This window comes from Vicia villosa, linkage group LG3 (assembly GCF_029867415.1).
Source record: "Vicia villosa cultivar HV-30 ecotype Madison, WI linkage group LG3, Vvil1.0, whole genome shotgun sequence".
Classification (NCBI taxonomy): Eukaryota; Viridiplantae; Streptophyta; class Magnoliopsida; order Fabales; family Fabaceae; genus Vicia; species Vicia villosa.
Window position 1 is genome coordinate 192,386,825 of NC_081182.1, and position 72,089 is coordinate 192,458,913.

The following is a 72,089-nucleotide window of genomic DNA, read 5'->3' on the forward strand; positions in this document are numbered from 1 at the left end:
CTTAGCAAAACGATGACCCTCGAACAAAATCATCATAAAAGATCATAGTCCCACGATGTCCCTTAAGGTTGCTTTCGGTAAATGATCTCGTCCCTTGAAGAATGATGATAGTCCCGCTAAAATGCTAAGGTTCCTCTACTTGTTGCCTTCAACGACCATACGATGACCCTTCGATGTCCCGAACACGTCCAATATAACAAGGATTTCCTACTTCTATATAGTATGGATAATCCTGGGAATCGTAAAAAGCATAGAAAAAGACCAGTTAATTAGGGTAGTTCTCGTAACCTGCCTAGCTCAATAAAAAACATCTTTTCAAAAACTTTTCAAAGGCGAAGGCTACGCATTTACGCTAAAGTCCTTACGTCCCTCTTCAATTCAAAACAAACAAAACATGAGCTAAGCAAGTTAAGAGCCCGTAGATAACTACGGATGAAAAGGGTGCTTGCACCTTCCCTTTTCATAACTTACCCCCCGAGCCCGCTTTCTTTCAAAAGGGTCTTTTTCTGTACTTTTTGCCCTTCCTAACATTGGACAAAATAAAAGTCGGTGGCGACAAAACATGAGCTAAGCAAGTTAAGAGCCCGTAGATAACTACGGATGAAAAGGGTGCTTGCACCTTCCCTTTTCATAACTTACCCCCCGAGCCCGTTTTCTTTCAAAAAGGTCTTTTTCTGTACTTTTTACCTTTCCTAACATTGGACAAAATAAAAGTCGGTGGCGACTCATGCTCACCGCAACATTGTTTGCGAAATAAAAATAAAAGTCAGTTCACCGAGTTACAGAACTGGCGACTCTGCTGGGGAGTCTTTAAGAGGGGTATACCTTAGGGCTTAGTTCATTGTAAATGTTTTTAATTGTTTGTTTGTATGCTTTATTTTTAAGGGAAATGCTTGGGTTTGTTATTGTGTGAAAGATCCTACACCCGGATCTGAGTACCTTAGGTAAATGGCATGAGATCAAGGAGACTGCACAGCGTATACTGATGTGGTTGATCTGATGGCCATCGTTAGTGTGACACATTGGTTTGTCCTGGTGTTCCTTGGGATCCGACTCGAGGAAATGCTTGGCTACCGCGTGGTGTCATTAAGCACTAATTCGCCCCTAGAACCTTAGTTGAACTAAACTTTGGCCTTTTAGAAGGTAGCGAGATGGCTGGCTTTGGTTCCGACTGAAGTTGGTTGATACTCGAAGCTACACTCATATGGACTGGACTTTCGGGACCTTTTCGGTTGGTGATTCGATCGCCGAACTGAAATAAGCGCCTTCGAGAAAGGTCAATGATATGAGCTCCCTAGAACCCGATCTTTATTTAGGACAGGTTGAACCAACTAAACTTCAGGGGGAGGGTACTTACCTTTGAACTTCATGCAAGCCTTTAAACCTAAGGCTACTTGTGTGACTTGTTTGTATTCATTATCTAACCGTTGGTTTTCTTGCAAGGTTTGTTTATACCCTAATCGTTTGGTTTCCTTGCAGGATTTGTTCATACCCTAACAGGTTTTGTGTGTAGGACTTACTTGTCCATATTACCTTATGCTTTTACCTAACATGCTGACTAACCTTTTTCAAGGATCTTGGGGATTCATGGCGCATACTTTCCCGATACTATGGAAGGACTATCAAGAGCCTAAACTTCTGTCAAGGGGCAAGAGGATTTATTTTCCTCTAGCCAGATGCTCTCAAACTCAAAGTTATAGTTCCTATCAAGGGGCAAGAGGATTTATTTTCCTCTAGTCGGATGCTTTTCAAATTCGAAAGTACAATAAACTTCTGTCAAGGGGCAAGAGGATTTATTTTCCTCTAGCCAGATGCCTTCAAACTCAAGGGTACAGTTCCTATCAAGGGGCAAGAGGATTTTATTTTCCTTTAGCCATATGCCTTTAAACTCAAAAGTAACATACCCGAATCAGAGGCTATGACCCACTGGATATGGTGAGCCTGATTCTTAAAGAAGGACGTTCAGAGATGGAAGTCGTAGTTCTTCAACAAAGCTGCAACTACATTTCAATGTTGCAAATTGGGTTCCAAAAAGATCCTTGAAAACATTGCATATGCATTTGCATACATATCATTGCATAACAGGTTTCCAGACAACGAGCTTATCATTTTCTGCCTCAAATCCCTAAAGCTTGATACTTACAACTCCTTTGTGGCTTCGTCAGAATCTTCTTCTTAGAAGTAATCTGTAGTTCAGATACGAACACTTGGTTTGGTTTCCTCTCTGGGGCACTTGGTCAGTAGATCGATACTTGCCAACCAATCCGAGATAAGGTACAAGACTTGATTGATGCAAAGGCTATCATATTCACACTTGCAGGCCAAATTTGAAGTTCTCCTTCGACTCAATGGACCTTCTGAAGCAATAAGTCCATACGGAGAAAATCTCCTCAATGTTGGCAATTCGTAATTTCATGCATTTTCATGCGTAATCTTTCTTGTTCTTGTTCAATACTGTCTATATGCAATACTTGTTTATTTTTGAACTATAATAATGATGCATTGAATATGTTTGTCTTGAAAAAATCCATTCGCTCTCGCTCTAATATGTTTTTATTCGCTTGTGATACCAAAATCTCAGTGATAAAGCATGATGACTCTGAAGGGAGAATGACGAACCTATAATACCTATAATCTCAAATGGTATGCTTTCGAGTAAAACCCTGTTGATGATGTACAGGCATTGACTCAGATCCCTAAACACTGGAGATATAAGGAAGTTAGTCCCTTGTCAACCCCTTTGAGCCTTGAAGTAGGAGTTTATTTTTCTATACGAGAAAACCCTCGCATTTAACCCAGGGGCAGGGTAGTGCTCAGTTAACTTGATCGAGCATTCAACATTCATCAGGAGCACGCATCCAAGGATACAACAATGGCTATCTTTCAAAATATTGAGGAAAAGTCAATACCAGAATGGTCATCCCTCGTCAATCAAAAAATGAGGCAGTCACAATATTTCCAATCAATCGAAGACGTCTCAGGGTCACATGATTTGTGCAAAAAAAAAAGAGAGAAAAGAACGAAAAAAAAAAAAGAAAAGAAAAGAAAGTTTGCTGAGTCAACAACTCGAAACAAGTGACTTAGGCAAAAGTTAGGGCATCCCGCTGGACGTCAAACCCGGAATTCAAAAGAATTTGTCCAGGCAAAAGTTAGGGAAACAAAAAAGATCCTCAACAAAAGGGGCAAATTCGTGTGTCTATAAATTCAAGATCGTGTGATCAGACACCAATAATAAAAGGTAAGTGACTGCCATGTCCAAACACCTCATCAACTCCTCAATCGTACGTCTCAAGCTCCTCTTGAAGGATGAATGCTCGCGTCAAGTTAATTGCACTTAGGTTGGAGAACATCACGAAGGGGGTGGGCACCAATAAATTTTGAGCCTAAAAATCTTTTTTTTAAAAACCATGAACCTGGCCACGCTACAACCCTTAAAAGTCCTAATTGAAGCAGGGTTAATTCGAAAGCATACTGTAAACGAGAATACGGTAAACCGACTCCTGGGAGTTTTGCTAAAACATTTGAGTTGGTATCACACCATCTTTCACAAAAAATCGATGTTTTGACATCCTTTCAAAAAAAAAAAAAAAAACTTCAAGACAAACATGAACTTTGCATTAGAATTATGTTTCTCATAATAAACATTCTTTGCGTATGAACAAGCACTTGACACCAGGAAAGCTTCCATCATGAACTGCAGATGAAAATTTTAAGGGACAAGTTGTTTTCAGAACTCCGTTGAGTTCGAGCAAGAATATCTCAAATTCTGATCACCCTCAGGGGCACAAAAGCAGTTGGATACTCCATTGAGTAATAGTTCAGTCAATCTATGGCAATCAGGTCAAGATTCGAAGAATCTCTCAGAAGTATTGAACAATCAGGGGCATTCGCCCAAGCATAGTTGAAAATTACCTCCGACCCGGATTAATCGGGGGCATTGTTCCTAAACTCATGATACTGGGGCAAATTGCTTATAACAGCACAAATCTCAGGAAGCCCTCCCGACAGGCATGCTTTAGAAGTGCTTCGAAGAGTAGAAATATTTCCACGACTTACTGAGTTGGCTAAAACACCAATATGTACAAGGGGCATGACATGTTATTGTCCAATTCATCTGGGGCAGTCAAGTCGAGATTCAAATAATCTCTCAAAGGCGCTGAACAGTCTGGGATTTATTTTCCCCGCAAAACACTGATGCAATTTATTATCATCATTAACAACATTTGCATTCATACATCATACATCTCATGGCATATGCATAACAGACTCATTCATTTCAAAAAAAAAATACAATACATACATCATGACATTGCATAAAACTAACTTTGTCTTTCAGGTCTACCAACCAGTCAGGAAAGTATCATCAACAAATCAATCACTATCAAATGTACAGTCTGGAAGCTTGAACCCCAGATTCGTGAAAAAAGTCCACTCCGGAAGCTTGAACCCCGGATACTCGAAAAACCTCTACGCCAGAATTATTCCGGAAGCCTGAACCCCGGATATTCTGAAATCTACGACAGATATGTTTCGGAAGCCTGAACCCCGAATGATCTGAAATCTACGCCAGATATATTCCGGAAGCTTGAACCCCGGACCATCTGAATTCTACGCCAGAAATATTCCGGAAGCCTGAACCCCGGATATTCTGAAATCTACGACAGATATGTTTCGGAAGCCTGAACCCCGAATGATCTGAAATCCACGCCAGATACGTTCCGGAAGCTTGAACCCCGGACCATCTGATTTCTATGCCAGAAATATTCCGGAAGCCTGAACCCCGGATGTTCTGAAATCTACGGCAGATATGTTTCGGAAGCTTGAACCCCGAATGATCTGAATTCTACAACAGATATGTTCCGGAAGCTTGAACCCCGGATAATCTGAAATCTACGCCAGATACGTTCCGGAAGCTTGAACCCCGGACCATCTGATTTCTATGCCAGAAATATTCCGGAAGCCTGAACCCCGGATGTTCTGAAATCTACGGCAGATATGTTTCGGAAGCTTGAACCCCGAATGATCTGAATTCTACAACAGATATGTTCCGGAAGCTTGAACCCCGGATAATCTGAAATCTACGCCAGATATATTCCGGAAGCTTGAACCCCGGACCATCTGAATTCTACGCCAGAAATATTCCGGAAGCCTGAACCCCGGATATTCTGAAATCTACGACAGATATGTTTCGGAAGCCTGAACCCCGAATGATCTGAAATCCACGCCAGATACGTTCCGGAAGCTTGAACCCCGGACCATCTGATTTCTATGCCAGAAATATTCCGGAAGCCTGAACCCCGGATGTTCTGAAATCTACGGCAATATGTTTCGGAAGCTTGAACCCCGAATGATCTGAATTCTACAACAGATATGTTCCGGAAGCTTGAACCCCGGATAATCTGAAATCTACGCCAGATACGTTCCGGAAGCTTGAACCCCGGACCATCTGATTTCTATGCCAGAAATATTCCGGAAGCCTGAACCCCGGATGTTCTGAAATCTACGGCAGATATGTTTCGGAAGCTTGAACCCCGAATGATCTGAATTCTACGACAGATATGTTTCGGAAGCCTGAACCCCGAATGATCTGAAATCTATGCCAGATACGTTCCGGAAGCTTGAACCCCGGACCATCTGAATTCTACGCCAGAAATATTCCGGAAGCCTGAACCCCGGATATTCTGATATCTACGACAGAAATGTTTCGGAAGCTCGAACCCCGAACATCTATGAATCTGTATCTGAGATATACGTTTGGAAGCTTGAACCCCAAACATTCTGAAGATCTATCATATACACACCCTGGGAAGCATGACCCCCCCACTCAGCTGGATGGCATCTCTAAGCCCATCTCCGCTAAAAATCCCTACATCCGCAAGGGCAAATTTCTTGGTATTCTTGTGTTCAATCATCTTCCATCTTCAGATTCCGACTGGCATACAATCCACTCTACATCCTCAGATTTAAGAAGATTGAACAGGGGCAACTGTCATACCCCAAAATTTGCCCACACTTTTAAAAAATTCAAAATTATTTCAAAAATTGGATTTTTATAAAATATCGGGTTCATTTATATTTGACATTCTGAATTTTATAAATATTCGATTTAAAGTCTATTTTTAAAATATAATAGTTTACTCTTAAATTGTTATATTTTAATAAATAGCAAACTGTTGACCGATGCTTCATAAACTTTCAATTGGCTTTTTATTTTGAATAAATAATATAGCACAATTGGTAAGAAGTAAGGTCTGCAAGTATAGGGTCCCGGGTTCAAATCCCATGTTTGACATTTTTTTCCTTTATTTGTTACTAACTTTATTACTGTTTAAATTATTTTCAAAAAAATTTCACAAAATTGTATTTTTCTACTATTTTTAATTAATTTTCGTATTTATTTAATTAGATATTTTTAAAATATTATTTTTTTCACTTTTTCTATTTTATTCACAAAAATATAAAAAAAATCATAAAATATTTAAAAAATCCAAAAAAGAGAGTTTTTAAAGTCAAATTTGTTATTTTCAGCATATAATATTATATTATTAATTCTCAATCAATTTTAATCAAAGTTTTTATTATATTTGTTTTTTCCTTTTTTAATTTTAGGTCAAAATTGGTGCACTATAAAACTAACCCCAACCCTTATTCTCTATCCCGACTAACAATTCCACCAATTTTCTAACCCTATTCTAACCGGCATCACGTACAGTAAACAATCTTTTAACAAACCTTTCACACCACTACAAAACTCTAAACTCTGCTCAATTCTCCCCATTTTTTCTCTATTTTAATTTTAATTATTAAACCAATTTTTTTTTATTTTCAATTCATTTGTTGTTAAACTCTATGATGTCAAACTGACGTTTTTTTGGTTTATTATAGTATTTCTCAGTGTGATGATGATGTTCATAACATGCTTTATTTATTTCTAAATTCTCATTTTTTTTTTATCGTAGACTGTTGTTTGTCCTATTCACTAACAAAGCGTTTCAATCAAATTCAACATGAAGCTGTAAATTCATTTTTTTTTAACAATTAACCATATATATATTTTCAATCACAAATCCAGATCTGGGGAAACCATGATACTATATCTTGTTCTATTAAAATTACAATCTTTTGCAACATTTCAAATAGAAGCAAGATATAGCAGAGGACCGAATGACATAACATCAAGTTTCAGTCTTTTTCTTTGTTTTGCAGAGTAATAAAAAGGGAAAGATTCAAATTATTGTTGATTATGCAGTCTGTTGGTGTTTGCTTTTACTTTTGGTTTACAGGTTGATAAAGAAGAAGAATCTCTCCGGCGAAAACCGGTTCAGAACCACCCGATCCGACGCCGGCCACGCCTGAAGCAGAGCCACCGCGAGTAACACCGTCCGACAACCACAATCACACCGCGAAAGCCTCCGGACTGCCGCGAGATTCATTTAGCTACCGTCACCATTTCCGATCCGATAAGTGCTTTTTCCTCTATTTTGTGTTTATAATTTGTTATGTGTAAATTTGAAAAGGAATGGATCTCCTGGTTTTGTTAACAGAGAGGGGAAGAACATGATATTGTACCACCTCTCCTTGGTTTAAAAAAAAAAAGAAAATGATGAAAATATAAAAAATAATAATAAGAGGATTCAGTCCTCACGTCACTAGCCACCCATTTTTTTTAATTTTATTTTTAGTTTTAATTTAATAAGTTATATTTTAATTAAGTTAGCTTAGATTTTTTAATTTAAATTATAATTAAGAAATATACAAAGCTAAAGTAATGTTTTTTTAAAATATTTGATTTAGTCTTAGTTAGTTTTTAATATATTTAAATTTAAACAACAAATATAACACCAAAAATATTTCATTTTTCTTAGTTTAATTTCTCACCTTATTAAAAACCCAAAAAAAATGTTATTCCTTTATTTTCCTCTTTAGATGGTTAGTTTTATATTTTTATTTTGATAATTGTATTTAATATTTACAAGTAATTTTTGTCATTTTATTCACGCATCATTGTATATATTTGTACTAACGCTCTGTTGATTTTTTGCGAGGTATTGTTATCAAGACATTGGACATAGACACTTGCAATTTTATTTTTATTTCTATTTGGGTTTGTAATTATTTTTTATCCCCATTTTGAGATATGTACTCCCCTCCCCGAAGCCATGTAATAGCGTAGGAACTTTACCTTTTCGCACCATATAAACTGCTATATAATTGTTAGATGTATGGTTAATAGGATTGTATGGCAAGATAATAACTGGACATAGATAACTAACTCAAGATAAATATTTGAATTAACACACTTGCACTCACTCACCCCTAGGGTACGCTCCTCTTTGGTTGCCTTACGAATAATGGTCGTGTCCCTCGAATGTAGAGGTATCTTAGCAAAACGATGACCCTCGAACAAAATCATCATAAAAGATCATAGTCCCACGATGTCCCTTAAGGTTGCTTTCGGTAAATGATCTCGTCCCTTGAAGAATGATGATAGTCCCGCTAAAATGCTAAGGTTCCTCTACTTGTTGCCTTCAACGACCATACGATGACCCTTCGATGTCCCGAACACGTCCAATATAACAAGGATTTCCTACTTCTATATAGTATGGATAATCCTGGGAATCGTAAAAAGCATAGAAAAAGACCAGTTAATTAGGGTAGTTCTCGTAACCTGCCTAGCTCAATAAAAAACATCTTTTCAAAAACTTTTCAAAGGCGAAGGCTACGCATTTACGCTAAAGTCCTTACGTCCCTCTTCAATTCAAAACAAACAAAACATGAGCTAAGCAAGTTAAGAGCCCGTAGATAACTATGGATGAAAAGGGTGCTTGCACCTTCCCTTTTCATAACTTACCCCCCGAGCCCGTTTTCTTTCAAAAAGGTCTTTTTCTGTACTTTTTACCTTTCCTAACATTGGACAAAATAAAAGTCGGTGGCGACTCATGCTCACCGCAACATTGTTTGCGAAATAAAAATAAAAGTCAGTTCACCGAGTTACACTTGATAACCTTGATTACCTCTTTGTTGGTAACCTTGGTTATTGTTGTAAGGTTGTTGTTGTCTCCCACCATAACCTTGATTCGGATTTGCAACATAGTTCACCTCTTCACTCGGTGGAGGACAAAAACCAGTTTGATGGTCACCCCTACACAATTCACAACACATCACTTGTTGATTTTTAGGAGGGATTCCATGTATCTCTTTGAGTTGTTGAGGGAGTTTTGACATTTGTTGAGTGAGCAATTCTACTTGTTGAGTCAATAACTTGTTTTGAGCAAGTATTGCATCACTAGTATTCAATTCAAGAACTCCAGGTTTTCTTTGCGATGCACTACGATTGTGCTGCCCTTGATGATCATTTAAAGCCATCCTATCAATGATAGCAATTGCTTCAGTAGCTGTTTTTGACATCAATGAACCACCCGCGGTCGCATCTAACAGAGTTTTTGGTTGAGGTTGGAGTCCATTTCTAAAGATATGGATTTGAGACAATTCATCAAACCCATGCCCTTTGCATTTTCTAACCATAGACTTGAACCTCTCCCAAGCTTCATTGAGAGATTCACTCAAACCTTGGGAGAACACCGCAATAGAAGTTTTCGCTTCCATGAACCTATTGTGAGGAAAGAACCGATACAAGAACTTCTCTTCTAACTCGTTCCAATTTGTCATGACATTATTTGGTTGATCAAGATACCATTCCTTAGCTTTTCCTATTAAGGAATGAGGAAAGAGTCTCCTGAAAACCTGTTCTTCTTCGGCCTCCGGAGCACCAATTGTTCCGGCGATCTCATAGAACTTTGTTAGATGAGTAAAAGGATCCTCGTGATCTGCTCCTGTAAAAGGATTCTGATAAAGTAATTGAAGTAACCCCGTTTTTATCTCGGAGTTCCTTCCATTGGCATGATAACGAGCAAATTGAGCAGTAAGTCGAGGGCTATTAACACAAGGCCCTCGAGCTCGAACATTAGGATCCGCAGCCATTTCTTCGTCAACTAAGTTTTCAACCGGAGTTGAAGAAGAAGATGCTTCTTGTTGTTGTCTTCTCTCCCTAGCTAGTTGTCTCCTCCTACGAGTTTTGCTATTCTCTCTACGTGCAGTCCTCTCAATCTCAGGATCAAAAAGGAGTTGATCTGCAGGTATACGTCCTCGCATAAACTGTAATCTGAAAAACTAACCAAGCAAATTAACAAACACAAGGAAAATAAATTTAGAAACAAGATATTAATTATAAGACTCAATACAAAACAAACTATTGCAATGCTTGCAATATCTAAACAACAATCCCCGGCAACGGCGCCATTTTGTTGAAAGAGTATTGTGGTGTACTTTTCGTTTATATCGTATCCAAAGGGATTATTGCGATATCACCGCCGTTCTATAGCCTATTTTGTCTTGAGTTAATGTTACTTTAAGTTTGGGTTTGCAAAAGATCATTCAACACTTTTAGTAGCAAAGAGTAAATTAATGAAAGTTCTAAGTTAAATAAAATGTATCAAGATTCGATTTCATCGACCTAAATTTGTATGTCTCCTTATAAATATACGTATATGAACTAGGTAACGATCAATATAATTACGTATCGACGCCTATATCGTCCGTGTCCACAACGATATAGTTAGATTTACCGTATTGTTTAACCGACGATTTCTCCACCGTTTAAACAATACAAATAACGTTTTAAAACCGATACTAAGTAAACATCAAACGCTAAATCCATGTCTGCAACTTATAGTTTGATAAATGATAAAGTTAGGTCTAGATACAAACATTGATATCTCAAACATTTATACCATAGAAAAGCTTTAATAAACAAACTAAACCATCTATATTGATCATCACTTGTTCATACACAATATATTCACAAGAAATACATACAAAAGGCTAGGAAGATTACATCTTATCTTGACACAGAAGAGATTTAGCTATCCATGAGAAAGGCAGCTTGCTCAAGAAGGAAAGGATGAAGATCAACAAGCATCTACGGCGATTAATCGACGATCAAGGCTTCGAATCTCCAATTCTTCACTGGCTACAGTAGTTAGGGTTCAAGAGCTCTTAATATCTCAAGAAGAAGAGATCAAATATCACATTTACTCCTTATATAGTAAAACAGTTTTCTGTCCAGGGCGCGTCGCGCCCTCCAGCGCGCTTCGCGCCAATACACTTAAGAAATATAAACCGCCAATGCGCGCGACGCGCGCAACTCTCTGCTTTGAAGCTCCAAAATATCTTGCCCAGGGCGCGACACGCCCATATCTCCGCGCGACGCGCGCTAACCTCTGCCCAGCACTCTCCAATGAAGGCCAAAACAAGCTCCAAACTTCCCAAAAATGGCTAAAACCTACAAGATCACAACTAAAACACATATTATCATTAAAAGAAAGCTTAAAATTATAAACTATAAATAATTATCTAAAACTTCAGGGAATTGTACGAATATCCGATAAAAACGGTCGAAAGGTGCCATTAATTAAACTAAATATTAACACAATTTGGCACCTAACAGCTTTATAATCTTTCTTCTTCAATTCTTTGTGTGTATATTTTTGTTCATCAGTAGCATTTCTGCAAGTGGTGTTACTCCTTCCTTCATAAGACCCCAAAGATCTTGATAATAAAAAACAACCTTCGTGTGCTTATACCAATTCTCATAATTTCAACACTCCAGAATTGGGAGACTCACTAGAAAATTGCCATTCGGATGGTTTATTGGATGATTCATCGCACTATGCTTCCCAAGAATCACATAACCAGTGCTTTAGATACCATATGTTGGAATTGCACCAAACCTATGGAGAATTCCGAATTAATCTTTATGAACAAAAATCAATCATACCGATCAATTTCGCCTCTTGTTCTTCACTCTTCACATGAGTGAACTAATCAACATTGTTTGCAAGATGATTCTGCTACACAATCGATAATGAAAGAAGAGAAAAAAATGAACTGGAAAAGAGAGAAAATTAGGGTTTTAGAGAAAATAGGGGAAGAAGAGAATATCTGCAGAGTTTCTCTCTGCTCTCAAAAGTGAAACTTATCAGTTATCAATAATGCAACTGCATATTATTTACAACAATAGGGTAACTCCCTATTTATAGGTTGAGTTTTTTTGCTCCCTAAGCAAAACCCAAATAACCTGATTCTTCTAAAACATGCAAAATAAGCCCAAGGCAAAAAATTTGTCGAGACGAACTCCTTCAACATTTCGACAACACTAGGTGTTTCGAAATACCATGCTTGGACACCATTAATTACATTCTCAACATAAATTTCTTTATTGTTAATAAGTTAATTTTTGTAATAATTACAATAACAAAAGGAGCATAGCATGTACAAAAGGAAAGGAAAAGCACTTAACTGGGACAAAAGACCAAAAAAAATCAACCAACTAAATAAATACTCCATTGAAACTTGATGTAAAAAACTCCATTGCAAACCAATCGAAGTTAATTTTATTTGAATTAAATTAGACTTTGAAATTTAATTTAAATTTATATATTATAAATTTTGGATTAAATACGTTTAAAGTCCCTCTAAATTTAAGTATTTTTTACTTTTTATCATTTTAAATAATTTCGTTAAAGAATCATCCTCCTAATTTATGAGTTCTACACTTTTAATCCCTTATGCTAAAACCGTCGTCAAATCTATTGATAATTCAGCTGTTAAGTAGTAAACAGTCGTCGCTAATTTAGTCGTTAAGTTGTAGAACCGTCACTAAATTGCAGGAGAGATTAAAATGTTGTTAAATATTTTTACGAAGACTATTCTATAACGAAATCTTATTGAGATACGAAAAGTGAAAATATTTAATTTTAGAGATATTTTAAACATATCTAACCCTGAGTTTTTTAATTAGTAAAATTATTATAAAAGGTTAAAATGTAATATTATGAGACAAAAGCGATTTTCAATAAATTGAAATTTCTGATGAAAAAGAATCCAAGGGTGAACAAAAAATTAGAAAAATGATACCAAGTCTAAATAAGCTGAAAATTAAGGAAGAGAAATCAATTAAAACTAAATTTGGTTGTAGGTCCAAGTAAAAGTAGAAAATTCTTAGTTAAAGAAAGTAAAACATATATTTAAGAGGGGAGAAGAAGATATTACCTCTAAAATATGTGAGTAGACAAATTGAGGCTATAATCTTCCGTGTAACAACCCCGAAAGTAAATATAAAAATCGGAGTAAGATTTAGAAAATTAGAAACAATAAAAAATAAAAAATATACTACTAAAAGTTGATAATAAGTTCTCTCAATGAAAGAGAGAAATTGAAACAAAGAAACTTCGAAATAAGATCTCTTAATTAAGAAATTGAAACAGAAAATGGATGAGAGAAACAGAGAAGTGAATGTCTTTCCCACACACCACTACATGATATTTAATCTTAGAACAAACTGAAAAATGAACCTTCCAAGAAAGCTCAAAGAAATGTAATAGAAATCAAGATGCAAGTTGTATAATAAGTATTAGTTTTGCTTATAAAAAAAAAATGCAAGTTGTATTGGAGTATATAATTATTGAAGTTTGTTTTTTATCGACAACCAATTAATTGAATTGCTTGTGCCATAAAATATACTTCTAAGACTGGCTTACTTTTCTATAATTTCCTACCTTGTTCATTTTAATATTATTTTGTCAAACTAACTCTTAAAACCACCGTAACTCAGTTTGTGGCTGGGGAGGGAGGCAGAAGCAAAGCCAAACATTCACTGTGGTGGCGTGACTTGCGGAAGCTGAATGATGTTCTTTTTCTAGAAAATCATGTTTTTTCCAATTTGTTAAATTGGAGGTTGGGGAATGGAACAAGAATTCTGTTTTGGCATTCTAAATGGCTTGGAGCAGAGAAGCTGTGTGCTAGTTTTCCAGGATTATTTGAGGCGGCGTTGGTGAAGAATGTGACTGTTAGCATGTGTGGTGAATGGGACGCCATCGGTTGGAAGTGGTCGTTAGATCTCATTGCGGGGCAGATTAATACAGGGCTCTTGGCCGAAGCTGCTGAACTGGAAGAGGTACTGCGGGGATGTTCGCCGGTTGCTACGAATACAGATCGCGTGGTTTGGCCGTTTGATCCCGGTAATCAATTTTCGGTCAAATCATGTTATGCAAAACTGGAACAGGGGCGGGGTGGCTCTGCTATTTCTATGCAACTAAAAGAGGCTCTAGGTTTTAATTGGAAAACTAAAGTTCCACATAAAGTGCAAGTCTTAGGGTGGAAATTATTTCATGAGCGAATGCCGACACGGGATTTACTGCTAATGAGGGGTATTATTGTGGACTTGGCTAACTGCAGGTGTGCCTTTTGCAATGATGAAATTGAGTCATGCAATCATATTTTCATACATTGTGCATTTGCTAGAGCAGTATGGAAGGTCATTTTTTCCTGGCTAGACTTAAAGGTGAATGACATTGAGATTCAAGTAGGGGATGCGTGTTGTAGTTTCTTCATAAAATTCCATAATGTCCTGCTACGTAAGGCTACTCGTCACCGAGAAGGTATGATTTGGTTGACAGCGGTATGGTGCCTTTGGAATTCCCGTAACGGGATTATTTTCAAAAATGAAGTGGGAGATGTAGATGAGGTGGTTTTCAAAATCAAGATGTATTCTTGTGGTGGCTCCAAATAGATACCAATAGACTACATTGTAATTTCTATGAATGGTGTAAATATCCGTTGGATTTTTTGTAATATTGGCGGTATAGGCTGAGATGGTGAATCGGTGATTTTTGTACATCGGGTTAGAGTACCCATAATACTCTGAAATGAAATATATTCTATTGCTTATAAAAAAGAAAAAAAACCACAGTTTAAAAATACAAATTTTTAAAAGTGGTAGAACTATGTTGTAATATTTTATTTTTACGCTAGTTCTTTACAAAAATATATTTTAAAATAGTCTTTAAATTTCATTATATTTGTATGGGTATTTCTTTATCACACTTTCACCAACAACCAGCAAAACTGAAAGCATCTATTGATTAAAAATTCTATTAAATTTATAGCGGTGATAATTTTAATCCATTAACTCATTATCCATTTAATCTATCTAATAAAATAATAAGAAATATTTATATAATTTAAAATTCAAATAATTTAATTTTTTTAAACTATAATGTTCCTACAGAATAATATTGATAACCACCCCGTAACTGGTCGGGAGAGGTTGCAGAAAAATGATATGTTTCTCGTTTTAGCATTGATCATAGAGCAAATTCTCTCTTTTTAATTATAAATTTTTCATCTTTGGTAAGCATGAAAATTGGTCAAACACTTCTCCAAAATATATCTCTGGTGAATTCATATTACTTGATATAGCGGGCAATAACATTTCTTTATTGATAACCGAGGTAAATCCTAAAGAAAATAATTTAGGGGTGGCAAAATGGATGGATTGAATGGATATGGATTGGATTCTTAATGTATGGATCAAACCAATCCATTAATCCATTACAATGCATTAAACTCTCTAAATAAAAATCCAATCCAATCCATCCATTAAGGAATAAAATCCATCCAATCCATCCATTAACAAATTTCTAATGGATGGATATCCATCCATCCAAAAAATAATTAAAAATATTTAGTTTTTTAAAAAATTTCATAAAAATAATAATTTACGTATTTTAAAATAGTTTTTTCGTTTTTCTGAAAAATAATTGTTTTTTCGATCTTCTGAAAATTTTGAATTTTTCGTTATTTTGAAAAAAAACTCGATTTTTCGTTTTTCCGAAAAAAAACTCTGACTTTTTTCGTTTTTCCGGAAAAAAACTCGTTTTTTTCGTTTTTATAAAAAAACTCGATTTTTTCGTTTTTCTAAAAAAACTCATTTTTTCATTTTTATGAGGAAAAAAACTCGATTTTTTCATTTTCCCAAAAAAAACGAATTTTTTCGTTTTTCGGAAAAAACTCAAATTTTGTCGTTTTTTGAAAAAAACTCGACTTTTTTTGTTTTACGAAAAAAATATCAATTTTTTTCGTTTTCCGAAAAAAAACTTGATTTTTTCGTTTTCCCCAAAAAAACCCGACTTTATGGTTTTTTCGGAAAAACACGATTATTTTGTTTATCGGAAAAAACTCGATTTTTTTCGTTTTTCTAAAAAAACTCGATTTTTCGTTTTTCCGAAAAAACACGATTTTTTCGTCTTTCCGAGAAAACACAAATTTTCGTTTATTCGAAAAAACTTGATTTTTTTGTTTTCCCGAAAAAACTGGATTTTTTCGTTTTTCGTAAAAACACGATTTTTCGTTTTTTGGAAAAAACTCGATTTTTTAATTTTCTGAATAAACTCGATTTTTTGTATTTTCATATTTTATTATTTTTTAAAATAATAATTTAAACCATTTAAAATATAAAATAAAAATAATCCATTGGATTATCAAAATGTGTTGGATGGAATGGATCCATCCATGTATATAAATGGATGGATTTAATCCATCAATGTATATAAATGGATGGATTTAATCCATCCATTAACTTATTTTTTTATTTGGTGGATGGATTTTTTGGTGGATGGATTGGATGTATTTTAGTTTAATGGATCCAATTGTCATCCCTAGAAAATATACTGTTATCGTTCTCCTCGATAATTTACGAATATAGAGCCCTCCAAAATATTTAGGTAGCATCAAATTTTCTAATCAATCATATGAATTTTTCTGTTAACATCATCATCTCCCCCATATAAACCTCTATGGAGCTTCTGAATTCCCATCATACAACTCTTTGGAATGGGAGTTCTCATCATCCAATATACGGGAATCGCTTGAATCACCGATTTAGAGAGAGAACACGTTCACCAAAGCTTAAATTTTTAAGCATGACAAAAAGAAAAACAATGTGCAATTCATGTACACAATAAAGGGAAAACAGAATAGAAAATTATTTGGTTACCTTAAAAATAGTATGTACCAATTACTACTAGAATAAATCTCAATTAAAAGCATAGGAAGTTATTTTGTTTTGCTTACATACAGAATCATGGCATATCCATGAGAACATGTACTAAATTAGAGAATCAACATACACCAAAAAGAAATATTTATATAATTTAAAATTCAAATAATTTAATTTTTTTTTTTAACTATAATGTTCCTGCAGAATAATATTGATAACCACCCGATACTGGTCGGAAGAGGTTGCAGAAAAGAGATATGTTTCTCGTTTTAGCGTTGATCCTGAAGCAAATTCTCTCTTTTTTAGTTATAAATTTTTCATCTTTCGTAAGCATGAAATTGATCAAACACTTCTCCAAAATATATCTTTGGTGAATTCATATTACTTGGCAATATAGCGGGCAATAACATTTTTTTATAGATAACCGAGCTAAAGCCTAAAGAAAATATACTGGTATCATTCTCCTTGACGTGCTAACCAAGTTTCATCATACACACCATAAGTGGGGGCAATCCTCACCCTACAAGCCGGTTTTGTAGGGTTGAGTTAGGCCTAACCACACTTTTTTACATGGTATCAAGAGCCTCGTTTAAGATCCGGTGGGCCACCTTCTATGGTTTCCGCTATCGGGCCACCCACCATTTATTTCCACGCTCCAGTTGTCTAGTCCTGGGCGTGAGGGGGTGTGTTAAGAGTCCCACATCGGACAATATATGGCCTGAACATGTCCTTATAAGTGGGGGCAATTCTCACCCTACAAGCCAGTTTTGTAGAGTTGAGTTAGGCCCAACCACATTTCTTAACAGAGAGTCCTCCAAAATGTTTAGGTAGCATCAAATTTTCCAATCAATCATATAAATTTTTCTGTTAACGTTATCATCTCCCCCATATAAACCTCTATGGAGCTTCTGAATTCCCCCGATTTAGAGAGAGAAACACGTCCAGCAAAGCTTAAATTTGTAAGCGTGACAAAAAAGAAAACAATGTGCAATTCATGTACACAATAAAGGGAAAACAGAATAGAAAGTTATTTGGTTACGTTAAAAATAGTATGTACTAAGTACTTCTGAAATAAATCTCAATTAAAAGCATAGGAAGTTATTTTGTTTTGCTTACATACAGAATCATGGCATATCCATGAGAACATGTACTAAATTAGAGAATCAACATACACCAAAAAGTAGAAAACAAAAGCAAAAGTGGAAGAACTTTTATCACGATGAGATAATGATAAATGAAATATCAGGACTAGATTAGAATAAATCAGTTCCTTTTTGTTTGCACTAGCATATCAGATGTAGCACAATGTTGTTAAAGTTTAAACTTTCTTATGTCCTACTTTGTACATATAGCTCTAAATTCCTCAACAAAAAAAAAAAAAAACAGTTCCTTTGCAAGACATCCTCATTCACAAATACTATCTACTCATTGTGTCCCATTTTGAAAATCCATGAAATTTATTGTAAAGAATCTCAGCAATTTAAAACCATTTTATATAAATATATAGAACGATTCAAAATTGAAAATGAAAATTGCCATGAAATGGTTTTGAATAGCTTGAAGAAGTTGCTTGGTATGCAAAACTTATGTTTTTCAGGACGAAACTATTTCTGTATGAGGCTATGTCAATAGAGAAAGCTATTCAGAATGTTATAAAGCATGGACCACAAGGAGTTTGATTAAATCATGGTAGACAGACAATTTGTGATGATCATCAATTGCAAAATTAGAAAAATAATGTAAAGTAAGTCTCAATGTTTTGTAGACAGATGCAAGATAATACAAAATACATGCCTCTGACAGACACCTCATTTCTTATGAACCACAAAAGGAAATTGGACAAATAAGAAAGGGAAATACAAAGGCTTATTTTTTGAGAATAATTAATAGGAAATGGTCGCGGTCACGTAAAGGCTTTCATGATTTTGTGACACTGATTGCGGTCGTTGCGGGTGTGAATTAACTATAATTTATTCTTTAACATAAAAATAGTGAATAACGACATCGGTATCAGCAACTGCCAATATGGTTTTGTCACGGCCGTAAACCATGGAGCCTTATACACTATATTCCACTTGCAAAATCTCTAATAACTTGGAGGCTTATACACAATGTCATTGATACATGTGTTAATCTAAGTAATATAAGAGTGACCTTGGTTTCTAGCTTCTCTCTATAAAAAAAACCTCAATAGTAAGTTGACTTAAAAGAAACCGCAGATTTGTTAAGCATGATAATGAAGAAAACAATGTACATGATAAAGGACAAAAAGAATAGGACACTATTTGGTTTTCTTGTAAAATAGTCTGTCCTGAGTAATACTGAAAAATATAGCTCAATTAAAGCATAAGAAACTATTTTGCAGAATCATGGGATATCCATATCTACAACATATGCGAACCTATTTTGTTTTCCTTACATGCATATTCATGGCATTTCCATGATAATTACATGTACTAAATTAGAGAACCAATAATAATAAACAATTATAAAATAGATAAATCTTCATAGAGTTTTTAAAAAGACAACTAAATAAATCTTTTTAGACCTTGAGCTACCACATGTTGAGAACTTCTTTTTCAGCAAGAATGTTTCAATGTGTTCTTTTTCATCACTATTCAATTCGCAATTCTATTTGGTACGTGGTATGAATTCGGGTACGCTGTACGCAATTCTCAAAGAATTAGATATGTGGGAGGTATACATAGTCAGTACGCTATTTGGATTCGTGATTTTAAATATACTAATCGGAACGCTATAATTAAAGTAGTTTAACTATTTTGAGATGGAATGAGCAGTTGAATTTATACCATTTATTAGTCCCACATCAAAAACTTGTTAAAATAGAGTGAGAGATAACAGAACTGTCAAATATAATATATAGATAAACTTTCAGCCCCATATTGAATATTTTCTAAATATTAAGAGCCAACTTAGCTACCTTAAATCCAAATATATTAGTTTAAATATTTTTAACTTACAGCAGTGATATCTGGTTTGTTCCTTTAGATGAATATTCTAATGAACGGGTTCACAAAAGTACCGCAAACTGGTTCGTGCGTAACAATTCACGGTTCTCTAGGTGTCCCAGCGAATTATGTGACTATATAAGCATCACATTATTCTTATGCCTCATCCACTCCAACAACATATGGTAGCAACATTTTGGTTGATAGCCTCCAAAAATGACATAATTTAACTTTTAACAGAAAGTTACATATCAAATATGTTGAGTAAATACTGACTTGGAAAAAGGCTTTCTTTAAATTGTAACCTGGAGTATGTTGTAATGGTTTAAACTTGATAAACATTAAGTGTTCCTGTAAATATAAATAGGAATTTTCACTGTTTATGTCAATGCAAAACTGAAATTGGAGAATCTATAAGTTCAATTGTATGCAAAACTTGTCACGATTATCATATTTATTTGGCATATGACATGAATATAGCATAGCAAAATGAGAAAAATTATTCTAGCCAGAGTCCTATTTGAAGCTGTGTCAAATTTACCAAAATGCTATCTATGAAAATTCCTTTCAGCCTTTGGAATGGAAGTCTCCATATTTTTACAAAGGTCTTGTAACAACACTACCGATACTGTGTAAGAATTGTGTGGTAATGTGCGTAAAATGAGACCAAACGTAGAATCTATTTATAAGGCAATGTAATCAATACAATATCAATTCTATATGTAGTAGTAGCATAGTATCTTTTACATACTCCATAGCATAACCAAAAAACAGCCATTGTATCAGTACTCAGTTCACAAAAACTCAGAAAATACATTCGGCCCATGCCCGGCAGCAACTGCCAGAACAGATTGAAGTCGATCCCATAATATGCACTCCTACCAAACTTAAACACTGCCACTACATTGAAAAAAATTGTACATAGAATCCTAACCAAAATCTTAACACTCTACCCCCTTCTCGAGATAACCAAATTTCGGCGTGGTTAAACATTTCTACAAAGAAAGTACCCTTCACACTGGTCCTAGCATTGGAAATAAATGCAACAAGGATAAAAAGCCTTCCTTTACCTAAACAGTGTAACAAAAAAGTAAGCAGTTTGTAAATCAAATTACCCATAAAAGGAATAAGCAATTAGTTTTAAATTCCTCAGAAACATCATTTCTTTTATAAGACAACTTTGTTGAGAAATGCTTCTATATTTTTCAGGAAGAACCTATTTCAGGCTGTTATAAAGCATGAATAAGTCAGAATAACAGAATAAGAAAATCACTCTAGCCAGTCTTGTTGCTTTTCTCAAGTCTCAATGTTTGGAGACAGGCACAAGACACATTACAAAACAAAGGAAAGTGTACACTTAAGAAATGGAAATACAAAGTCTTATATTTTTTTAAGAATGATTACAGACTCTTCTTAACCACAAAAATAATAGAAAATACTTCAAATCCATAGTTTTGATGTTGATGGCAATGGAATGTCTCGGTCGGCAATATCTTTGAGGATCACGTCACTGTTAAACATGAAATAGAGTGTTATTATTGTGCCAAATAAAAAATTAAGAAAAAAATGAACACATTGATTGTACTTGCCTGTGACAAACATCTCATTTCTACCGCTCAATCTAATGCTGATGAATACCGTCAATCCGCACAGTAGGGATATGACTAATTGTATGCCAACGCTCTCCTCCCTCCTTTTTGTACTTCTCTGAAAGTAATGGACAGTTTTCAATGAACAAACAAGAAAGGGAGTTGGGTAGACCCTCCTCCGGCAAACTCTCAAGGCTAGGGCAGTTGCAAATCCATATATTACCAAGAGATTTGAGGTGGAGAAATCCCTTGTAGTTCAATATTCTTAGCTTTGAACATTTATCCAATTTAAGAAACTTTAGAGTTGGTGGCAGTAGATTCTGCTCGGGGAAGGACTCCACGTTTTCAAAATCATCACTAACAGTGAAAAAATATAGAGAATTGAGTTGGAATAAACCCCACTCCACTCTGGAAGCAATTAATTTTGGGCAATTGAATATATCAAGGGACCACAACTCGGAAGCCAAACCTCCAATAAGAAAAGACTCCAGCCTTGGACAATCCAGCAACTTTAGAGAACTTAGATGGGTGAACAAGTGTAGTGAAATAGGCAACGAGGGGGACTGCCATCCTCTTATTGAAAGTTGCCAAAGAGAATTATAACACAAATCTAACGAGGGACATTCTACCAAGTCTTTAAAATCCAACCACAACACTCCCAGAAAGGGATTGTTGATTAAATGATCCATGGAGAACTCAACATACTGATTTTCACTAAGGACAAACCTTTTCAAGCTTGATGACAACTCATTTATCATAATCCGCTCATATTTCCGTAGATCCAACACTATGATTTTATCATAATTGAGAATTGACACGTCCACCATTTTGCACCCACCTATAAACAATTTCTGTAATAAAGGAAGATGTTGAGGCAGTGATACCCTTTTCAATTTGGGACAATCATTTATAGAAATCTCTTTAAGCCGAGGAAACCCTTCAATACATACCCATTCCTCCCATTCAGACAAACAGTCAAATTCCAAAACTTCAAGGAACTTGAATGGAACATTTGTTGAGTTATTGCCAAAGATCTTTATTCCATTACAGTTCTTCAGTTTAAGAGATATTAAATTGGGTAAATCACACCCCCTTATCCAAGTTGGAAACATATTGCCATTGTAGTTCTTAATGGTGAGCCTCTTCAGATTGATATTTGGTTGAAGGGCATCCAAGACAGACACATTGCTTTCCACTATTGAACCATCAAATATCATATGTATTTTTTCTAAAAACTTCTTATCTTGCAAACGGCTCTTTACGGCATGTGTTGGATCAGTGACATTGTTCAATCCTGAAAGACTAATTTTTCCTTGAAGAAGATTGAGACTTTCTAACTCCTCAATATCAGACCCACTCGACTCTCCCACAACAAAATTAGTCAGCGTTTGTAGATGGTTAAGTTTCCTTATCTGCTTTGGCATCTTCTTTATTGCAGTTCCTTCCAGATTAAGATGGCGTAAACCGTCAAGTTTGTAAAAGTCTAAAGGCAATTCAGTCAAATTATCACAGTTTTTCAATTCCAGTCTCTCTAAGTTATAAAGCTTACAGATAGAGTCGGGTAACCTTTTAATATCTGTCCAAGTCAGGTCTAGATAGCGCAAAAGATTTAAATTGCCTATCTCATCTGCTAGTTCTAGCTCTCCGTATGGAGTTCCGTAATCACTAAATGATAACATCCGCAAATATTTTAATTTTGAAAACATATCACATTGCATATTGTTGCTTATCATGAAGCATTCGCCACCATACGTTGGTGATTCTACCAACAAGCTGTGTAATCCCTTAGCTCTATAAATGTGCTTTAATATCCCATCGCCGGCTTTCAAATCAAGAGAACACCAAATGTGGCGTGTCCTTTCAGATATATCTTGCCCCGTATCACCATTCACTTGTAAGCAAAATTCTCTAGACTCTGACTTTGCCAAGTCATTGACAAGATCATGCATGACAAAAAGTCCAGGTACATATAGTGATTCTTGGAAAAATGAAATTGACTCAAGATCATCAAATAACCCACTACCCAACTCTTCTTTACTTTTGTTACTTTTGTAGGAATTCAGCAAACCATTTGCCATCCACATTTTGATTAACTTATTCTTGTCAAACTCATAACCCTTGGGAAATATGGAACAATATGCAAAACAACGCTTCGAATTTGAAGGAAGATTATGGTAACTCAGTCTCAATACTGGATTTATGTTGCTGTCTCTCTCTGATAAACGCCACATATCAGTCTTCAATATTTTCTCCCATTCACTTTTAGAGAATTTTTTTCTCAAGAGGTTCCCCATTGTTTTAACAGCTAATGGCAACCCTCCACACTTGTCTACAATCATCTTTCCAATTGGTTCAAGATCTGGATAATCACTCGCGTTTCTGTCGTGAAAAGCATGTGTCACAAATAAACTCCAACAATCACTCTCCTCCAGTTGTTCTAATTCAACTAACTTTGCAGATTCCATGGCTGATGCATCATCCTTACTTCGTGTTGTCACGATCATCTTACTTCCAGGAGATCCTTTATTAAAGGGAATTAGTAACTGCTCCCAACTTTTCTCATTAGCTTTCCAAATATCATCTAGAACAAGCAAATATTTCTTTCCCATTACTTTCTGTTGCAATTGATGTTGGAGTATTTCCAAGCTTTCACTATCTGTTGGAGATTTAAATTGCTCGAGAATTTCTTTAGTGAGCCCAAAAATATCAAATGGATTTGAAATATAGATCCAAGCTTTAAGTTCAAAGTTGCTTTGCACCTTGTCGTCATTGTAGACGAGCCGAGCAAGGGTGGTCTTACCCATCCCACCAAGACCAACTATGCTGATTATTGGTGCATGGTTGCAACTACTACCATTGTCTAAAAGTAAGAAATCAATAATTTCCTCTTTATCATCATTCCTACCAAGTATTCTAGATTCATCCACCAAAGACGTCGTTGGCACTCTTTTTGAAGATTCTGGACCGACTTCAAGTCCATTACGAGCAGATGTTCCTTCTTTCAATCCCAACACATCATTTTGCTTTAAAAGATGTTCTAGCTTATCTAGCGAGTCTTTCATCCTAGATTCAAACTGATTAGTCAGAGATGAAAAGAAGTGTTTAACCTTGCTCTTTCGTTGTGCACTTGTAGCAATCTCATCCAACAGCTGTTCTACTTCACATACCTCATGTTTTATATCATCAAGCCAAATCCTGACATTTGGATTCTGGTACTGCTTTGTCTCTCCATCATCCAACACTTGATTGATAGAATTCAAAGTGATTTCGAGTTTATTCACCATTCGTTTCTTGAAGATGTCTTTGTAATCTCCTGAGGCAACCCTCTCAACAATAACTTGGATGACAGGTGTAAGAAATGCTCCTGCAACCATCAGCCCTGCCATGGCTACCTATAAGATGGTAATATGTTATCTTTTGTTAAGAATAATGGAACAAAAAATTATCTTATGTTAAACCATACATAGTGTAAAGTTCTAAACATATATTAAATATAATAGAGTGTTTGATTATGCTGTTATGCAAACAGTTATATATGGAGACCATCTTCATTGCAAACAACAAAATCATTTTTGACTTCTATATTTCTACACCACTATCCTATTTTTAGAAATCAATAATTTTATTATTCAAAATAAAATTAGTACAGAGACTATGAGTGATTTATCAGATTTCATAATCATGACAAGTTTTATTACATTTTCATTAATAATGTAATTTGTTTTAAAAAAACTAGTAAAAAGCTGAATAAAAAACTAGTCAAATATTTATTAAAAACTTAAAAAATGTAAGGAATTTGATAATTAATAAAGTAATTTGTTAAAAAAAACTAGTAAAATATCTTATTAAATAATAAAAAAATGTAAGGAATTTGAAATTGCATTTGAATATATAGTTGGGAGAAAGTTTGTAGTAAAAATATGCATAATATTAACTCCTCCAAATTTCTGGTAAAATCTTCATAATAATTCTCTTTTGCATTCTTTAATAATATCTATAATATTGATATTTTACAAAATTTCACTAGTTTGTCAATAGCCTTTTTTAAAATATTAGTTTAAAATTTAATATTTAGGAAATAGAATTTTTTAAAGAAATTAACTGACATAAATTGATGGTAAAGTAGTGCATACCAATTTAACTTTTAAAATCTTTTTTTTAAAATAATTAAACACTTCAGTTATAATATAATGTAAGTAATATCTATTAAATCATAATCAAAAAATAAATTTTATTTAATTGTTAATTATATGATAATTAAGAATAAGTTATTATTAGTAAATAATATAAATGTATAATAATTGAAAGATAAATGTTATGTCGTCCAAGTAATTGAAAGTTAAATATCAATAAGAATTTATTTATGATATAAAATAAACAATTACTACAAGATTAAGTTTTATAATAATAATAATAAGCATGATAATATTAATAATTATAATAATAATAATAATAATAAGCATAATAATATTAATAAAAATAATAATAATAATAATAATAATAATAATAGACATTTAAATTCTATTTATAATTAATGAGAGAAAATAGTAAAATGCTTTCAATATTATAATGATATAAATGTTTTATTTAAAGACACAACTTTTTTTTGTTTACAATTAAAGTTGATATTTATTAATAGATAAAATAAAGTTCAAATATTTCTTTTTGAGTTTTCATTAATATATTATATTAATATACAACTATAAAAGTAAAATAGTATTAGTAAATAATATTAAATTTTAAGGTAATTAAAATAAAAGTATTAATGTAAATTTATGGTATAAAATTAAATAATGAATGCAACAACTAAAATTTATAACTACAATAATGAAATTTAAAAGTTTTATTTAGAGTCGCGATTATTTTTTTTTTTAAAAATAGTTAAGTATTTATTAGATTCAAATAAAAAAATTAAATTGCATTTATATTATGAATCAAGAAAATAAATTATATATTAAATTTTTAATTTTAATAATGATATAATGTAACATTAAAAATTATATTATGTTTAAGATCGCAATATATTGTTGTTAAAAATTATATATTAATTTTTTTAATAGTGATATGAGATTTATATTAACATTAAAAATGTGGTATTAATAGTAAACATACATTTAAAACTTAAAAAAATAAAAAAAGGAACTAATTTCTTTGGTTTTAAATTAATGAAAAAACAATAATTAATTTCTAGTCATTTATAAAATTGATACACTTTTACTCTTTTTTTTTTCATATATTTCATATAAAAGTTTAAATTGTATCAATAAGAATTAATTAAGATGGCTCTTCTCGATAATATGAAAACATTATTAAAATTCTCTATATTTAACTCCTGAGAATTTTAATTAAAATTATTTTTAAATTCATTTTGTTGATCTAAAAATTATATTTCTTTTTTATATTATTATTAGGTTAAGTTGTTCTAACTTCTAATTATTCAACTTCTTTTATATTGTTATTTGGTGAAATACATAGTGTGACATTTTGTGAAATATGAACACGAAATTGTCATGAAACATTTTTAGAAGTCAGAAAAAAAAAAGATAATGAAAATGAAAAATTACTAAAGATAAAGAATATTTAAAGTCAATATTAATAGTAGTAATAAAAGATAATAAAATTAAGATAAAATATCATATAAGAGCTAAAATAAATTAATAATTCTTTTAGAATAAGAAAAAATTAACAGCAAAATAACTATATCTTTAATCAAATACTATTAAGAGAAAATAGATGGTCTACTTTTGGAATAAGGGCTTGCCTATATGTTTTTATTAGGTTTATAGAGTCAATCAATATATCATTCAAACAACTTAGTTCTTTAAAAAAATATATAATATCTTAGTGAATGAGACATAAAAATAAATAAATAAAATACCTCATAAATTAATGGGGATTTTAAACAACATGTTATGATTTTGGAATATTTGATTTAATGTGAAAATTTGGCCATAGAAAATTTGACATATTTAGTTAAAAAATTTATAATTATTAAAATGCACTTCCTTATTTGACAAAATAAAACCAAAATATTACTTTATTTTTGTAATTTTTATTGTAGAATTGATAAACATATATTAATTTGTAATAGAAAATTCTTGGTTAAATTATAAGTAAAAATATACATTAAATTGTAATTTATGATTATTTGTTAAATTATAAGTTAACTTTTTATCTAAAGAAAAAATACTATATATTTTTAAAAACAGGTAAAAAAAGTTAAATTTCAATATATAGATATACATTATTTGTAAAATTTTTGAATAGAAAATGAAAGTTATCGTACAAAAAATTTATTACGTTTATATTATTTTTTTGTAAAAAGTTTCTTTTGCATATGATGTAAATAAATTTATTATTTTTCAATCATAAAAAATATAATAATAGAATTTTATTTATGATAAGATAATAATATTTAATATTTTACTGCCATCAAGTTTGGTGTGTGTAAACTCTATACCTTTCAAATACTTGGGAGTTCCTTTATCCACAAGAAAGTTCACAATCAATCAATGTCAACCAATTATTGACAAAATGTTTGAGAAAATTCAACACTGGTCAGCTAGTATGCTTAGTTATGCGGGTGGGAAGGAACTTGTTAAAAGTACTTTGATGTCCATAGCTAGATACTGGATGCAAGTTTTCCCCCTCCCCAAAAAAATTATTCAGAGAATAGAAGTGATATGCAAAAACTTTCTCTGGTCTAGCAGAGTTGTGGGAAGAAAAGCCCTTGTGGCCTGGGAAAAAATTTGTCTTCCTACAAATGCAGGTGGGTTAAATTTGATATATCTTAGAGAGTGGAACAAAGCTACAATCCTGAAATTGTTGTGGAATCTCCATATGAAAACTGATAAGCTGTGGATTAGGTGGATTAGAGCTTACTATCTTAAAGGTGATAGCATAATGCAGTGGGAACCTAAGATTACCAGCTCGTGGATGCTCAAGAGTATTGCTAAGGTCAGAGAGCTTACTATGCAGAGTGAGTATTGGAAGGATAATATTCAGAAGAACCAGTTTAACACCAATGCCATGTATAAGGAACTGAGGGGAAGCTATACAAATCAGCCTTGGAGGAAGATTATGTTTCAAAACTATGCAAGACCAAGGGCATGTTTCACTCTTTGGCTAGCTATTCTGAACCGGCTTCCAACCAAAGATAGATTGAGGAAGATTAATATTCAAACAGATGGAATTTGTAGTTTTTGTGAGCAAACTGAAAGTCTCGAGCATCTGTTCTTTCTTTGCAGGTTTACTAGTCATGTTTGGGTGCATATCATGGACTGGATTGGCTATAATCGAAGATGTACAAGTTGGGAGGAGGAGAAGCAATGGCTCTATATGGAAACTGCGAAAAAGGGATGGAGACGCTGCCTTCTTAAGTTAGCTATTGCTGAAGTAATTTACCAGCTATGGCAGCTTCGTAATGAAATGATCTTTGGCCAAAGTCATGTAGCTGGGGATATTATTACAAAGATCAAACATACTATAGGTATTAGAGCTTGTGCCAAAAAAGCATTGAAGAACCATGTGAGCACGGATACTATGGCTATTAGTTGAGTGGTGTATCTTGTCCATCTTGTGTTTGTGTTTTGTTAGCAGCCTGGATCTTTGTATGATCGGCGTGTATTAACTGTTTTGGTAATAAAATTTTCTATTTTACTCCAAAAAATATTTTAATGATATACATAGTTAGCCATAGAAAATTTGATATATTTATTTAAAAAATGATAACTATTGAAATACCACTTCTTTATTTGAAAAAATAAAACTAAAATTTTACATAAAAATTTTTTTTATAATTTTTATTGTAGAATTGATAGATATATATTAACTTGTAATAGATAATTCTTTGTTAAATTATAAATAAAAAATATATATTAAATTGGAATTCATTATATTTGTCATATTATAAGCTAAAGTTCTATTTAAAGAAAAAAATATTTTACATTTTAAAAATATACGTAAAAAAATTTAAATTTCAATATTTTTTTTTTTGGTAGAATGCTTTAATAATGAAAGAAAGTAATCATATAAAAAATTTATTATGCATAAATTATTTTTTATAAAAAAAATATGTTGGATATAATGTAAATAAATTTATTAATTTATATAAATAATAACATGATTTTATTGGTGAGAAGAAAATTATGTTATATATTTTAATTATATACATAATAATATAAATTTTTTTGGTAGAATTTTAGAATAAATAATGAAAGTAATGAGAAAAATATTTTATTATGTAAATATTATTTTTTGTAACAAAAAGATATTAAAGAAAAAATAAAATCATATACTCTCTCCGTTCCTTTTTAAGTGTCGTTTTAGAAGAAAAAAATTGTTCCTATTTAATTGTCGTTTTATAATTTAATGTTATAATTTGTCATTTATACCCTTACTTTCTCAATAACTCCACCTCAAATTTTTCAATTAGTTATTGGAAAAAGAGCGTGTGTGGTTGAATTTATTTGGAAAGAGAAAAATAAATAAGTGTATAATAGAAAAAGTAACTCTAATAATCCACTATCTTGGTTGAAGAGCATTTTCCTAAAACGACACTTAAAAAGGAAAAGAGAGAGTAATTGAATAGGTTAAAGTTACTAAACTAGAGATGAAAGGTTTTAAGATGTTTTTTTGAGAAGGATCATCTATGAATATTTATGACGTGGCGAAAATGATTTTACGTGACAAATAATAATTTTATGTGACAAATATGTTAGGGTTCATTTTTAATATATATATATATATATATATATATATATATATATATATATATATATATATATATATAATCGATAATAGATATGAACTTATTATCCAAAAAAAATTAAAATAAAAGTGCTAGAGTTAACATCAATAGTATATTTGAAAAAAAAACATCATTTAAAAAAAAAAAGCTTTTTGTTTTTCGTGGTTAATATTATATAGTTAAAAAGTTTATTTGATTAATTGCCAAATTTCAATTTTTATCCATGCTTCCGTAGATGCATATTCTGAAACACCCCATATTTTAAAAAAATTTGATTCATTCCGTAGATGCATCTACGGAAGCGTATAAAACATAATGAAACTTGAGATTTTCTCAATTAATTAGGAAAATCTCAAGTTCTGTAGATGCATCTATAGGCAAAACCCATCAAACATTTTCGTACATGTAACTACAGAAGTTTTTTTCCAATTAATTGATAATTTGGGATTTTTCGAATTATTCAAACTCCATCAAATCTTTCCGTAGATGTAACTACAGAAGATTTTTCTTAATTAACTTGTAATTTAATTGAAGATTTTCCCAAATTTTGTAATTTAATTGGAGATTTTCCCAAATTAATTAAGTTTGTGACATTTACGTATCCTTAAAACGTAAAATTTGGGATTTTCCCAATTAATTAGGAAAATTCCAAATTAAGTTAAAATTAATTGAGAAAATCTCAAATTAATTTTTCAATTAATTGAAAAAATTTTAAATTAATTAAGTTAATAAAATCTTCTGAAAATGTATCTACGCAACATTTCGATGGTGCGTAGGGCATGGGATATGTTGAGAAATTCTAATTTGTTTATTGTTAATAAGTTAACTTTTTAATAAAGTATTCTTGGTTTAGCGGGGACGGGAAGTCGATGAGTAGAATCGACCGCTTTATCGTCTCTAATGAAGTGGTGTCTAGATGGGAGATTATGGGCCAACTCATTGGTGATAGGGATATTTCGGATCATTGTCCAATACGGATTTTGAAGGACCAAAGGAATTGGGGCCCAAAACCATTTAAATTCAACAATGAATGGTTTAACTTCGATTCTTTTACTCCTTTTGTGGAGAAAGAATGGAAATGCTTTAAGGTGGAAGGAAGAGGTGACTTTGTGTTAAAGGAAAAACTAAGGCTTCTCAAAGATAAACTTAGGTTTTGGAACAAGGAAGTGTTTGGTATAATCGACTTGGAGATGGAGGACGGTGCTTACAAGATGAATTTGGCCGATGATAAATTAGCCTCGGATGATGTTTTCAACTTCGATAGCACCATGGTGTGTAGAAAGGAAGCGTGTAGTAAATTTTGGAAGAACTTGAGAATAAAAGAAAATATGTTACTTCAAAAGTCTAGATTGAGTTGGATTAGGGAAGGAGACTCCAATAGAGGTTTTTTCCACAAGGTGTTGAAACAAAGACGGAGGAACAATCATTTAGGCCCGATTCACTCTTCGGAAGGATTGGCGGAGACGGTTGAAGAGGTGAGGGAGACGGTTTTCAATCACTTTGAGGAGAAATTTGTGGAACCAGAGGTTTCTAGACCTTTGTTAGAGGGCATTCCGTTCAATACTTTAAGTGAGTAAGAGGCGGAGGATTTGGAGAAACCTTTCCTTCAAGAGGAGACCAAAGAGGCGGTGTGGAATTGCGGTAGTGACAAGAGCCCGGGGCCGGACGGGTATTCTTTTCTCTTTATTAAAAAATGTTGGTTTTTTATTAAGGAAGATTTCTTCAACTTTTTCAATTATTTCTTTGGAGGGAGTTCTTTGGCTAAGGCGGTTACCTCTTCTTTTTTGACTCTTATTCCGAAGAAGCATAATCCTTTGGGTTTGGATGATTATAGGCCTATTTGCTTGGTGGGTTGTATTTATAAAGTGGCGGCTAAAATTTTAGCGGGGAGACTTAAAAAGGTGCTAAATTCTATCATTTCTACTTGTCAAACCGCTTTTGTTCCCGGTAGGCAATTGCTTGATGGGGTGATCGTTGCTAATGAGGTGGTAGATTATGCGAGGAAGGCGGGTAGTAAGTGCACCCTTTTCAAAGTTGACTTCGAAAAGGCGTACGATAAGGTGAGTTGGAATTTTCTTCGTTTCATGTTCAAAGCGATGGGGTTTGGGAGTAGATGGATGAAATGGATGGAATTATTGGTGTTTAAGAGTGATATGTCGGTGCTTGTGAATGGGAGCCCTACGAAAGAATTCGGTGTTTCTAGAGGGTTGAGACAAGGAGATCCCCTATCTCCTTTTCTCTTTGTGTTGATAGCGGAGGCTCTCACGGCTTTGGTGAGAAAATCTATTGAGTTAGACGACTTCCAAAGTTTTGTCATCGAGGGAAAGTGTAGAGTGGACATCCTTCAATTTGCGGATGACACTTTATTGGTGGGGGATGGTAGTTGGAAGCATATTCGGGCGGTTAAGGCGGTTCTTAGAGCTTTCGAACTTGTATCGGGCCTTGGTATTAATTATCACAAGAGTAAGTTGATTGGTATTAATCCTAGTTATCAATTTTTGGAAGCGGCGTCTCACTTTTTATCTTGTAAAGTGGAGGATAACAAGTTTATTTTCCTAGGCATTCCGATTGGTCACAATCCAAGGTTGGAATCTACTTGGGATCCTCTTTTAAACAAGACAAAGGCTAGATTGGAAGGTTGGACTAATCGCTACTTGAATTTAGGAGGTAGGATTACTCTTTTGAAGTCGGTTCTTAGCTCCCTCTCCATTTTCACCATGTCTTTTTATAAAATGCCGTTGAAGGTGGTGAAGAAATTTAATAGCTTGCAAAGTAAATTCCTTTGGGGAGGGATAGAGGAGAAGAGAAGGATTCATTGGGTTCGATGGAAAGACGTTTGTCTTCCCATGGAGAAAGGTGGGTTAGGTGTTAAGGATATAGCTTTGTTTAATATTTCTCTTCTTAACAAGTGGAGGTGGCGTATTTTTCAAGGTCAAAGTTCTCTTTGGATTGAAGTCTTAAAGGCCCGATATGGTGATTTAGCGTCCTCCTTGTTGATTAATAATAAGGTTAGTAATTCCTCCCCATTTCTCCGTGGTGTCTCTTCATCTTTTTCTTCGTTATGGTGGAGAGATTTGGTTAAGATTAGTTCTTCCTTCCATGTGGACCCTTTGGTGGATAAGGTTAAATTTAATATTCACAACGGGTTCCACACACCTTTTTGGGAAACTTCGTGGTTGGAAGGGGTTCCTTTGAAAGAGGAGTTTCCGGATTTGTATTTATATTCTAGTTTGAAAGGGGTTTCGGTGGCGGGAATGGGGGGGTGGAAGGAAGGCACGTGGTGTTGGGGTGATTTTGGCTTAAATTTGGAGGATACTTTTTTAGAGCCGGATTTGTTGAAGTTGAAGAGTCGGGTGAATGCTTTTACCGGGTGGAGACATGGATCGGATTCTGTTTGTTGGACCGAAGGACCGTCGATGGAATTCTCGGTAGCTTCTTGTTATCATCTTTACTTGAATTTCCATATTCCGTTCGGACCACCTAACATCCACGATGGTGTTTTTGGTTTTTTGTGGAAAATGGAGGTTCCGTACAAGATCAAGGCATTTGGATGGAGACTCTTTCTAGATAGGCTCCCAACGGTTGACGGTTTGGTGTATAGAGGCATGACTTTCTCCATTGATGATTCTAAATGTGTTTTGTGTGGTATTGTTCCGGAAGATAGGAACCATTTCTTTTTTGATTGTTTGGTGGGTACAAAGATTTGGAGTGAAATAGCTTTTTGGATTGGTAAAGGAGGAATTTCGGAAAAGGAGTGTATACCGCATTTTATGGAGTGGCACTCTTTCTTCCGTTCTCGTAAGATTATAGATAGTAAATTGGACGTGGTGTGGCTAGCAACCGTTTGGTCCTTTTGGTTACTTAGGAATGGTGTGCGTTTTCGGAAGGAAGCTTGGAGCATAAACAATACCGTTTGGAACATCAAGTTCTTGGTATGGAAATGGTCTTTTTGTGGAAAGATTACTCATCCCAATTATTCCTTTTACGATTTTAGTAAGGATCCGCTATTCTTTCTTTCGTAAGGGTAATTGGTGTGTAATTTTTCTTTTTGTCGGGCTTTTCCGCTCCCCCTTTGTAATCGGGTTGGAGAACCCTTAGTTCTCCGTTTAATATAATTTCTTGATTACAAAAAAAAATAAATGCAATAACAATAGGAGCAAAACATGTACAAATAGAAAGGAAAAACTTAACACAGATTAAAAAAACAACAAAATTATATTCAACAATTAAAACTAACCAACTAAATACTCCATTGCCCAACCAATTATGTTTTATTCAATTTATTTTAGATTAGTTTTTGAATAATTCCATTTAGATATTATAAATTTTTCATTAGTAAAATTTTTATAAAAACACAATAAAATAAAATATTTAATATAAAATATAATTTATAATTTATAATATTATGAAACAGAAGAGATTCCCAATACATAAATAAATTGGGGGAAATTTATTTTCAATAAAGGAGAACCTAAGAGTGAACATAAAAATTAAAAAACTATGTCAAATCTAAAAAAACATAAAATTAAACAATAAAAATCCATTAACTTAAAATTAAATTTAGTTGTAGATCCTAATAAAAGTAGAAAATTTTATGTTAAGAAAATTAAAAGATATATTTAAGAAGAGAGAACGATATTACCTGAATGTGTGAGACAATAAATTGAGATTTTGATCTTCGGTGATAGAGAACCTGAAAGTCAATATAAAATTAGAATAAAATTTAAAAGTTTGAAGAAACAAAAAATAAAAACAAATATTATTAAAAATTAATAATAAGATGAAAGAGAGAAATTACTTGATAGAGAATGGTTGTGGAAACAAAGAAAGTATAAGATCTCTTAATTAAGAAAATATTTAGAGGCAGCACAAAGTACTGTGAAGAAGTTGAAGTGTAAGAGAACGAAATAGAAGAAAATGAATGAGAGAAATAGAAAAGTGAATGTCTTTCCCACAAACCACAAAAGAGATTGATATTTAATCTAGAACAAACCTCGACCACAAAAACGAGTGTCCCAAATTGAAAAATGAACCTTCTAAGAAAGCTAAAAGAAATGTATACGAAATTATTGAAGTTTGTTTGTTATCGACAACCAATTAATTCCATGTGCCATAAAGTCTAGTTTCTTGACTTGTGATAGATACACTAGTAACCTATAATAATTGGAAAATTATCATTGCACCCATTTGATTTTTGATGAAAATTTCAAAATATTCTTATATTTCATATATCCATATTCGAAGACAATTCTTTTTAAAAAAAGTGTGACTTCGCATATAAATTTCCGAAATCATTCTTTTTTTTTGTGTAAAATCACTACAAGAAAATTAGTGAATTTATCATTCTTTTTTTTGTGTAAAATCACTACAAGAAAACTCACGTGATAAAAAAAAATAGTAAAAATTATCAAAACAAAAAAATGTATTTTATCCCTGCAATTTTAGTGAATTTTGATTTATCCCTCATAATAAAAAGTGATTAGTAAAATAGTGGATTTTAAAAAATAAATAAAAATTAAAAGAAAATCAACATGGATATGTCACGTAAGTAAAATTGAAGATTTCATGTCATTTGATCAACTGAGAGGCTAAAGACCTGAAATCTTAACATTACAAGGAAGAATTCATTTTTTTAAAGGGTTTAAATCAAATCTCACTAATATTACATGATTTTTGTATATTTAACTCATAAAATAATAAAAAATATTTATATAATTATAAAATTTAAATAATTTAATTGAGAAAGTGAGTTCACTTTCTTTTTGCTTTTAACTAACTTATATGCCATTATAATTAGTTAAAGTGGCACTAAAAAAAACTAAGACAAGATTATGTAATATCTTAACATTTTTGCTGTGCAAATATTTGTAATATAATAATTATAAGATAAGCTATTGAAATTAACATGTTGAACTTCGACACAAGGAAATCAGTTACACTATGCATGTGAGTCTATTCAATATTTTTAATCAAGGATAGATGGAATCCATATAATAGGAACTCGTTGTGTTGTTAAGGATGAGTTGATACATTAAATGATAAAAATTATCAAGACAGGTTTACACATTCATATTCTCCAAATTTAGTGTGTTGAGACAGTGGATATTGTTGCATGTGAAAATGTATAACTTTTGTAAACGTGACAAATTAAAAGTCAGAATATCGTAAGTAAAATTTTTTTGAAAGACAAATTGTTAGTGGTTAATTGTTAATGTATATTTACATTTTTGTCATGACTTAAACCCTGGACCTCCAACTCTTTTTAACTTTAACTCAACTGTTTCAAGTCACTCGAGCTACCCCTCCTACCCGTGTTCATAAGTAAAAAACGTGTAAACATGCGTGTTTGGTGATGAGAAGGAATGTGATGATTGGAAGAACAAAAAATTTGGTCAAAATGCAAAGAGAAGCGTATCTAGTCTGCGGGGCTCATGAGCCAGGGGGTTGCCCACGTGACGAAATTTGTGCGGTGATAGACGGAATAAGACTTTGGAGATAGTTACAAACCAAGTGGTGGAAGGCATACCGGTGAGAGAATTCGTGGTGGTAGATAATATTGTTTTATTAATAGCAGCAGGTACTGCTAGAGGTAATGCTTCTAAAGCTGCAAAGCAATAAAGGGTTCCTAAAACTACTGAAACACTGCTACTACATTTTAGAAGACTCGACCATATATTAGATAACTATGGTGCGATAAAACATTTCTACTAGTGGTGCTAGCATTGGCTATAAATGCAGCATTTGCTATAAATATATAGATTGATTCAAAATTGAAAATGAAGAATGCCATGAAATGGTTTTGAATAATTTGTGTCAATGCAACACTAAAATTAGAGATTGTATAGAAGTTGCATCTATGCAAAAATGATGATGATGATGATGATGATGATGATGATGATGATGATGATGATGATGATGATGATGATGATGATGATGATGATGATGATGAAGATGATATATATTGTCCTTCCAAAATATTGCAGATTTCGTTTTTAGTCCTTCCAAAATTTTGATTTTGGAGGCATACACGATTTATTGTCATAAGAGAGAACTATGCATAATGTTATGAAGCATGAACCACAAGGAATTTTGATAAAATCATGGTAGACAGAGACTTTGTATATAAATAGATGTTCTACTTCATATATCTCATGATTTAGATTATCAAGCCAAATCATCACCTTTTCCTCCTGGTGCTGATTTTTCTCTGCATTATCCAATACTTTATTGATAGAATTCAATTTGATTTCAAGTTTATTCAAGAGGTCTTTTGAGGCAAGACTTTCAACAATAGCTTGAATGACAGGTGTAAGAAATGCTCTTGCAACCATGAGCTCTGCCATGGTTACCTGTAAAATGGTATTATGTTAGCTTCTGCAAAGCAAAATGGAACAAAAACTATATTATACATATTGTTGAAATATCAATGTCAAGCAGTTAAAACATACATATTACATAAAGTGTAACGTCTTAAACATTTATTATATTCATTGCAAACAACAAACTCATTTCTGACTTTTATATTTCTTCATCACTATTCTACTTTAGAGAGTCGAGACTAAGAACGACATTATAGAGATGATGGATGTTGTTGCATTATACTTTCTTGGTCTCTTCCCTAACATCATAGCAAGTGATGGATGATTGGTATTTCAGTTGGAGATTAGGCACGATGGAAAACTATAGAGTTATGCATATAGATGGTTGTCGGGATTAGTTTTTCACACAAAATGAGCATAACTTTGGTGAACGTGACAAATTCATAGCCAGAGTTTTCTCACGTGAGTGATGGTAAGTAAATAACTTGTGAACATGGTGTCTGGTGATGAGAAGGACTGTGATGATCGCGAAGACTGAAGAATTTGGTAACAAAACCTCATGAGCCAGGGTGTTTCGTGCATGTAGAAGTGTGTGTGATGATATATGAAGATGAAACTTCGTCAAAGGGTTCAGGGAGAGTGATAAACCAAATGGTGGAGGCATACTAGTGAGAGAACACATGGTGGCAGAGAACATTGTCACTCAATGGCAGCAGGTACTGCGAGAGGCAATGCTACTAAAGCTATATACATTATTAACATAAACTACTAAAAAACTCTATATAGGATAAGTCAATGCTACTGTATATAGGCTAAGTCACAAACTAAGTTTACAGTTATCAAGTTACAGGTGTCATCGTATTAACCAAGCTGGTGATGTGGGTGTCATTGTAAAAACAAAGCAGTAACTGAGGAGTTGCAGTTGTTTGCAAAGAACCTTTTCTCAGACAAAAAGAATAGATCAAGTTTCATGTGTTAGTCCTAGCATGGAGCACTGGTTATGAGCTAAGGCCACAAAATTTTTATCATCACAAATGTAGAAATGAAAACCTTTAAGGGAAACAACAGAAAACATACATAACAAATAGACTAGGACACTATTTGGTTTCCTTTAAAATTGTATGTACTAGTTAATACTAAAAAATAAAGGTCAATTAAAGCATAGGAAGCTATTTTGTTTTGCTTACATGCAGAATCATGACATATCCAAACCTACAACTATTTTGGTGCATGTTCCTAAATGGTATAGAATTGCATCTGCAACATTAAATGAAAGGAACTTAGAACATATCAATCTAAGCTCACGAAATAGAGAATGAATTTTGTATGATAATTAGATTCAATATCACAAAATGAAATGTAACCTACACTATGCTAGCCAATAATCTAGAAAAAAGAATAGTGAAAGTTTATAAACTCCAAAGATGACGCATTATAAATAGATTAATCTTGACTGTATTATAATAAAATTAAAGGCAATAAAATTAAAGCTCTATTATGTAATTGCTGTTAAAAAATGACACTATTACTATTTTCTTGTAGCTTTTCAAAATCCATACTAATTTATACTAGTATTTTTGTTGCTACTTTACTGTCCTACTTTGTACATATAGCTCTAAATTCCTCCAAAATACCAGTGTCTTCAGAACTGGAGAGAAAGTACATAATTATGCAAAGGATTAATCACTTAAATCATAGAATATTTCGTAGCTTTAAATTCCTTAAAAACATCATTTCCTTTTGAAGAAAGAACTGTGGAGAATTTTATTAAGCATGAAACACAAGGAATTTGATAAAATCATGGTAGACAGAAACTTTGTATATAAATAGGTTTTGCACAACTTGAGATTATGATCAATAGCAAAATAAGAATATTACAGTATCCAGTCTTAATGTTTTGTAGATAGACACAATACACACTCAGAAAAGGGAAACTACACAATTAACAAAGGGAAAGACAAATTCTTATTAACCACACAACAATCGAAAACAGTTGATAGCAATGGTATAGCTTGGTCGGCTATATCATTGAGTTTTAGGTAGACCTGCCATCCTGTTCAATATGAAATACAGAGTGTTATTATTATGCCAAATACAAAATTAAGAAAAAAAATTAACATATGGGTTGTACTTGCCTGTGATAAACACCTCATTTCTACTTCTGCAAAATAAAGTCAATCTCCACATGAGGGATGTGACTAATTGTATGCCTCTCCTCCCTCCTTTTTGTACTTTTCCTTAGGTAATGGACAACCTATAATCTCCAAAGATCAAACGGAACCTCTGGCAACTGCTCAAAACTAGGGCAATTATATATTTCAAGTCTTCTAAAGTTGGAAGGCCAACCTCCCATAGGAAACGATTCTAATTCAAGACAATGCCAAATTTTTAGAATTTTCAGATTGGTGAACAAGTGTAGTGAAATAGGCAAGGAGGAGGACTTCCATCCTCTTATTGAAAGTTTTTCAAGAGAATTATAACAACACAAATCCATTGAGGGACATTCTAAAAAGTCTTTGAAATCCAAATCCAACTCTTCCACAATGGGATTGTTGATTAAATGAACCATGGGGAACTCAACGTACTGATTATCACGAAGGACGAATCTTTTCAAGTTGGATGACAACTCATGTATCAAAACTTGATTACATTCCTGTATATCTAACTCTATGATGTTATCACACTTGGGAATTGATACGTGCAGCATTTCGCAACCCTTAATCACCAATTTCTGTAATGAAGGAAGGTGTTGAGGCAGTGCCCTTTTCAATTTGGGACAATCAGTTATATGAAGCTCTTTAAGCTGAGGAAACCCTTCGTTACATAACCATTCCTCCCATTCAAACATGCGGTCAAATTTCAAAACTTCAAGGAACTTGAACGGAACATTTGCGGAGTTATTGCCGAAGATCTTTATTCCATTACAGTCCCAAAGATTAAGAGATATTAAGTTGGGTAAATCACAACCCCTTAACCAAACTGGAAACATATTGCCATTGTAGTTCCAAATGGTGAGCATCTTCAGATTATTATTTGGTTGAAGGGCCTTCAAGATAGACACGTCGTTTTCCACTATTGAACCATCCATTTCTTCTCTTCCCGAATCAAACTTCATTTGTATTTCTTCTAAAAACTTCTTATCTTTCAAATTGGCCTCTTCAGCATGTGCTGGATTACTGACATTGTTCAATCCTGAAAGACAAAGTTCTCCTTGAAGAAGATTTAAACTATTTAACTCCTTAATATCAGGTCCACTCCACTCGCCCACAACAAAGTTAGTCAGCGTTTGTAGATGCTTTAGTTTCCCCATCTTCTTTGGCATTTTTTTTATTGAAGTTCCTCTCAAATTAAGATGGCTTAAACAATCGAGTTTGTAAAAATCTACAGGAATTTCTGTCAGATAACTTCCTTCCAATATCAGTGTCTCTAAATTGTAAAGCTTACAAATAGAATCAGGCAACTTTGTAATTCTTGTCCAAGACAAGTCTAGATAGCGCAAAAGCTTTAAATTGCCTATCTCTTCTACTAGATCTAGATCTCTGTATATATCCGGACTACCAGGAAATGACAACATCCGTAAATACTTTAGTTTTGAAAATAGATTATAGTGCACGTTGTTGCTCACAGTGAAGCATGTGTCAAAGGCTTGTAGTGGTTTTACCAACATGCTATGTAGTCCCTTAGCTCTATAAATCTCCTTTAACGTTCTATCACCATCCGTCAACTCAAGAGAGCACCAAATGTGACGTGTTCTTTCAGTTATATCTTGCAACTTATCATTCTCCACTTGTATGCAAAACTCTCGAGACACTAATTTTGCCAAGTCATTGACAAGATCATGCATGATAAAACCGCCATCAAAATCTAGTGATCTTTGGAAAAATGAAATTGACACAAGAAAATTGAATAATTCACTACCCAACTCTTCTTTACTTTTTCCACTTTTGTAGGAACTCAACAAACCATTTGCCATCCACATTTTGATTAACGTGTTCTTGTCAAACTCATAACCCTTGGGGAATATGGAACAATATGCAAAACAAGGCTTCAAATTGGAAGGAAGATTATGGTAACCCAATCTCAATACGGGATTTATGCCAGTGTCTTTCTCTGATAAATGCCACATATCATCCTCCAATATTTCAATCCATTCACTTTGAGAGAATTTTGCTCTCAAGAGTTTCCCCATTGTTATCACAGCTAATGGCAACCCTCCACACTTGTGTACAATCATCTTTCCAATTGGTTCAAGATCTGGATATTCACTCCCTTTTTTGTTTGGAAAAGCATGCCTCTCAAATAAACTCCAAGAATCAATCTCTCCCAATTGAAATAATTCAAAAAACTTAGATTCCATGGCTGATGCATTCTTCTTATTTCGTGTTGTTACAACAATCTTACTTCCAGAAGATCCTTCGTTAAAGAAACTTAGTAACCTTTCACAACTTTCCCAGTCTACTTTCCAGATATCATCTAGAACAAGCAAACATTTCTTTCCTGCTATCTTTTCCTGCAGTTGACATTGGAGTCGATCTAGGTTTTCAGTGTTTGGTGAAGAACCAAATGACTCGAGAATTGCTTTAGTGAGTCTAATAACATCAAATGATTCTGAAACATAGACCCAAGCTTTAAGATCAAAGTTCTGTTGCACCCTGGGGTCTTTGTAGACAAGCTGAGCAAGGGTGGTCTTACCCATCCCACCAAGACCAACTATGCTGATTACTGGTACCTGGTTGCTACTACTACTATTATTATCTAAAAGTAAGAAACTGATAATTTCCTCTTTTTCACCATATCTACCACATTTGCTAGATTCATCCACCAAAGAAGACGTTGGCACTCTTTCTGAAAGTTCAATACGAGCATATGTTCCTTCTTTCAATCCCAACACATCATTTTGCTTTAAAAGATGTTCTAGCTTATCTAGCAAGTCTTTCATCCTAGATTCAAACTGATTAGTCAGAGATGAAAAGAAGTGTTTAACCTTGCTCTTTCGTTGTGCACTTGTAGCAATCTCATCCAACAGCTGTTCTACTTCATATACCTCATGTTTTATATGATCAAGCCATATCCTCACATTTGGATTCTGGTACTGCTTTGTCTCTGCATCATCCAACACTTTGTTGATAGAATTCAATGTGATTTCAAGTTTATTCACCAATCGCATGCTGAAGAGGTCTTTGTAATCTCCTGAGGCAACCCTCTCAACAATTACTTGGATGACAGGCGTAAGAAATGCTCCTGCAACCATCAGCCCTGCCATGGCTACCTGAAATATTAATGGAACAAAAAGTATAATGGAACAAAAGCATAATGGAACAAAAAGTATCTTCTACACACTGTTGAAATATTAATGTCAAACACTTAAACAATACATTTTACATAAAGTGTAAAGTTCTAAACATATATTGAAAATAATGAACGCACATTATCTTGTTATGATAACAACTATGAAGACTATCTTCACTGCAAACAACAAAATTATTTATGACTTTCATTTTTCTTCACCACTATTCTATGTTTAGAAATAAATATCTTTATTCGAAATAAAACAAAAGTACAAAGAGTATGAGTGATTTCTCTAGATTCATAAGACAGGCCAATTAACTTCACATAATATTAAAATCATTTAATCATGACAATAAATTGAAATTTCTAAGGATAAAGAATCTAAGGGCATTGTTTTAAAAATCAGACCAGTCATCAAATCAGTAAGGGTACTGGGTCACTGGTTCATTGATTGAACCACCAAATTATTGGTCGAACCGCATGACTAAATCGGATTAAACCGGATAACTCGATTAAATAAACCGATCTATATTGCAATGCTATATATTTATTAAATCGGTCAAACCGAATGACTTAGTTTCTAAAAAATATCACAACACCTACAAAATTTTAAAATATCATAATTTCACATGTTTATTCTTTACATTCAAATTCTAAATATAATCATCACTCACAACAAAATACCATAAAATATAAATTTAAATAAATTTTAAATCAGGTCTAATTGGAAACAGGAAAAAATTGTTCCAAATAAAGTCTAATTATATTTTAATTATATATATATTTTTTTAAAAATCATGAAAACGGCGTCGTTTTATGCAAAAAAAAAAAAACATGCATTTGAACCACCGGTTTTCTAAAACTGTCCGTTCATCGGTTTTTTCTAGTTTTGGCCGGTTCTCACCAATTTAATAGCATACCTAGTCCAACAATCAGACCAGACCGGTGACCTCTCCGATGTCCGGTCCGACCGGCCAGTTCGATCCGATTTTTAAAACACTGCCTAAGGGTGAACGTGAAATTAGGAAAATAATATCAAATCTAAAAAATTTGAAAATTAAGGAAAAGAAATCAATTAACTTAAAACTAAATTTAGTTGTTGATCTAGAAAATTTTCAGTTAAAGAAAGTAAAACATATATGTAAGAGGGGAGAAAGATATTACCTGTAAAATATGTGAGTAAACAAATTGAGAGTATTATCTCCCGTGAAAAGAAAAAAAACCTGAAATATAAAAATTGGAGTAAGATTTAGAATAAAAAATATAGTACTGAAAGTTAATAATAAGATCTCGGAATGAAAGAGAGAAATTACTTGATGGAGAAACTTAGGAATATTAAGAAAATATGTTGAGGCAACAGAAAGTATTGTGAAGTTGAAGTTGAAGTATTATAAAAATTGATAGATAGAATGAAATATGTTGAGGCAACAGAAAGTAGTAATTGTGAAGAAAGCTCAAAGAAATGTTGATAGAAATGATTCAAGATGCAAGTTGTATTGGAGTGAGTAAATAATTATTAAACTTTGTCTTTTATCAACAACCAATTAATTGCATTGCATGTGCCATATAGTATAGTATAGTTTCTTGATTAACTTATGGAGCGTGTAAGACTTGCATACTTTTCGATACACTAGTAACCTATAAGGGTTACAATTTTTTCTGCCAACCTTTTTTTCTATTCAATTTATCTATTAAACAACTTTTCCTTGCTGTGTTCTCACCCAATGGTATCTGAAAAAAATGGTGGAGGAACACTTTGGTACAATAAGAATGCTTGTCTCTTTCAAGCGAGAGGATTCTAGACCTTTATCCGAGCCATAATTTAATGATTATTTGCAGTTCAACATGGAAGACGAAAGGTGTTGAGAAAAAGGTGTGAGAAAGTCCTACATTCATTAGAAAATTAGAGACTGAATGAGAAAAGCCACATATATATTTATTATCTTTAGATTTTAGTTGAATACGTGGTATGTCTCTTACAATGTGTGTTCTTCTTAAAGAAAGACCTCAATAAAAAATGTCTTCTCATATTAACCCTAATGAAAAATATTCTCTCATTTATAAAATACTCAATCTCCATTTTTTAATCAAAGTGGGACTTCCCCACATTTATTTCTCAACACTTTCAACTCACACTTATTTTTCTCCACAAAAGGTTAGCTTAAGAGGAATAGGGAGAGATGAAGGTGTTAGAAAAATAATTTAAATCGAATGGATCGAGGCTAGAAACGGGAGTGAATCACTTTCTTTATATTATGTCAGGCACTCTCAAATTGTCTTAGAGTTGCTACGCAGGAATACCCAAGATAACTAAGCTTTTTACCGAGTTTGCGCAAGACTGACGAGTGTCTGTAATTCTCAGTGAAGAGGGTGTATGTTTTTTTGATATTTTTTTTGAACTTGGAATGCTCAATTTATAGGCCAAATTGGTGTTGTTTCGTAACATTGTGACCCTTGATGAAACATACACTTTCAGCAACACTTTTACCAAATGTTGCACTGTTTCGCCTACATTAACATTTTTTACCAACTGGTATAATATTTTGCCTACATCAACACTTCAGAAGCGTTGCCTATATCTAAATTCAAAATACAAACTGCCTACTATAACACTTTACAAGTGTTGTTTATTCGTGATTTCAAAAAACAATCTTCTCAGTTGCATATTTTCTTTTCATTTTGAAACACACATATGGCGATTAATTATTATTAATTACAACAATCCCTACTTGTTCTAATAATGTCAAGATCAATTCCAGAAAAAGGAAACAAAGAATGTTAATATAGTTAAATATCTTTCGATTTAAACTTAACTCCCACACCGGAACTCTTTATTAAATTCTTTCGGTTTACACAATCTCACACCGGAACACTTTTAGCAAGATATCTGGTTATGTTCCTTTTAGACCCCATAACACTTCCCATAAGTGTTCAGGTTTGGGTTTTTAAAAGTTTTTTTTATAGTTTTTTTAATTTTTTTTTGTTTTTTTTATTTAAAATTTGATAATGACGCGTAGCCGGGGATTAGACAAAAGGCTTGTTAGCCGCACTCTGGGAGGACGCGATGTTGGAGATGATGTTGGTCCGTCTGCACCAGTTCCACAGTTGCCACAGGCGCCAGTAGGATATCTTGGAGGGCCTTCTGACCCGTGTGTTTTGGTGAGATATGAGCATCATATTAATCGATATCTATGGTTTGGCGAGGTAAGTAAAATAAGTTTATTCTACTTCGATTATTTTAAAATAAATTTATTCATTATATTTTATAATGTGAATTTTTATTTATTTTCAGAAAAGAGGTCTGAAAAAGGAGCTTAAAGTTGCAGGAAACGGGCTTAAGCTGAAGGATATGGTTTCTCATTTGCTCCCACCAGAGATGGAGTATTTGGTGTCTAGGTCAGGTCTGACTTCTCTATAAAAAACCAGACTCACTAAGATAGATACAACCCTTGTTACAACGTTTGTGGAGAAGTGTCACATGGAGACATCATCATTTCACATGCCATTTGGTGAGATGACGATCACATTGGATGATGTTTCCTGTCTGCAGCAATTGCCCATTGAGGGTGTGTGCTAGTACCCGAGCATGTCACTGAGGACATGACTGTTAAGCTTTCCATTCAGTATCTGGGAGTGGGAAGGGGTGTAGTTGCCTGACATGTCCGTGAGTGTATGGGCACTTATTATAATCTGCAATGGTTATATGACAGATTCGTAGAGCATCGAGCTGCTGGTAGTTGGGCACTTGCGACCAGAGCATATCTTCCGATGTTGGTCGGTTGTGCCATATTTGCTTACAAGACTTTTACTCTTGTCGAGGCACGATATCTATTGCTGTTTAGAGACCTAGAGAGACTTAATTCTTACAGTTGAGCATCCGTTGCACTAGTCACTCTATACCGCCATCTTGGAGATGTATCTATGTTTAGCTGCAAGTAGCTTGATGGATATCCTACTCTTGTACATGTATTTATGTCACTTAATTTATATCCTTTAATTAATTGTATATTAATTCATATACTTTTATTTGTATTATTTAATATATGTATTTTAATTTATATCATTTAGTTGTTTAAATTTTAAATCATATAATTTACTTTGTAATAGTGCTAGATTCATGGGTATTTTCCCACAGTTGGAAAGAGAGGAGAGACTTGACATCCGTATGAGAATCACGGGCTTCCTAGGGCGATGATGTAACGCCCCGAATTTAATTAATTATTTAATTAAATTGATCGAGGATTTATTCATTGGAATTAGTTGAAGTCGAGGTTTATCGGTATTATTCTACAAACGTAATGGATTATTATGTTGGTTTGAGCAGATAAGTTATGGTCAGATTAATAAGTCGGATTAGTCAGAGATGTACAATTGCGAGTTAGTATTGTTAAAGTTATGGATCGATGGTAAATGTGGAATATTATTGGAAATAATATTTTGTTATGTTGTGTGGTTATTTATTTATGTGTGTTATTTGGCTTAATGGAGTAATTAAAGAGATATTATGAATTTGGCCTAAGTGGAAGAAATATGACACAAGAGATTGGATTGTGGGTTAAGCCCATTAGTGAGAAAAGATAGTAAGAGTTAGGGTTTTAGAGATTAAACCTCATAACTCATTTTGTGGGAAAGAAGAGAAAGAAGAGAAAGAAGAGAGGAAGAGAAGAAAGTTATGGCATGAAGAGGAAGAGCTCCATTGAAGGAAGTGAAGCTTTTGCTAAGGTAAGGGTGGGGTTCTTACTTTCTAAGGGTTGGCATGATGATGTATATGGTGGGTTAGATTGTATGTTATTCTCCATGGAAGTTGTGTGTAGAGATGTTAGGGTTTATGAACAAATGTGTAAATTCATGATTTGAAATGTGTTTTAATTGATGTTTGATGATTGTTATGATGTTAGAAGATCCATAATATGTGTTGTATTTGTGTTTATAACATGTATTCCATTGTTGTTCATGATGGTTGGTGTTTTCAGCTTGATTGGGTTGAGTTTGGGGGTTTTTGGATGGGTTTCGTATGCTGTTTTTTTGTGTTTGGGGTGTTCTGAAAATCGCCAGTTCGCACCGCGAACCTCTGTTCGCGCCGCGAACTGTCTGGCAGAAAGTTAGGAATTTTTGAATTCGCTCAGTTCGCGCCGCGAACCATGTTGGTGCCGCGAACCCTGTTTTGCAGAACTTTTTCTAAACTTTGAAATGATGTAACTTTTGATTCGTAACTCCGTTTTAGGCGCCGTTCGAAGCGTTGGAAAGCTAACGTAATGAACTATATCATGATGCAATAAAATGATTCATAGGACCTATTCTCCTATTATGTTTATTAGGATTAAGTGATGAACTATGTTGTGTTAACATGTGAAGTATGTTCTTTGCTATGAATCAATGTAACCATGTTGCGGTATAACTTGATGTATATTTTCCTTACGACGATACAATGTTATTGAAGTGATAATATGTGACTTCCTTATAATGAGATAATGAGATATGTGATGATATGCATAATTGATAAAGATGTTGTATGCTATATGTGATTAATTGTGCGTATTTGATATGTATGAGTCGACGACGATGCCATGTGATGAATTAAGAATTTATATGTATTTATTAGGAAGTTGAATATAATGTGTTATGATGATTACTTGAATGAAGGAATATGAAGAATTTGTTGATGTTGTTGGTGATATGATGAATTGTTGATGTTTGTCGTTAACATGATGAATTGTTGTTGTTGTAACATGATGAATTGTTATTGTTGTTGTTGTAACATGTTGATGTTTGTTGTTGTTGTGCAATATGTTGAATTGTTATTGTTTCTATAACATGATGAATTTGCCGTTGTTGTTGTAGACCCTATGGTCACTATTGATAAGTTGTATAATGTTGATAAGTTGTATTGTGATGTATTGTGAGGTGAATTATTGTTGTATGATGATGCAACATAGTGACGTGATTGTGAAGTGATGCATTCTTATGAATGATGATGATTTTGTTGTTGTTGAAGTTCGACATTATATTGATAATGTTCGATGGTGATTTAGACGATGTTGTGACGTATTGTTTATGTGGTTTGTATGGATGTTGCATTTATTGAGTCACATCCATTGCATAAAGAGACGGTGGCCTTAATGGCAAATAGCGACGGTGGCCTTGATGGCAAATAGCGATGGTGTGCCCAATGGAAAATTTTGAGACGGTGGGAGTTTTACTCCGAATGGTACCACATGCATTTGCATAAGTCGAGTCACATGTGAATTGCATTTGAGTCTTATTTGATTATGTTGTGGTGACGTGATGACTTGATGATGAGATGTTTGTTGTGATGTGTTGGAATCATACTTGTGAATTGCATATATTGTCATGGTTGATTGTTGACATTGTTGCCATTTCATAAGTTGATTATGTTATTTGAATTGTTGAAACGATGATATGCTTGTTGTGACGTGATGGTGGTATAATTGTGATTTGAATATGTTGTCTTAATTGATTAACGATATTGTTGCTATCTTGAAAGTCGTATAATGTTTGATGAGTTGTTTTGTGATGAAAGTTGTTGTAAGATGTTATGTGATGCGAAGTGGTGAAATTATGTATGATCTATATCTGCGATATTATTTATCATGCATTCCTTTATATTGTAAGATATCTCACCCCTTTGCTGATATTTCCCCTACCATGGGAAATGGGCAGGTACTCAAGATTAGTCGTGGATGTTCGAGGTTATTGATGTGAAGTCTTGATGTTGCTTTATGGCAAGTCGAGTCGGTGTCCATTGCTCTGATACGTAGCACTCGGGGGGATTAGTCTTTATTACTTGATTTTTGTATTCTATGATGACATTTGTGTTAAGTTGAATATAAAGATGTTTATAAGTTGAAATTGGAAGATGTTGGTTAAAGTCTTGTTTTCCGAATGCTATGTATCCGTGTTGATTGCAATATGAGTATGCATGTTTGATTAAGTCCAATTGTGACATCCCATCTTTGATGAATATTTTTAAAGGCACTCTGATTTTTGCTTATAATTGAGGGGTAGATTTGGGGTGTTACAGATGAGATGGTCATACAAGCAAGGAGCCCTGAAGGTGGATGAGTTGAGAGGTACCAAGATAAATGATGAAGATTTAACATTTTTAAAAATATTGGAAAAAAAGAAAGGAAATATAAAACAAAATTATTGAAAATGTTGACGGTGATAATTGGTTACACTTAGTGTGAGTCCTTCGAATGTATAATTTCTCTCATCCATAAAATGATAAAGATTTAAAATTTTTAAAAATATTGGAAAACAATGGAAATATAAAACAAAATTATTAAATTTTTTCCATTTATTTGTCATTTGAAAATTTAAATAGTCGCATCTTATTTATCATTTCTATAACTAAAACATATTTTTTTCGTTTAAAATTATTCTCTCTCTTATCCTCTTTATTTTATCGTCTCAATTACAATTCTTATTATACTAAATATATATATATATATATATATATATATATATATATATATATATATATATATATATATATATATATATATATATATATATATATATATATATAAAATCCAGTATTACTTAAAAAAATTCATCAATATCTCAGACATCGCGCGGGTCTCAATCAAATTTTAAATTAGTTCCAACAATTCAATCATCGAGTAAACCCTATTCATTAGTGTCATTACCTCAGTGACCCTAATGTAATCGAAAGAAGCTCTTTTGAAAACATCTCGTGCCATAATTAAATATTCTTTATCTCTAGGAATCATAATTGTTTCACAATTTTATTTGATTCTGGCATGCAAATCTACGATGAGTTCTGAATGCCACCTAGACCGTTCACTACTAGAAATATTCGAATTTCCTGCGGATTTACCTGCGGATTTTACCTAAATTTCCGCAGGAAACATCTTACCTGCGGATTTTCCTGCGTTTTTATGTCCCCAGCTAAAACCTTCATGGGTAATATCTTCGGCAGGAAGTTCCGCAGCTAAATCCGCAGGAAAAATCCGCAGGTAAATCCGCAGGTAAGTTATTTAAAAAATAAAAAAAAAAAAATATTATGCATTCTCTAGATATACTAAACAATATATATAATCACCAAATCCATTGTTACTTTTACAATGAACACTAATCAATTTTCATAGATAGTAAAAAAGATCACTACACATAACGTTGATGTATCAAGAATAATCAAGAATGATCAATATTTGTAAAGAACAATGATAAAAAAACGTACATCGGAGAAACATTATTGCTGCTGAAGAGATAGAGTATTAAATCCCAGCCTATCCAAAAACTTGCATCAAAGGTAGCCATTCTCCATCCATGTGATACCTACTTGTAACACCGCAATATGATTAACTGCATAAATCATGTTTTACATCAGTTGTGTGGTAAGACCTATATTTAGTAGATTTATTTCATCGTGGTATCCTAGATATAAAAATCCATCAAGGCATATATGAATATAAGATGAAAACGTTTCACAAACTAAGGGCCATCATTAAACATTCATGCTTAATTTAAACAAAAAAAAGTGACAAGTGCAGACATGTATACCTGAAGCTCCACACCAGACTTCAAACAGCAGTGTATTCCAATAATTTTTTTATCTTATAAATCTCTGCAGTTTTAAACAACAATCCTTCTTCAAAGTGACAAGAGAAGGAAAAGAAACTTCGGGTCGATGAAGAAGAGATGGATGGAAGGGGTTACCTTTAGTTGAGAAATGCAATGTTTAAGGTAGCAGTAGAGAGTGTAATTACCCTTTTGTGATCTGGCTTTTATGAAACGTGATATTAAAGCCAGCATGTGTTCACCTTGAAGAACCAGGACATCACAAACAACAAATTCGCCTATTGAATCTGGTAAATCAAGTCCAGCAAACTCGAGCCCTAGAATTATACTCGGAGCAACAAGCCATATGCAGACAAGCACATACAACCCTATGAAAACTGTTGAGACTACTGTGAAGTTAGCAAAATACTGCACTGCCAACTTCCAATCTGACTGCGGCTCTGCTTGTAAAGATGCCAATGCTTGCTCCTTACTTGAACTAAGTTCTGTTAGATCAACAGGTTTGACATCCTGGGATAATAAACTAGCATACTGTTCAAAACTCTCCTTCATACCTTGCCGAGCTCCATTCTCTATCATTCCTTTCATCATGGTGCTCTATATGAAATTCATTCGCCATGATATAACCAGATGTGAACACTGTTCTCCTGAGGGCAACTAGGTCCGGGTGTGATGGTTTAGAGTTATTCTACTCGAAAGGTGCTCCCATACACAACATCAGGAGTGCTGAAAACGACAAAAACCGCAATGCTCTTCCCATCATCTTTTAAATATGTCTGCAGCATATCGTAGGTCTGCAGCTCTGGCTAGATCATACCGCCTCTCAGCCTCCTGTAGTGCGAATAGGAGCTCTTCACGTTTCTACTTCAGCCTTCGAATCTCATTAATTCTCTCTTTTTCTTTGCTATACTTCATCTTTACAGGTTGAAGCTTGTCTCTTAAGTCGTCAAGTTCTCTCCACACCTGCAAGTAACATCAAAAGTTAGAACCGTTTAGATACAATAAATACACAAAACAGAATAAAAATTGTCCTGTACTACAAAAAACACATACTTTGCACCATTGGCCAACACTGAGGTTAAATGAATAAAGTTTGATTAACTAAGTTATTTATCAGTCATTGAATAAATATATGGTTTCATTACGCAACTGGTTTTTCCTTTATAAACGAGACAACACCATTCCTTTATATAGTTATCTTCATTCATGGCTTACCAGAATGTGGAATATGATCAGGTTGATGTCTGACAGCCTCAACCTGAAGGCTTTCGGGCAGAAGATGTCATACCCTAATTTTTGACCCCCCTGAGATGACATATCTTCAGGATTTTCATCAAGTCAAAGTAAGTACCCAGGGCAGTCTGGCATTCAATCGAGGGTGTTCAAAGACAAGAAAACTCAGGCAAAGGATCAATCAATAGAGGGATTAGTCTCTAATACAATCATAAGACTCAAAAGCTTCATTATTTCACCTATGATTGATTAGACACCCAGTCATCTAAGTACAGAATTACTCAGATCAACAGACTAGGGTTTGGAGCCTATCAAGGACTAAAATCAGGGATCACCTTTGGGAAACCCTAAAAAGCCCCAGGGGATCATTCAAAGACATCAATCATCTTCAAATAACTCATATGACAAGATCCACTGGACATTACACCTCAGTTCAGAGTCTACAGTCATCATTGTCCTCTGGTCGACAATTAGGGTTTTTGACCTAATTCACCAAGATAGTTGACTTTTAATCAGGGCATGGATCCAAAACTCAAGACATGATTCAAGAGTCTCTACTACCTCAATATAATCCATTTACATCATTCATTTGAGGAGAAGATCTTGATTCTACACAAAAGTCCAAAATCTCACCTTACCAGGAAAAAGTCAACTGTATGGGATCACCATTGACTTTTGAGATTTTTGGTCAAACCATGACTTTTAAGGATCAATATCATCAATATATGGATAATAAAGTCATTTGACCAAAGAAATTCAAAGAAATTCATCAAGGAGCAAAAAGTCGGGAATTAGGGTTTTTTAAGGCATGGTGAGAACTCAAAATTTCACCTACACAACTCAAAAAACTTCCAACATGAAAGTTGTAGATCTTGCAAAATAAAACAACATCTTACAAAGGAACTTTTTTCAAAAGATCAATCATTTAAGAGTTTTGGAAATTTTGGAGTTTTAGGTCATAAACACTTAGAAATTTTTCTAAGTGTTTTAACCTAGTTTTCTTCCAACTTTGGCCTCATTTTTCACAAATTTGCCAAAGGATTCTGAAGAAACTCCAAACTAATGATTTGAAGTAGATGTTGTTAGAACAAGATTTGTTCTGATCAATTATCTTAGTTTTGATGATAACAATAATATGAATTTTGCTTAAGATAATATGGTACTCTAATCCAATGCAATTTCCCTTTCAGGAAATATATAAAGAGTACGCATAATTCAGCGCTCAGAAGCTTTGTCTCAAGGGTTCAGCATGCAACATCAGAACATGGTCTGGCAAGACATCAGAAGATGGTCGAAGCAGAATCAGAACATGGGTCTATGGAAGCATCAGAAGAACAAGAGAACAGAAGCACTGAAGTTCTGATGGTATCACGCTCAGAAGCACTTCAAGGTCAGAAGATTAGAAGATGCTATGCACCAAGCTGTTTGACTCTGATGATATTCAAACGTTGTATTCACAAACATCAGATCAGAAGAAAGTACAAGTGGCAAGCTACGCTGACTGACAAAAGGAACGTTAAAAGCTATTCTAGGCTACGTCAGTAGACACAGCGTGAACAAGGCTCGAGGTAGTTGACAAAAGCGTATAACATTAAATGCGATGCTGTACGGAACACGCAAAGCATTAAATGCATTCAACGGTCATCTTCTCCAACGCCTATAAATATGAAGTTCTGATGAGAAGCAAGGTTAACGATTCTGCACCAAAAACAACTCATATCAAACTTGCTGAAACGCTGTTCAAATCTAAACTCAGAATCTTCATCTTCATCAAAGCTCACTACATTGCTGTTGTAATATATTAGTGAGATTAAGCTTAAACGATTAAGAGAAATATCACAGTTGTGATTATCGCTTTTTAGAAGCATTTGTAATACTCTTAGAATTACATTAAGTTGTAAGGAACTAGAGTGATCGTGTGGATCAGAATACTCTAGGAAGTCTTAGAGGTTATCTAAGCAGGTTGTAACTAGAGTGATCGTGTGGATCAGTAGACTCTAGAAAAGTCTTAGAGGGTATCTAAGCATTTGTTCCTGGAGTGATCAGTGTGTGATCAGAAGACTCTGGAAGACTTAGTTGCTGACTAAGTGGAAAACCATTGTAATCCGTGCGATTAGTGGATTAAATCCTCAGTTGAGGTAAATCATCTCTGTGGGGGTGGACTGGAGTAGTTTAGTTAACAACGAACCAGGATAAAAATAACTGTGCAATTTATTTTTATCTGTCAAGTTTTTAAATCTACACTTATTCAAACCCCCCCTTTCTAAGTGTTTTTCTATCCTTCAATTGGCATCAGAGCGCCGGTTCTAAGGTGCAAGCACTTAACCGTGTTTAGAAAAGATTCAGGAAGAGAAAAACGCTTCAGTAAAAGATGGTTGATGAAAGTGAAAAGTCTACACCTACACCTGCATCTACATCTGGCTCTGCTGAGCAATACAACGGTAACAATGGTTATACTAGACCGCCGGTATTTGATGGTGAAAACTTTGAATACTGGAAAGATAAACTGGAAAGTTACTTTCTTGGTCTAGATGGTGATCTATGGGATCTTCTGATGGATGGTTACAAACATCCAGTAAATGCTAGTGGCGTAAAGCTGTCAAGGCAAGAAATGAATGATGATCAGAAGAAGCTTTTCAGGAATCATCATAAATGCAGAACTGTTTTGCTGAATGCTATCTCTCATGCTGAGTATGAGAAGATATCTAACAGGGAAACGGCCTATGACATATATGAGTCCTTGAAAATGACTCATGAAGGAAATGCTCAAGTCAAGGAGACTAAAGCTCTAGCTTTAATCCAGAAGTATGAAGCCTTCAAGATGGAGGATGATGAAGACATTGAAAAGATGTTTTCAAGATTTCAAACTCTTACTGCTGGATTGAGAGTTCTTGACAAGGGATACACCAAGGCTGATCACGTAAAGAAGATCATCAGAAGCTTACCCAGAAGATGGGGTCCTATGGTGACTGCATTCAAGATTGCAAAGAATCTGAATGAAGTTTCTCTGGAAGAGCTTATCAGTGCCTTGAGAAGTCATGAAATAGAGAAGAAGATCCTGAAGAATCAGAATCTGAAGAAGAAGATGAACTATCCTTGATCTCCAGAAGGCTAAATCAACTCTGGAAGACCAAGCAAAGGAAGTTCAGAGGCTTCAGAAGTTCAAAGAAATTTGAACGTGGAGAATCTTCTGATGACAGAAGATTTGACAAGAAGAAGGTCATGTGCTATGAATGCAATGAGCCTGGACACTTCAAGAATGAATGTCCAAATCTTCAGAAGGAAAATCCCAAGAAGAAGTTTCATAAGAAGAAAAGTCTTATGGCAACCTGGGATGAGTCAGAAGATGATTCAGACACTGAAGATGAGCAGGCCAACTGTGCGCTGATGGCGACAGAAGATGACGAATCAGAATCTACATCAGAATCAGATTCTGAAGAGGTATTTTCTGAACTTACTAGAGATGAGTTAGTTTCCGGTCTAACTGAACTTCTGGAACTCAAGTCTCAAATCAGTCTCAAATACAAAAAGCTGAAAAAGCTATTTGAATTTGAAACAAAGAAGCTTGAGTTGGAAAATTCTGAATTAAAAGAAAAACTTTTAAAACTATCCAATAATGTTGGATCTCCTTCTGATTCAGAAAAATCCACTCCTAGTCTAAACCATATTCTGAAAGAATATGATTTAAGTTTCAGGAAGTTCTTATCTAGAAGTATTGGCAGAAGTCAGCTAGCTTCTATGATATATGCTGTGTCTGGAAACAAAAGAGTTGGCATTGGTTTTGAGGGTGAAACCCCATACAAACTTGAACCTGTTGATGAAATGAAACTCACATACAAGCCATTGTATGATCAGATCAAGTATGGCCACTCCCATGATATTAGGCACACTTCACATGCTCAAAGTTTTCACATAACACACACCAAAAAGCATGTGACACAACCTAGGAAATATCATGAAACTCACATTAAAAATTATCATGCTGTTCCTCCTATTGCTTACAATGTTAAACCCAAGTTCAATCAGAACTTGAGAAAATCTAACAAGAAAGGACCCAAAAAGATGTGGGTACCTAAGGATAAGATTATTCCTATTGCAGATATCCTTGACTGCAAAAAGGACAAAGCACAACATGTCATGGTACCTGGACTCTGGATGCTCACGACACATGACAGGAAGAAGGTCTATGTTCCAAGACCTGGTGCTTAAGTCTGGAGGAGAAGTCAAGTTTGGAGGAGATCAGAAGGGCAAGATAATTGGATCTGGAACTATAAAGTCTGGTAACTCTCCTTCCATTTCTAATGTTCTTCTTGTAGAAGGATTAACACATAACCTCTTATCTATCAGTCAATTGAGTGACAATGGTTATGATATAATCTTTAATCAAGAGTCTTGCAAGGCTGTAAATCAGAAGGATGGCTCAATCCTATTTACAGGCAAGAGGAAGAACAACATTTATAAGACAGATCTGCAAGATCTTATGAGTCAGAAGGTGACTTGTCTTATGTCTGTTTCTGAAGAGCAGTGGGTCTGGCACAGAAGATTAGGTCATGCTAGTTTGAGAAAGATTTCTCAGATTAACAAAATGAATCTGGTCAGAGGACTCCCTAATCTGAAATTCAAATCAGATGCTCTTTGTGAAGCATGTCAGAAGGGCAAGTTCTCCAAACCTGCATTCAAATCCAAGAATGTTGTTTCTACCTCAAGGCCATTAGAACTCTTGCACATTGATCTGTTTGGCCCAGTCAAAACAGCATCTGTCAGAGGGAAGAAATATGGATTAGTCATCGTGGATGATTATAGCCGCTGGACATGGGTAAAATTCTTGAAACACAAGGATGAGACTCATTCAGTGTTCTTTGATTTCTGCATTCAGATTCAATCTGAAAAAGAGTGTAAAATCATAAAGGTCAGAAGTGATCATGGTGGTGAATTTGAGAACAGATCCTTTGAAGTTTTCTTCAAAGAAAATGGTATTGCCCATGATTTCTCTTGTCCTAGAACTCCACAGCAAAATGGGGTTGTAGAACGAAAGAATAGGACTCTGCAAGAAATGGCCAGAACCATGATCAATGAAACCAATATGGCTAAGCATTTCTGGGCAGAAGCAATAAACACTGCATGCTATATTCAGAATAGAATCTCTATCAGACCTATTCTAAATAAGACTCCTTATGAATTGTGGAAGAATAGAAAGCCCAACATTTCATATTTCCATCCTTTTGGATGTGTATGCTTTATTCTGAACACTAAAGATCATCTTGGTAAGTTTGATTCCAAAGCACAGAAATGTTTCCTTCTTGGATATTCTGAACGCTCAAAAGGCTATAGAGTATACAATACTGAAACATTGATTGTAGAAGAATCAATCAATATCAGGTTTGATGATAAGCTTGGTTCTGAAAAACCAAAGCAGTTTGATAATTTTGCAGATTGTGATATTGATATATCAGAAGTTGTTGAGCCAAGAAGCAACGCATCAGAAGCAGAGCTTCTCAGAAGCAAAGAATCGGAAGATCAAGTATCAGCTTCTCTGGAGAATCTAAGCATATCTGAAGAACCATCTGTCAGAAGATCATCCAGACTCATCTCTGGTCATTCAGAAGATGTCATTCTTGGAAAGAAGGATGATCCAATCAGAACAAGAGCATTCCTTAAGAACAATGCAGACTGTCAATTAGGTCTTGTATCTTTGATCGAGCCAACTTCTGTTGATCATGCTCTAGAAGATCCAGACTGGATAATTGCTATGCAAGAAGAATTGAATCAGTTTACAAGGAATGATGTTTGGGATCTTGTTCCTAGACCAGATGGATTCAATATAATTGGTACAAAATGAGTCCTCAGAAACAAGCCCAGAATTAGAAGATGAGAAGTTCTTATATATGGGTATCTTCTGAACTGAAATCTTTTTCTTAAGAAGTTCTGATTAAAATCAATTAGAAATTGTGATTCAGTTACTACTAACGTTTCATTGTCTAAGTTGATTCAGAATCTCTTTAAAAGCAAAACAGCTGTAACTGGCTATCCAGATGGTAAACACGTGTTCACTACTCCTGGACAAGCGTGCGTGCAGTTGAGGGGACGTCTACTTAGGTAACTGTGCAAATCACGTCTTTTGTCTTTATTATCTCTCCTCATGTCATGTAACATTAAATGCTTTTCATCATTAACTCCCTTTCAGTTTTCTTTTTATATTCTTCAAACGTTTCTTTTCCCTCTTATATTTCTCTCACTTTGCGTTCAGTTTCTTTTTCGTTCTCTCTCTTTGCATTCATATCATAAACCCTAGCAGTTTCCAATATCTGCAAAATCCATCATGAATCCATCGTCAAGCTCTGGGAATCAAGATAATGATCGGAAACAAAAGAGAAAAGCAACTGCTGAACCAGAGACCAAACCAAAAAGAGTAAGGATCACATATGACCCTCTCAAAGTGTATCAACCCCTTGACAGTACCCCTCAATCACCTCCCTCTTCAAAGACCTCCACCACCTCTTCCTCCTCATTCATCCTCTCGGAACCACCTTCTTCACCATCTGATATCTCCTCCCCTTCAACCCTTCCATCAGATATTTCTTCATCTCTCTCACACCCTTTTCCCACCAGAACACCTAATCCCTATAGTGTTGTTCTTCCCGACTCAAGGTTCACTGTCAACCCTCCAACCCCTACCACTCAATCATATCTGGAGCTTTTACACTCTGATGTAAATGGCTGGTTGGAGATTCTAGGTGCTGCTCACCTTAACCATCTGGATGAGTATGCCACAAACAACCTCTGGGATACCTTTCGTCAGGATTTTCTGGATAGGGCAACAGACACTCAGAGAAGGATCATGTCTGAAGCTCCTGGTATTCGTGGTCTTCGGCTGGAAGCTGGTGAAAGCAGTCGTCACCATCTCATCAGGAACAGAAGTGTTCTTGAGAAGAAGATACCAGCAGATGAGTTGGAAGAAGAAAATCTCTGCAGAGACATCGTGGTGTGGAGACCATGGTTTCCTGTGCTGACTGGAGATTTTCAGTGGCTGTTCAACTGGTTCAGAATGAACCCTTCTGAAAAAGCACCTCACATGGTCTTTCCAGTAGTGGTTTATCGTGCTGAAGTTGCTGGTCCTACTCCTCCAACAAACCTAGCAGCTATTCTTCAAGCGTTGGAAGATGGAACTTCTGAGCTGCCTGAACCAGAATATGCTAAGGCTACTTCTGAGTCAGACTCAGATGAGGAAATGGAAGATGCACAAGCTGAAGATCTCCCAGAAGATCACCCTGCTGAGATTGCTGTCCCTTTTGGCAGAAATACTGGTGCCTCTTCTTCTGGTGAAACCTCAGCTCTGATGGAGACCTTGGAAACTCTTCATCAGAATCAAGCTATGCTGGCTTCTCGCTTGGACGCGCAAGAAGCAGCCAATGCTGAGTTTCGCTCCTTCATGACAAGGCAAGCTACAAGCACTGACGGGATTCATGATGTTCTGGCGCGGATTTTGCGTAGGCTAGGATCTTAGTCCTTTGGTTTTTGTAGTTTTCTTTCCTTGTTGCATCTGTTTTCCTGCATTCCTCTCCTGTAATCCTTCGTTTGATTATCAATGAAATGTTTCTTTGTTTTTACATTCCAGTGATTTTATTTGTCGTTTTATTTCATCTGAATCTTTTAAAATATTCTTTTTGATGTTATGACAAAAAGGGGGAGAAGATAAATGATAAATGATTTGATTAAATCTATCAGTTGCTGGGTAAAGCTCCCACACATTCACTAACAAGAACTGCAAGTTCTATATGGTTTAAGTGTTTTGCAGGTATAAAGAAGTGAAGAGAATCTTCAAAGCAAACACAAGAAGCAAAACCATGGAAACTGAAGCAAGCTGAGTGCTGTCAAGCTTCAGAGATCAGAAGCAAGAAAGAAGAATGAATCAGAAGCTCTGATAATAGAATTTGATCCATATTTGTCTATTTGATCTGACAAAATTCTATTTGCTCTGATACATTACTTTAGCCTATATGGCTCTGATACATATTATGTGTTCTAATATACATTTTATGTTCTAACTCGTTCATGCTGACTTTTGTCGTTTAGTTTTTGTTCTGTAACATTTCAGGATGTAGAGATGCTCAGATGATGCTCTGGTACATTCAACAATGTTCTGATACAAATCTAGCATGAAGTGATGTTGGTAGAAATTCAAAGCTCTGAAGCTATCCGAGGGAAGCAGAAATCAGAAGCTGCGAAGGTTCTAAAGATCCAGAAAACTCAAGTTCTGAAGCTGTCCTAGATGGAAGCAGAAATCAGAAGCTGTGAATGTTCAGAAGATCAAAGAAATTCAAGTTCTGAAGCTGTCCTAAATGGAAGCAGAAGTCAGAAGCTGTGAATGTTCAGAAGATCAAAGAAATTCAAGTTCTGAAGCTGTCCTAGATGGAAGCAGGAATCAGAAGCTGTGAGTGTTCTAGGGATCTAAGGAAATTCTAGTTCTGAAGCTGTCCAATGGAAGCAGAAGTCAGAAGCTATGAATTCTCTAAAGACAGAAGCTTATATGATCGTCTCTACCGAAATAATCAGGGAAGTCTTTTATTAAAGTTCTTCGAGTATTTATTTCAGGGGGAGATTATTTATCTCAGGGGGAGATTGTTAATCTCAGGGGGAGACATATTCATATGCTTATGCTATAGCTGTGTAATTTGTCTTTTGCCGTCTGTTCTTTCTGATCGCAAATTCATATCATTTATATATGTTTTTGTCATCATCAAAAAGGGGGAGATTGTTAGAACAAGATTTGTTCTGATCAATTATCTTAGTTTTGATGATAACAATAATATGAATTTTGCTTAAGATAATATGGTACTCTAATCCAATGCAATTTCCCTTTCAGGAAATATATAAAGAGTACGCATAATTCAGCGCTCAGAAGCTTTGTCTCAAGGGTTCAGCATGCAACATCAGAACATGGTCTGGCAAGACATCAGAAGATGGTCGAAGCAGAATCAGAACATGGGTCTATGGAAGCATCAGAAGAACAAGAGAACAGAAGCACTGAAGTTCTGATGGTATCACGCTCAGAAGCACTTCAAGGTCAGAAGATCAGAAGATGCTATGCACCAAGCTGTTTGACTCTGATGATATTCAAACGTTGTATTCACAAACATCAGATCAGAAGAAAGTACAAGTGGCAAGCTACGCTGACTGACAAAAGGAACGTTAAAAGCTATTCTAGGCTACGTCAGTAGACACAGCGTGAACAAGGCTCGAGGTAGTTGACAAAAGCGTATAACATTAAATGCGATGCTGTACGGAACACGCAAAGCATTAAATGCATTCAACGGTCATCTTCTCCAACGCCTATAAATATGAAGTTCTGATGAGAAGCAAGGTTAACGATTCTGCACCAAAAACAACTCATATCAAACTTGCTGAAACGCTGTTCAAATCTAAACTCAGAATCTTCATCTTCATCAAAGCTCACTACATTGCTGTTGTAATATATTAGTGAGATTAAGCTTAAACGATTAAGAGAAATATCACAGTTGTGATTATCGCTTTTTAGAAGCATTTGTAATACTCTTAGAATTACATTAAGTTGTAAGGAACTAGAGTGATCGTGTGGATCAGAATACTCTAGGAAGTCTTAGAGGTTATCTAAGCAGGTTGTAACTAGAGTGATCGTGTGGATCAGTAGACTCTAGAAAAGTCTTAGAGGGTATCTAAGCATTTGTTCCTGGAGTGATCAGTGTGTGATCAGAAGACTCTGGAAGACTTAGTTGCTGACTAAGTGGAAAACCATTGTAATCCGTGCGATTAGTGGATTAAATCCTCAGTTGAGGTAAATCATCTCTGCGGGGGTGGACTGGAGTAGTTTAGTTAACAACGAACCAGGATAAAAATAACTGTGCAATTTATTTTTATCTGTCAAGTTTTTAAATCTACACTTATTCAAACCCCCCCTTTCTAAGTGTTTTTCTATCCTTCAGATGTTTAGGGCTTTCCAAATTGTGTTCAACCTTCTCCAAATTCAATTTGAGCTAGGAGTTATGCTTGTTCAAAGTTGGCCTCATGAAGTAAAATTATAGGTCATGTACAATTTGAAACTTTGCAATTTTGTGCATTTTGCTTCACTAAGTGATGCTACACGACCTCTAATGCATCTGAAACCATACCATACATCAATTTCCATCATTGCATAAGGATTAGAGAAGATTCCCAAAGACAAAGGCATGTGATTATGTAATGATTGCATTTTTGAATTTATGACAAATTGGTGATTCATCAAAGGAATCTTCTCCCAACCAATTGGAGCTCATTTCTGCAGCCATTTGGTCCCCTAAGATCAAGCAAAACCGAGGGCTAGGGAGTGGTATCAAAGAGCTCATCATTGCACTTGGAATATTCTTTGAATTCCTTCATGGCTAAGAAACCAAACTCACTACACTAAGCAAGCTTACTATGATCAATTGCTCTGAACCAATTGCCTATAAATAGAGGCCTCTTTCTCATTCAGAAACCACACCAAAGCAACAAAATTCTTGCTTTCTCTCTTCTTTCTTCATACTTAAGGTTTTCAAAGGTTCTTTGGCAAGAAGACTCGGATTCTTCAAACCAAAGCTCTTCCTTTGGAATTAAGTATTCAAACACATTAGGGAAGTCATTTAGAGGTGATCCAGACCTCTGAAACACTTCTGTAAGTGAAGAATCATCATCTTCACCTCTCACTTGGAGCTGTTGCAGTTGGAGGTCCATAGAGTAATTCAGGAGGTTTCAAGCCAAGCCAATCATCCAGGCACACTCCTCAGGTCATAGTGAAGCTAACCAGATGGATGCAGCTCGTCTGTAACTCCAAATTCAACAACCTCCATGTCTACTTGAAGCTCAAATCGAAGGAGGTCCACAGAGCAATTCAGGAGGATTCAAGCTCCAATAAGCATTCAGTTAGCATCATTGAGTCTCAAGGAAGCTATTGAGATCATTCATTCAAGTCCAGGTGTTCTCCATCACCCTCACGACCTCCATTTTCAGAGGTAAGTCTCTGAACCTCACCTCTTTAATTTAAGCACTCTTTGAGTTAAAACTCGATTCTATCTTGTTTAGCATCATCAGAGGATTGAAAACCCTCTATCATCTTTCATTTATTCATCCTGTTTGTCATTTAATTTCAAATTTAGGGTTCATGTGTTCTTAGAGTTTTCTGAGAAATTAGGTAGCTATAGTTCATATAAATAAATGTTAGTTACATATCTGGATTCGTGAGGAAATTTAGAACAAGATTGATGTTTACATCATGTCATTTAGTTGAGAAACCAGAGAGTTAGGATTTTGAAAATTCTTGAGCTCGAGGAAGAAGATGACTATGGCCATGGCGCGCAAAATTTGAATCTGGGGCCAAAGTTTATTTTATTTTGAATGGAAGTTGTTTTATAAACGACTAAATCGTTACAGCCCAGTGGTAAAGAGTGTTTGTGTGTTGCGCGTGTCCAAAGTCTGGGGTTCGAATCCCCCTCGCCCCAGACTTTTTGATTCTTTTATTTTTCAATGATTTATCACTTGTTTTGAAACATAACCAATTGAGTGAGAGTTATTATCACCAAGCGCGCGTTGGCTCAGTAGTGTTGTTTTGGGCTGGTGACTTCAAGGGCGTGGGTTCAAATCCTCCAAGGGCCAAAAACTATTTTTTTAACACATAATTTCTTTTATTTTCTTCACAACTTCACATGAATAATTGACCTATCAAATTAAATCATTTTCACTTCATTTTTCACACACTTGTCATTTAATATATCTATTTTATAAATAATATAAAAAATCATAAAAATATTATTTATTTCATGTGTTTTAATTAGGTTTAAAATGATATGTTTTAAGTGTTTTCTTAAATACTTTAAATGTATATATTCACTTTGTTTTAACCTAATCATTTTGTAAATAAGTTTGTGATAAAACCCTAATTGTTTAGGTCTTAATTAGTTAAAAATCTTTATTTTTACCTTAATTAAGTTGACTTTTGTCAATTTTCAAAACTGTTTTCAAATCTCCGAATAAATCAAATGATTAGGGTTTTCAAACAACAAAACCTTGTATCATTCCGAATCATTTTCAAATTGCTTTTACACCAGTACTGTAAAGTACTGGGCCTCTAATAGAGTGTAAGTCCCAAACACCTTCTCTTCTTAGCTTGTTTTCAAAACTGTATTTTCAAAATCTTCTTTCTGTTTTCAAAACATTCTTCTGGTATTTGAAGGGCATTATTCCCGGTGAAACTCTTCAGATACCTATGTGACCTTTGTCCATCTTCACTTCTTCTGTTTTCAAAAACCATTAACTATTTATCATATATATATTCAACTGTTATCCACCAATTACTGTTGAGGCTCTGTACATACTTCTCCAAAGGCCTCCACTCCATCCAGGTTAGGCTTTACAAGCTTTCAATTTACAGTCTTTATTTAAATTACTGTCAAATATAAACTGTGCATATATTAGTTTAGAACTACGTTTGGGTATAAACCTTAAGACAGTTAAACTATATATATATTATAGGAATATGGCCTAGGATTGAGAATGTCTTCCCGGTGAAGGCTCTTTCCTAATTAGAGATCTGTAGTTCAAACCCCCAAGATGAATTATTCCCGGTGAAACATCTTGGCAAAAACCTTAGAATCCAAAAATATAGGACACATCCACCCAAAGAGGAATTATTCCCGGTGAAACCTCTTACCCATTTGCTTAGAGCCAAAATAAGTTCAAAACCACATAGCTTTCTCTTGTGCTATAACAAGGACCCTCGATTAGCCTCCTCTTGGGCTTTGTACAAGGACCCACAGGCTTCTTAAAAGCATTTCCAGCTTCCTCTTGAGCTTGTATACAAGGACCCATCAGGTTTCTTATAAACATAGGAACAGGTCTTTAGTCACCTTTTAGCCTACCCTGGTGAGTTTCTTCCAATTTAAACCAGACTTTTAACAAGCCAAGTTTGTCTCAATTTTGCATTGAGTACACCTTTTGGAATGAGAGACATGGACAGTCTCTGTCACCCTTATCTTCATCAATCTTCCTTAGCAGAGTCTAGGATCCATATTTGCTTATCCTCAGCATGAGTCAGCCTTCATCTTGGGCTTTAAACAAGAAGTCTCCACTAGATAATCTTTCTGCCAATCATTTCAAAAAAATCCCTGGAAAGGGTTAGCTTCCACACATTCCTTCATGTTAATATAAAACCCCTGGAAAGGGTTAGCCTCCAAATCAATCCAATCATTTCAATAAAATTCCCTGGAAAGGGTTAGCCTCCAAAGTCAATTAATAAAAATGTCAAAAAAATAAAGATTCATTTCTCTTAGGAGATAATTTCCCCAAAAGAGTCAAAACCCCTGGAAAGGGTCAGCCTCCAAAAAAACATGATAAAGTCAGTCTTTTACTAAATAATTTCTCCAGCTAAGTCAAAATCCCTGGAAAGGGTTAGCTTCCAAAGAAAAACAGTCTTTCAATAAATAAAATCTCCTCAGTAGAGTCAAAACCAACAAAAATAGTTAGCCTCAACCTTGGGCTTCATACAAGGCACCAAACAATAAAACTCCCCTGTCAAGAGTCAGCCTCAACCTTGGGCATTGTACAAGGCAGATAATAGAGTCTCCCCAGTGAGTTCTTCATCACTCAGTAGCCACAACCTTGGGCTTTGTACAAGGCAGATAAACCATATTTTCATGTGCCAAAGATTCCTAACACCTAGGATCTTTTCCCCATAGAGTCATCCATACTCAGTTTATTTAAGAGTCTGCCACAACCTTGGGCTTTGTACAAGGCAGAAAATAATGTTTTCCCTAGCTAGAGTCAGCCACAACCTTGGGCTTTGTACAAGGCACACAAAATAGAGTCATTCATAGTCTCAAAAATTCAGTTATCCTCAGCAGTTAGCCACAACCTTGGGCTTTGTACAAGGCACACAAATAGAGTCTCCCTAAATAGAGTCAGCCTCAATTCTGGGCTTTGTACAGAACACAAAAATACCCTGTAATTAATCCCCAGTGGAGTCATCTCCCAGAGTCAATAATAATTAATCAATCAAAAAGCCTCAAGCTTGGGCCTCATTCAAGCCAGCTAAAGTCAAATCTTTCATATAGTAAACAGACATAGCTTATCTCTATAGAGAGATATTTTTACTACTCTACCACATTCAAACAAACAAACATTTCAATTTCAATTTCAATCAAAGTCTCCCATTTAGGACTCTGAAAGACATGCTCTGGCACATCCCCAGACTTGTACACTTTCCCTAATTTGGACGAGCATCTTTCTTTCATTTAAGAGGCATCTGACTGGCATACTTGCACACACAAGTAAGGTCCCCCTCTTGAATGAAATGAATCCAGTTATTCTGTCACTCCTTTAAATGTTTGTGGTAGAATAGTACAAATACCTCTCTGTAAAGATGATTTCATGTCTCTTTACTGTAAACAGAGATTTAATTCAAAGCTTCAACCTTGAGCTTCAAGCAAGGCACCAAAAACATTTAATTTCCCTAGTTAGTTCCCCGAACTACATTAAGCTCTGACTTCCACTAGGGATATGTAGGCATGAGGTTCACAAGGAATCTCAGCGAGCTAATAAAATACCAAAAATAGTCAGTCTGTCTATCTGTCTGTCTTTCTTTAATCAATTCAATTCTCTCTCCTAACACAAAGGAGAAACTTTCCCAATCATTAGCAGCAAACACAATCACAATGACACAGAGAAGGTTCCTGTAGAGTACTACAGATATGTAGGGTGTTTAAACACTTCCCTATGTATAACCGACCCCCCGGACTCCAGAATTTCTAGTCTAGGTGAAATCCCCACACTTAGCAAACTCCTAGGGTTTAGTTGAGATCTTTTTTTCCCTTTCCTACTCGTAGGACCAATAAGAAAGTTCGTGTGATATCGTAGGAAGAACTGAAACAAAATTCATCCCACCACGGGCGCATTCTCCTTCCAAATTTCGCGTGAAGGGTTTAGCGTGCCGTCCTCCCAAGTGAAACGGGGAGGTAAAAAAAACGACACCACAGAAGACAATTGCAAAAAAAACCTGAAATTTAAACCGCATTTGATTAGCTTAAACCTAAATTAGTAGAAGCAATCACAAGATGCCTAGTCTGTTTGAATTGACTTGTTTGAGTTAATCTCCTGATGTAAGCCCTAGCAATTAACATGGGATTAAAATAAGAACTACTTATTTATTTCTTTTTCTCTTGCATGTCAGTTTCCTATTGGTATAGACTCAGATCGATTTATCCGTGCACTCGGCTCTTCTGATGTTCAAGGTCCCATCAAAGACTTACAAGAAAGAGTTAAAGGCAGAAAGGTATTCCTTTTACTTTGCATTAACTGCTTTTGTGGTTAGTAATCTTATTGTATTCAGTGCATGGTTGTCCTATGAATTTCGAAGTTAATTCAGATTTTTAATGTTATTTCATCCTATTACAAATTATAGATTAGAGTCATGACAATTTTGGAAAACATAAAAACTATTAAGGTTTATAAATGGGAAAGTAGGTGATGTTGTCCACCGGAGTAAGTTGGTTCCATTTGAATTAAAATTAGATTGACAGAAAGGAAAGCAAGAAAAACAAAGACATCAAGACCAAGACGACTGTTACTTGATCATCCTGTAATCTACTGTCTAATAAAATATGGGAAAATGCAACATGACCTTATGTTCTTTCACCACACAATTAATGCACTATGCCATAGTTACTTATCACTATTTGGTTATAGGGCTTCTGCTTTCAACTTATAATTCACTTGATAGAGCCATTTTAACTTGTTTTGGAGAATATTTGCTACATGTGCATATTTGTGATGTTTGCCTGTTATGGACTAGTTGCTTGTTGTATCTTTCTCATATCAATACATAAGTAACACCATGCCCATCCAATACATAAGTAATCAAATATTAATAGAGTGCAAGAGCATACCAGTTATGTACCGACTAGACAACTGAGCTGCAACAATAGCATGGTCTTGAATTCTAACACCATGATGGCCCTCATATCTCTCTTTCAATCCACTAAGTATACTAACAGTATCGGGCACACTAGGTTCAGCCATGTAAACCTGTTGAAACCTCCTTTCAAGTGATGCATCCTTTTCAACATACTTCCTGTCATACCCCAAAATTTGCCCATCATATTTAATCATATTTCAGTCCATCTGACTTTCAAATGCTCAAAGATCTCCAATTGCTCAAGCTACCTACCTCCTAAACGAATGCCTTTGAACTAGGGTTTTGTTCTTCTCAAGAAGAAATCAGGTTCTGACACCTTAAATGGATTTCATAGCTTCTCACGTGCCTCAAAGGGTCCTCATACCAAGTTTCAAGCCTTGATTCAAAAGATTTCTCACTCAATGGCCCAAACGATCAATAATCGACTGGTTGACCTAAAAGTCAAACTATGGTCAAATCACAGTCAAAACTTCTGATTTTTGGTCAACATCCTCATTATGGAGTATCATTCATCATTTGATCAAGGATTGATCATGATTCATCAAGAAAAGCTCCAGAATCATCAAGAACCTGAGTTTCTAAATTAGGGTTTTTTAAGGAAAAAGTCAACTGAACTTTGACCGGCCATAACTCCCACATGGAACATCAGAAATTTCCCGTTCAAAGCTAAATTTGAAGGAAATTGAATTCTCTACAGTTTTGTCTCTCACATGCCAAGGCCAAAAATGCTTCATTTGAGAGATATGAGCCAAAACATTACAGGTCCTTCTAGAAGATCGCAAAAAAGTCATCTTTTTGCAAAAAAGTGTACATGAACATGGAAACTTCAATGAAGATGAAACCAAAAGGAGTGTTTAAAGGACTCTTTGAGCTTTCTAAAAAGTATGATAACACCTTCATATGATTAAAAATGAGGGAGATACGCGTTGCACAAGTTGATCAATTTTTGAGAAAAACACAAAACCCTAATTGCACGATTTGGTGTTTTTGGACAAATGGGCCTAAATAATGGACCCCAAACATGTCCATGGGCTTTATAAACGTCCTTAAAACTGATTATTTTATTTTTATCACATTTATTTTATTTATTTGAATTTTAATTCATTTAAATACTAATAAGTCATGTAAAATCTAAAATAATTAGTTTTTAATCAAGGATTTGATTTCCAATCAATTTTAATCAATCAAAAGGGCCTAAGATTGGAATAAAATACGTGCAAAAGAGATTGGAGAGAGATGAGCAATATTTGAGCTATTTTTGGAAAATTTCAAACTAATATTCAATCAAATATTAATCTCACAAACTACCAAGATTGGATTCAGTTTGGATGACCTAAATCACTCCCTATATATACTACAACGTATTCATCATAAGGGTTCATGAATGGTTGCCCTAAAAAAGAAAAAACACACGATGAAAACTTCAACTAAAAGAGGCAAATCGGTTTTCATGTGTGCAGGCTAATTAGAGGTTTTCTAGCGATAAGTAAGCCATCCTGGGATCCTTCAGAAACTCTCTCAATAATCCCTCAACGTTGCAGCCTCGTGAATCATCGCTATCATAGCCACGGTTTGCACTTTTTTTCCAAATTTTGTTTCTGATCATTCATGCCTTATAAATGTATTTCGATTGCATATTTATGTTCAATGGCGTGTTTAAGATGTTTCTGGATCACTAACCTCAAGAATAAGCGTAGGAATAGCGATACACCATGTTTAGGGCATGGAGGAAACAAGGTTCGTTTTCCATGATTCAACAAGTTTCGAGACCAACCGATCCCACCATCATATTCGTAAGTGTCGAATTAACAAGTATGGGCGCTTTTGTTTGATTTTTAAACATAAATTGACCGAGTTTGATTTTTGCAGAAAAAAGCTAACAAAATCCGCAGGAAATGGCGTAGGTAAACCCGCACGAATTTCCGCAGGTACCAAGGTTAGAGGAGATGAACAATAAATGAGACCTTTGACTACGTGTGTTGGCCACTCAATGGTCGGTCAACAATTGCTCTTCTCTCTCTATGCGTGGCGGTAACGTACTGGCTAGTCAAAGTTGCTTTCTCCATTCTCATTGGATACGTGTGCAGACATGGGGCCCAGCTCTGAGTTCTTTGACTTTTCCTATTTATATGCATGTTTAATATTTATTTTATTTTCGCCATATGTATATTGACTAACGAACACAGCACAATTGGCAGGGTATCAATATTGGCAAACAAGAAGACCCAGGTTCGAACCTGGCTAAAGACAACAATTTTTAACACTTACAAACTCTGCAGATTCAGTGTTGTGCCTTCACACGCGTCCACGACGTACCTTCAACTCAGGCCATCCGATTTGATCAAAACCAAATCCAGCACTCAGGAATGTGACGTCTACGGTAGACCATCAAGGATCTACCACACTGGATCCGATTCGCCCAGCCAGGTTTCTTTCTTATTCTTTTTTTGTTTTGTTGTTTTTTTGTTTTGTTTGTTTATTTGTTTTCATATTTTTTAATTAAAATACCACCAAAATAAATTAATTCTTCTTCTCCTTCTTTTAAAAAAAAATAATAATAACAAACCTTTTGTTAATAAATTTTGTTTTTATTAGTTAGAATAATTAATAATTTTAATTAGTATTAGCATTTTTAATTAGTTAAGTTTAATTTAGTGATTAGGTGTTAATTAATTCAATTTCTATTTAGTAATTAATATAATAGAATTAAGATTATCCTCATTTAATTTCTCAAACTCAATTCTCGCGATTCTTCTTCTCATCTCCACTCTGTGATTGTCGCATCCGTGTTTTAATTGTTATTTTAATCTTTGTCATTTAAATTATGCCTTTATTTAATTACGTCATTTATATTATTTAATTTCTGTTATTTAAATTCTAAAAGGTGTATAGGTTGCAATTTTTGTGATGTAATAGTAATTAGGATTTTATATTTTCCGCATTTTACTTTTCGCATCCCCCGATTCTCTGGTTATGTACCCCCCAATCCCGAAGCTCTATAATAGCGTAGGATTTTACTTTCCGCATATTATTTTGCTGCATGATATTAACTGCGTGGATAGTAAATAGGGAGTGACAAGATTAATTAAGTGAACGATAGCTCGCCTAAATCAAGATAACATAATTGAATTCGAACCACGTGATTGCTACACACACTCACCTTCGAGGTAACCTTTCTTATGCTGCCTGTTGCTTTTCAATTTAAACAGAATAGTCAAGTCCCTTCGAGCGTAGGGATACCTTAGCACATGCTTTCTACGATTCAAATCATCATAGTCCCTCAGGATAGAAGATCACAGTCCCTTCGAGTTGCCTACGATAGAATGATCTCGTCCCTCGATGTTGCCTCGATAAATGATGATAGTCCCTTCAACTGCTAAGGTATCCCTACTGTTGCCTTAATGACTATTTTATCCTTCCCTAAAGACTACTTACCTCTTCATGGTAGGGACAGTCTTATGGAGAACGATATTCTCGATGACCCTTCGATGACCCGCACATCCAATTGAAAGACTTCCTGCCCT

At 34.5% G+C, this 72,089-nt stretch overlaps 3 protein-coding genes across 3 annotated transcripts; 1 reads left to right on the forward strand and 2 right to left on the reverse strand.

Moving 5' to 3' along the window:
- Window positions 1-21,045: 21,045 nt before the first annotated feature.
- LOC131593176 (putative disease resistance RPP13-like protein 1) lies at window positions 21,046-35,206 on the reverse strand. The gene is made up of 4 exons (XM_058865447.1): window positions 35,003-35,206; window positions 34,847-34,897; window positions 21,456-24,847; window positions 21,046-21,376 (listed from the first exon to the last, which is right to left on the reverse strand). Exon 3 carries the CDS (start codon window positions 24,839-24,841, stop codon window positions 21,488-21,490), a length of 3,354 nt encoding a protein of 1,117 aa, XP_058721430.1. The 5' UTR covers window positions 24,842-24,847; window positions 34,847-34,897; window positions 35,003-35,206; the 3' UTR covers window positions 21,046-21,376; window positions 21,456-21,487.
- Window positions 31,074-34,226, forward strand: LOC131659622 (uncharacterized). The gene is made up of 2 exons (XM_058928789.1): window positions 31,074-31,730; window positions 31,917-34,226. Exons 1-2 carry the CDS (start codon window positions 31,074-31,076, stop codon window positions 34,224-34,226), a joined length of 2,967 nt encoding a protein of 988 aa, XP_058784772.1.
- A 3,778-nt stretch (window positions 35,207-38,984) lies between the features above and the next one.
- Window positions 38,985-44,259, reverse strand: LOC131593177 (putative disease resistance RPP13-like protein 1). The gene is made up of 4 exons (XM_058865448.1): window positions 44,126-44,259; window positions 43,977-44,035; window positions 39,659-42,792; window positions 38,985-39,576 (listed from the first exon to the last, which is right to left on the reverse strand). The coding sequence occupies exon 3, from the start codon at window positions 42,784-42,786 to the stop codon at window positions 39,778-39,780; it is 3,009 nt and encodes a 1,002-aa protein (XP_058721431.1). The 5' UTR covers window positions 42,787-42,792; window positions 43,977-44,035; window positions 44,126-44,259; the 3' UTR covers window positions 38,985-39,576; window positions 39,659-39,777.
- Between the last annotated feature and the right edge of the window lie 27,830 nt (window positions 44,260-72,089).

Bases quoted from the DNA above. Each gene is read 5' to 3' on its own strand.
- LOC131659622 (XM_058928789.1), top strand. From the start codon at position 31,074: ATGAGTAGAATCGACCGCTTTATCGTCTCTAATGAAGTGGTGTCTAGA. The intron at 31,731-31,916 runs GTTTCTAGACCT...TTTTTTATTAAG, and splicing joins AGAAATTTGTGGAACCAGAG to GAAGATTTCTTCAACTTTTT.
- LOC131593176 (XM_058865447.1), bottom strand. From the start codon at position 24,841: ATGGCAGGGCTGATGGTTGCAGGAGCATTTCTTACACCTGTCATCCAA.
- LOC131593177 (XM_058865448.1), bottom strand. From the start codon at position 42,786: ATGGCAGGGCTGATGGTTGCAGGAGCATTTCTTACGCCTGTCATCCAA.